The 72089-nt window shown below is 38.9% G+C and overlaps 2 protein-coding genes and 2 pseudogenes across 5 annotated transcripts; 1 reads left to right on the top strand and 3 right to left on the bottom strand.

The window, feature by feature from the left end:
- Positions 1-12272: 12272 nt before the first annotated feature.
- On the top strand, positions 12273-48547 carry LOC308413495 (uncharacterized protein). 2 transcript variants are annotated; one of them, XM_080908515.1, is made up of 6 exons: positions 12273-12356; positions 13586-13695; positions 13910-14003; positions 41624-41707; positions 44562-44688; positions 45856-48547. In XM_080908515.1, exons 4-6 carry the CDS (start codon positions 41678-41680, stop codon positions 48003-48005), a joined length of 2307 nt encoding a protein of 768 aa, XP_080764641.1. In that variant the 5' UTR covers positions 12273-12356; positions 13586-13695; positions 13910-14003; positions 41624-41677; the 3' UTR covers positions 48006-48547. The 2 variants fall into 2 exon arrangements, with proteins under 2 accessions (XP_080764641.1, XP_080764642.1); XM_080908516.1 differs by lacking the exons at positions 13910-14003; positions 41624-41707.
- On the bottom strand, positions 36385-39202 carry LOC308413452 (nuclear pore complex protein Nup107-like; the record flags this gene model as incomplete). Its single annotated transcript, XM_080908438.1, has 1 exon — positions 36385-39202. Exon 1 carries the CDS (start codon positions 39136-39138, stop codon positions 36385-36387), a length of 2754 nt encoding a protein of 917 aa, XP_080764564.1. The 5' UTR covers positions 39139-39202.
- A 3560-nt stretch (positions 48548-52107) lies between the features above and the next one.
- On the bottom strand, positions 52108-53364 carry LOC308413881 (disks large-associated protein 4-like; annotated as a pseudogene). Its single transcript has one exon. The product of its transcript is annotated as a disks large-associated protein 4-like (transcript).
- A 5991-nt stretch (positions 53365-59355) lies between these two features.
- Positions 59356-60137, bottom strand: LOC308413710 (BTB/POZ domain-containing protein KCTD21-like; annotated as a pseudogene). The gene has a single exon. The product of its transcript is annotated as a BTB/POZ domain-containing protein KCTD21-like (transcript).
- Positions 60138-72089: the final 11952 nt, after the last annotated feature.

Below are 72089 nucleotides of genomic sequence, written 5' to 3'. Positions count from 1 at the left end.
TTTAATACAACTAGACATTTACAGTACACATCTGTTAGCAAAGGTCAAGATAAATATGTGTTGCTGGTCTGTATTCATGTTAGCTAATACCTTCCCTACATTTCTTTCTCAGTTCCCAGACCCAAGACTAAGGTCTGTGGGGATTGAATCCCATATTGATACCAAACACAAGTCTCAAAAAAAGGTACAGGGGCAGGTAGTTGAAGAGCCTGGGGTTTCTATAAAAATCTTAATTTTAATGTATTTATAATCTGGAGACAATCCCTTTGCCAGCATCTGTGGCTTTCATTCTTTGACCTTGGTATGGTGGATCCATGGTGTAATGCTAGCTACTTTCACAGCCATAGGAATGGAGAGAATCACTGTGCAGTTTTTGTTTTTTTTTTAACTTATTTGCTTCATTGCTCCTTCAGTTATGTATCTGACCCAGACAGGATCACTGTACTTGAACAAGGAAAACTTGATAGTGAACTCAGAAGTTGGCTGGGTCTCTTGAATAGTCCAATAAATAGCTTCTTTTTTGAGAACTGCAAGACCTTCATTCCTTGAGAAAGAAATGATTAGAGAATTCTGTCAACTGTTGGTATCTGAACCTGGGAAACAGTAAGGTCTTTCAACTGTAATGTCATAGGAAGACAATACCTCTTTACATGGGGTGTAGTGGGTCCAAAGCAAAGCAAAGGAACAAGGTCTGTGTACCCCTTGCTGACTCTAATGAGAGTTTTGTTAAAGTTTCTTTTGATGTCCAGTTTTTGTTTGTTTTGCTTTGTTTTTCTACCTGCCCAGATGCTGATGCTTATATGTACAATGAAGTTTCCCATCTATGTTTAAAGATTTTAGTTACCAATTAAGTTTTGGCAGTGAAAGGACCAAGTGCTGAGAAATATGAATGACCCTGAAAAACAAATCTCCTAATGACTAGAATAAGAAGATTGCAGTTGGGGAGGACTATGGAAGATCTGCTTCTTCTCTTCTCTAGGCCAATGCTAAAGAACGTGTACAAAGTCCAGGGAATGGTGCAATAGCCAGTGCCAATATGGTCCAGAAGAGAAGGGCTCTGGTGATAATTAAGAAACTGTGAAGTTGAGGTGTTTGAAGGACTCCCAAGCCCAAATCACCCTGGTTAATGGCAGTGTCAGAAACTATGCCTCAAAACTTCAAAGACAGTCCTTCAGACTCTTCAGGTAAAGAAAGGGAAGGTTGGTGAGTACACAGTGGCAAACCATCACCTTTCCTTCTTCTTGTAGCCATACGTAGGCAAGTGCAAGTCTGCAGACCTTTCCATCGACAGAACAGTTTCTCCATGCCTTGCATTTGTATTAATCATAAAATTTGTTCCAGTGGTTGAGCAGAACTGAGCAGAAATGATGGTGTATCCATTTGGAACCAAGTCTGCAAAAGCCTTAAATATACTTGACCAGACACCAGCAAATCAGTCCAGGCTAATCATATGATTCTTTTTGCTTTCTATATATTCAGGTAATATTTAATCTGTTCTCAGATATCTGATGGAGTTGAAGACTAGATATAACTTCATAATCAAAGTTAAGTTATTTAACATTAAGATGAGCTAGATTTAAAAGGATAGTTTTTAGATGGTATAAAAGTTAAAATCAAAACATAATACAGATATATAATTATAAATTCTTAGTTAAGGTGGATGATAGAATACTATATCTAAATAGACAAATTGATAGACTAGATGTTATGAGTATATGTCATACTTTAAAATTTATATAATTATAATTTTACTCAGTGTAAATGTGAGAATAAAAAGACTCTTTAACTGGAAAAAATGCAGAAAATGTGGATTTGGTCTAATGCTGCTTGTGATATGTTATTTTGTGTCCCCAAAATTACATGAAAATTGAGGAATGCACTGTTGCCAGCAGGATCAATTTAAGTGATTATTAAGTACTGCTACATCCTGTGTTTATATAGCTGTATGTAATTACTAAAACCTAAAATTCAGATGTCAACTGTAGTGTGAAAAAGCCAGTTTACAATTTTGCAAAGCTTAGAAGTTCACCATTCATTATACAGCTATTTCCAAAGTTAGTAGTGGAATCTTCTGGGAAATTAATTAAAATATTAATTAAAATCTTATAGATTCAGCTACTGTCATGCCCAGTGTTAAACACATAGAGTAGAAAGCACATTCTCAGCAGCTGTTGGGAGGTTACTCTACCTGGGGATGGCCAGCTTATAGTTTTAGAACTGTAGACCCCCTGAATTGAAGCCAGAAACTGGAAAATCCACCTCTTAATAAAAAGTTCACTTTCAGATTTTCAATTTTAAAGGAGTTATCTTTCTAGACTTCTGTCAACTTGACACAGACTGGAGTTACCCGAAAGAAAGGAACCTTAATTGAGAAAATGCCTCCATATCTACATCTATCCGTAAGACATTTTCTTCATGAGTTTTTGATGGGGGATGGCCCATCTTATTGTAGGTGGTGCCATCTCTGGACTAGTGGTTCTGGGTTCTGTAGGAAAGCAGACTGTGCAAACCATGGGCAGCAAGCCAGTAAGCAGCATCCCTCTATGTTTTCTCCATCAGCTACAGCCTCCAGGTTTTTTTCCTCTTTGAATTTTTGCCCTGTGTTTCTTAGATGATGAACAACAATAAGGAAACATAAGCAAAATAAACCCTTTACTCTTCAACTTGCTTTTTGGTGATGGCGTTTTGTTGCAGGAGCTCGAAAACAGAGAGTTTGAACAACAATGTCTGTTTGAACAACACTTGAAATTCAACTTTGTAGCATTTTTAGGTTCAGAAGCAGCCATACTTCAACAACCTTCTAAGCCTTTGCTCCACAAGGAAAGTTTTTGGGAACTTGTAAGCTGTGGAGAGCATGGAAGGAGACACTTGAGAAAAAGACATCTCTCGAGGGTCTCATTTGCCTCAGGACCACAGTTGTTTAAATCCAGCAACTGGAATTTTCTTGCAAGAAGTCTGTTTAAGAGGGAAATCCGATGATAGAATAGTACCAATCATTTCTGGACCAGAACTTTCAGTCTCAATATATGGATTCATATTCTCTGTTGCTGTCTCTTTCTCTGTCTGTCTGTCTGTCTTCCTCTTCCTCTCCCTCCTATCCCCCTTCTTTGTGTCTCCCTGTTTCTCCCTGTCTGTCTATCTCTGTCTCATATGTCTTTGTCTCTATCTGTCTTTCTGTCTCTCTCTCCCCTTAGCACCACTGGCTTCTTTTTTTCTGGGAGAAGCAGCTGGCAGGGATGTGTAGCCTGCTTTGAGGAACTCACTCATGGTGGAAGTCAGGATGCAGATTTCAAGCTGTGTTCTGCAAGGAAGCAAACTTGAAGGTCCTGTGAAGAGGATGATGGCCAAGTCAGTGAAGCTCCCCAGGTGAGAGATGCAAGAGGAGAACTGACCCACCCCCCAGTACTGATCTAGTGTCTAAGTGAAGTGAAATTCCAGAAAGGGTCTTAGAATTTAGGTAGATCAGAAAAGCAATACCCCTAAGAGGATTGTTTCCTGTTCATACACACCCCTTCCTTCATTCCACCACTATCACCCCCAGCCATCAACCCAGAATTTTGCAACTCTTAGAGTGCAAAAACACTTCTGGAAGAATCCATTCTGGGGTGTTTGGTGGTAATTGATACCTTAGAAGGGGTAGGGGAGAGAATCAAGGAAGGGAGAAAGCAGTCCACTCCCACCCAAACTGAGCTCAGCTGTGGTCTCCATAGCAGCCTGAGTGTCTCTGAACTCTGACAGTGTGAAGTTGCTGCTTTCTCTACAGCTGCAGCTATGTTTCTTCTGCATAGTATGGAACTGTGGAGCTCCCTTTGCATTCCACAGCCTGCTGCTTTCCTCTGCATTGATATTTTTTCCAAGACATACAATTAATTGTCATTCCCACACAATAAACTATTCAGTGCCCTAGTTAACCATCCTGCAACTCAAGACCCCTGTAACTTAAGCATTAGAGGCTTCTGAGCAACTGGGGCTCTTCTTTCCAAGGAACATTTAGCTACTGTCTCAACAGTGTTTCTACATAAAAATCAACAAGGTGAGATGTTGATGTGTATACACTCTGCCTAAGAAGCAGCACAAGTCCAGCTCAAGCTGACAGCCCAGCATCATGGGGAATTAGTACCCTGTCTTCTAAGGCTGGGTCCTAGCCCCTGCATGCTCCCTTCCTTGGGGAGCAGTGTGGTCTACTGCAAAAACTCCTCAAGGTGTTAAGCAAGAACTTAGTTCTGTCCTGAAGCCTCTCAAATACAAGATGTTAAAACAATTTGGGAGTTGTCTTTGGACTGGTGAGGTTCCTAGGGATAGAAAAGGACAGGGTGGGTCAAGAATGTACATCTTTGCTTTGCTCTCTGGCACTGCAGGTAGAAGTCAGGGTCTTACACATGCCAGGTAAGTGCTGTACACTAATTGTATCTCCCAAGAGTACTTCTCTGAACTTAGAAGCATGTTTGACAGGGATGATTCTGGGGAGTTCATGATATATATTTAGGATGTAGTTCAACAACTCTTGAATAATAATCTATTATTGCTGACACAGAAAAGTCTGTCATTCTCTAATGTGATTCTCAACTCTTCAGTGCTACACACATGTTAATACAGTAACTGCAATAAATCATTATAAAAGTGTGAGTTTTCGTTGTGGCATTTATATACTGTTTCAATTTCTTTCTAATGCTTACTATCAAGTTGAATTTCCCTAAAGCACCCATTGTTTTTGTTTTGTTTTGCTTTGTTTGATATCTTTTCATCCTCTACATCTTCTGCTACTGGGACCTTTAAAAGTTTTAGGTTTAAAGTATTTTCATATTAATTCTTAACACTGTTTACAACTGAGGTGACCTATTGGCTAAAACAATTGCTTTTTGTTTATGTTTTTTCTGTTTAAAAAATTGTAAGTTTCAAACTTCCAATGTAAATTGGCTCCTGTAGGTTGCAAGATGCCACAGTTGGCATCTCCCTTAAGGCACTAAGAGCATCAGTAAGGATTACCTCAACCTTATTGTGTTCTTTAAATTTTTTATTATTTAAATGTGTTTGTGACAAGCTAAACTTCTCATTTTCTAGTTGCTCAAAGTAGCAATAGATCTGAATGAGATTCCCATGCACAATAAGTTGACTGGACCAAGGCTGTGACTTCTCAGAGCCGGTGATGAGACACGGAACAACAGAGTCAGAGTCTTTGTATTTCACAGGTATATTTCATTTCTCCCAGGACTATTTGTCTTATCTTTATTAATAGCATGAAGGACAGTAAACATTGTGTTGAGCACATACTTTTCCATACATTTTCAAGTGCAAAGCCTGGTGCATTTCTTGCAATTTCTGTCATGATCTGTCAGTACTAGTTAGGGCTTTGGGTAGGAGAAGCTGACAAGTTCTACTGACTTATAAGAGCCACTTGCTTTGTTTTATTAGACATGCAGGATGCCTTGAGAGATGGAAGGACTGTTAAAACTTATAGTTAATGTCATTGACCCCGAATGTATATGTCAAGCTTTTGTACAAAGGTTCTAAAATAGACAGCCTTGTCTAATTCCAAGCCTAGGATGCTACTTGGATGTTTTTGCCACATGTGTTGAGGGACACCATTAGTCTGTTGCTGCTGGTTAGAACTCCTTTCTCCTGATGTTGTACTTTAGTTTGTCACATAATGATGATGACTGCTGCCAACTCCAGGACTAAAAAGTCAAATCTATCATTTTAGACATCCTCATTTTCCTGTCACCTGTGAGGCTCTGGATACAGAGTTCATAGTAGAGTGTTTTTGCCTGACAAGTTTGAACTCTAGGATGGCAAAAATTTTGTGTACTGCTTCACATCTTTGGGAGTTAGAATCAGGAGAATTAGAACTTCAAGGACATCCTCAGCTGCATAATAAATCCAAACCCAGCCTTAGTTATGTGAGACGTCACCCTAAACAAACACATGAAAGACTGAAACAGAACATCATTCTACAGAACCAAGAATAAGGATGTACTGTTTTTGTGTGTAGAATGTTAACCACAGAATAGAAGGGAAGCCTGGCTCATTCCAGTACTGCTGCATGTGAAGTGAGTAGTGGCCACTCTCCAGAAAGCCCACCTGTGGAAATTGCTAGTGCACAGTGGGTTTTTTTTGTTTAGTTTGTAAATGAAAGATCAAAAAAATCAGATATGTGTCACGCAGCAAGTCAGTAGTCACTAGACATTGGACCTTCCCCCTAATGGATTCACTTTTCTCTTTTCTACTTGCCAGTATGTTGAAACCCACATTTGTGTATCTTGGGAAATGTCTTCAGAGTCATCATTAGGGAGGTGGAGGAATTCTCTTGCAGTTTGTATTCTGGCCTGGGGTTGTAATCCAGATTTCAAAAAGCTGTTGGACATGCAGATGATGACATCATTGACATCTTTAATCCCATACTCTGGTTTGCATTTGCTTCTGGGGAACTCATTTTCTCTTTAGCTATTTCTACCAATTCATTTCGAAGAACAAAAAAGCAAAGCAGGCTCAGACTAGGTCCAGCACCCCTGCCCTCCCCTCACCCCCAAGGAAACTGCTGGGCCAAAAAGTTGGCAATTACTGACTAGAAGTGAGGAGCCAAATGGCTGGCAGTTGCTGATTAAGATATTCTGAGCTTGCTCAAACAATCTTAAGGGGGCAGTGACTGGGACATGAACTGTTATATGAACAAGCAAACCATCCGAAGTAGCCAACAACCCCACTCCCACCCCAGTTCGCAGATATTGGCATAAAAGGGTGCTCCTCTTGCTACCGGGGTTCCGCCTTTGACTCTCTCTCTTGCATGTGAACCTCAGAACCCCAATGTGCTGGCTTCAAATAAACCTCTTGTTATTACAGCGGTCTATCAACTAATTGAGCTCTGTGGGTCGCGCCTTCCTGAGCTGAGACTCCTTGGGGTCTTACACTTCCATTTGAGGTAAAGAGAAGGTTAAATATTTGATTTTCAGACTTTCCACTTTGTATCAATAAAGACCAAGTTTTATAATGACTGTTTTGTTGAAACTCTTCCCTTAAGTAATCCAATAGCTAGCACATCTATAATTTTATATTTTATATTTTTATAATCATCAGATAAGAGATGTTTATTTATGATTATGGGTATTCAGAACTTTTCAAATAACTACTTGTTAAGCCTTTGTACATGTGGAAGCCAAATTATGTCCCTGCCAAAGTCCAAAGAGTAAAGGGATAGAGTTTTTGGGCACGGCAGTGTCAATCCATGCGTGCACATAACATGAAACAAAACCCTGCATAGATGTTGCCTCCATGATAACTGGTTTGGCATGATAAGCTTCTTCTAAATCCATTATTCTGTGATAATGTGGCTAAATTGTATGTTGGGATTCTGTAAACCACACCCCAAAGGTACCTGGCAATAGCCAGGTATCCTCAGCCCCAGTTACCTGACATTATAAAAAGGAGCTGCTTGTCCCCTTCTCTCTCTCTCTCTCTCTCTCTCTCTCTCTCTCTCTCTCTCTCTCTCTCTCTCTCTCCCCCCTCGCCCCCCCCCCTCTCTCTCTCTCTCGGCCTCTTGCTCTCCAGCTCTTGTTCTCCCTTTTGCCCCTCCTCTCCCTATTCCCTTCCTCCCTCACTCTCCACATGCTCATGGAAGGCCTCTACTTCTCTATTCCTCTTTTCTCTGTCTCTGCCTCTACTACCCACTTAACTCCCCTCCCCACCTCCCCATGCCCTGAATAAACTCTATTCTGAACTATACAGTCGTCCTGTGGCTGGTCCCTCAGGGGAAAGGATTCCCAATGTGGGTTTCTCAGAGGCATCCCCCTCACTCCCAGGCCTGGCCACACCTCCATGGAGCATATGTCCCCCCTCTTTTTCTTCACACTGTGTACATATATTACATTTTAATCAACAGGCTGTTTGTATCTGATAAGGCTGGCTGAATGCCGTGGTTTATAGTAGGATGGAAGCTGAGCCATTGAAACAGAGACATAATTACATACAGTGTGCACAAAGCATCTCCCCTGTGTTTTCTACTTTTAACCCAAGTTTCTTGTTTTCTAAATAGTAAAAAACAACAACAACAAAAACAATAACAACAACAACAACAACAACAACAACAAACCCTGTCATCTGCTTAAACCCCATTTCTAGAAGCAACTGGAACATGGCTCAGGGTTAGGGTTAGGGTAAGGGTTAGGATAGGATTAGGGTTAGGCTTAGGGTTAGGGTTAGGGCTAGTGTTAGGGTTAGGCTTAGGGTTGGGGTTAGGGTTAGGGTTAGGGTTAGGGTTAGGGTTAGGGCTAGTGTTAGGGTTAGGATTAGGGTTAGGTTTAGGGTTAGGATTGGTGTTAGGGTTAGGTTTAGGGTTAGGGCTAGTGTTAGGGTTAGGATTAGGGTTAGGTTTAGGGTTAGGGTTAGGGTTAGGGTTAGGATTAGGGTTAGGGTTAGGGTTAGGTTTAGGGTTAGGGTTAGGGTTAGGGTTAGGATTAGGGTTAGGGTTAGGGTTAGGGCTAGAGTTAGGTATTAGGGTTATGTTTAGGGTTAGGGTTAAAGTTTGGATTAGGGATAGGTTAACATTAGGATTAGGGTTAGGATTAGGTTTAGGGCTAAGATTAGGGTTAGCATTAGGGTTAGGATTAGGGTTAGCATTAGGGTTAATGTTAAATTTAGGTTTTGGGTTAGGATTAGGATTAGCATTAGGGTTAGGGTTAGCATTAGGATTAGGGTTAGGATTTTGTTAGGGTTAGAGCTGTTAAGATTAGGGTTAGGGTTATGTTAGGTTTAGAGATAAACCCTAATTATAACTGTAAGCCTAACACTAACTCTAACCCCAATCCTAATCTTAACCATAATCCTATCTCTAACTCTAATTTGCACAACCCAAAACCTATCTCTAATCCTGTCCCTAGCCCTAACTTTCTTAATCCTAACCTTAACCCTAACCCTAAACCTAACTTAAAGCCTAACACTAATTCTAACCCTAAGCCTAATTCCCCAAACCCTAATCCTTACCGTAAGCTTAACAATCTTAATGCTAAACTTAACCCTAACCCTAACCCAAACACTAAACCTAACCCCAACATACCTTACCCTAACACTAACCCTAACAACTCTAACCCTAACTATAACCATAATAAAAACCTTAACCCTAACCATAAACATAACCATAACCCTAATCCTAAAATCTCTAACCATAAACCTAACAACCCTAACTCTAACTCTAACCCTGATCCTAGCACTAACCTTAAAATCCATAGCACTAACCCTAACCCTAATCCAAATGCTAACCCTATGCATAATAACCTTATCCTCATTCCTAAATATAACAATAACACTTACACTAACAACGATAACCTTAACCCTAACCATCCTAACCCTAACCCTAGAATTCTAATCCTAACCCAAACATTAACCGTAACCACCCTAATCAAACCCTAGCTCTAACTCTATCTCAAACCTTAACATAACCCTAAATATAACTTAGCTCGAAACATAAACATAATTGTAATATTCTCTATAAACCCAACCTAACCCTAATCTTAACAACACTAACCCTAACCCTAAGCCTAACCCTAACAACATAAACCATATTAATAAACCTAATTCTAACCCTAAATATCCTAACCTTAAACCAAACAACCCTACCCCTAACAATAACACTAACTGTAAGCCTAACACTAACCCTAACCCTAAACCCAATCCTAACTCTAAACACTCTAATGGTAACACTAACCATGACCATAATTCTAACCATAACCCTAGCCCTAAAAATCCCAAAGCGCACCTTAATTATAACCCTAACCATAACCCTAGCCCTAAACCTAACAACCCAAACCCTAACCTCCCAAAACTAACCCTAATCCTACCCCAATCCTAATTTAATCCCAATTCTAACACTAACCCTAAGCTTAACCATAATGCCATCTCTGACCCTAACTCCCACAACCATATCCCTAATCTTATCACTAATCCAACCCTAACCTTAACTGTGGGCTCTGCAGGGAGAGTGTTTCTGCATCTCCTCTGAGTGCTCAGCTCACTGTGGGCAAGCTGCCAGTCCTGCCTGTATGCAGGCTCTCCCTGTGGCTCTGGGCACAGAGGGAGGCTGGACCAGTCTCATCCCAGACTGCACCGAGATCCCTGTGCCCTTATAGTTCCTGGAGGTCTCTCCCCAGATACTCAGTGGAGAGAGAGTGTGGGCTCACCCGTGGGCTCAGGAGGGAAAGTGCTCCTGTGTCTCCTCTGGGTGCTCAGCTCACTGCAGGCAGGCTGCTAGTGCTGATCTATATGCTAGTTGTATTTGAGAAAAATTTAGACTGTTTTGTTAAGTAGCTGCTCTAGTATAATAGTGTCCCTTTCCTAACACTGTCAGAATTTGTTATGTATCTTAATGAGGATCATTCTAACTGAAGTGAAATGAAATCTTAAAGATTTGTTTGCATACTCTCCAAAAACTATTTACAGTGCACTATTTGTCCACATGACTTTAGAAGTACCCAAGCTAATTACACAGGCTAATGAGAAGACATGAGTGTACAAGCAAGCATATATTGTGTGTACCAACATTAAAGAACTCAAAGCAACTATATTGGAAACACTATAGAAAATAAACAGATATCCTGATTCAAACCAAGTACCAAAGTTATACCAACATTAGATAGATAAATAAATAAATAAGTGGATAATTAACCAACATCAGCAGTAAAGCAGTAGTAAATGTACACCCACTGGGGGGAAAACACTGCAAAATGGATTGATTAACCAAAGAATTTTGATTCTGAAGCTAAAGTATTCTTTCCTATAAAAAGAAACCAAAGCTTCCAGACTCTTTATGGAGCCAGTGTTACATGGTAATATAAAAAATGAAGACTCAAAATGAAGATACAGATTGATGTGATCTTTATTGTTATTATTATTATTTACACTTCACATGAAATACCTCACTTAATGCAGTCCTCATTCCCAACTTTATTACAATTCTAGGTAGACTCTCCCTCCCTCCCTCCCTGACTGACCATCAACTTCCAGAGATATCTATTTCCTTTCAAAATCCTGAGTTCTTCAAATGTCTTTCCCAAGGTCAAAATTTCAGATATTTGACTGGTAATAGTAAAGGTCTGTAAGGGGAATGCAGATGGCTTTTTAGTGTCACTCCATTTGCATAGTTAATGAAAATAATTATCCAGATTCCCAGTAAAGCTCTGCAGTTATGTCTAAAATTTAAATTATTTCATATAAGTTTAGGATGTGCAGCTTAAATTTCACTTCTACCTTTAAACAGTTCTACTTGTGCAGAGTGTTTTAGTTCATCATTTCCATTGACTGAGCCACCCAGTTCCTCTATTTTGTTTTCTGTCTCCTACCTGTTCTGTTTGTTATCATTAGACATTGCAGCGTTCATTTCTTGCTTCATTTCACTTTGGACTTCTTCGATGTTTTTAGCCACTTACTGAATTCAATCTTCATATCCTAAATTGTCCTCATTTTCTTTGGCATTTGCTATTGTTTTTACCCCCACAAATCATTTTGTTTCTGTTCCTTTTGACTTTATTCACATACTCTACCTGTTTTGACCTCCTTGAATTTGACCCTGGTTTTTGATTTCTGGATCTTAGATATAATTTACAGTGCTTCTCTTAAAGGACACAGCTTTAGTTTTTTATGAGTCAGGGCATTTTTTCTTAGTTTTGCTATTTTGTTTAGGAATGGAACAAAAATCAGAATTTAGGGTGTTGGGTTTTTTGTTTGTTTGTTTGTTTTCCGCTGTAACAAAGAAGGCTGGCATTTCAAGATGTAAATTTATGTAGAGTAACTCCGGGTCAGACCTAAGTGCAGCGTTCTATATATCCAGCTCTGGTCTAGCCGGCAGCAAGCATTGTGGGAGGCCTTGCTGAGCGACTGCAGCGCATGCAGCCTGACAGCTATAGCTGTGAGGCAGGCTGCCCAAGACTGACTGAGTACAGGGACGGGGGCGGGGCGGGGACACTCTGATCAGAAGGATGGCGGACATTTAAAAAAAAAAAGAAAAAAAGAGGAATGAAAAGAAAGGAGAAAAAAAAGAAGAGAAACGAAAAAATCGGGTGGGCTTGGAAACTAAGAAAGAGAAATCACTTGGGAGGGTTGGGTTTACAAAACTCAGGAAACCGGAACGGGCGTGTAGTGGGCAGGGCTAGGGCGGGGCTCCAAGGAGCCTAGACAGAGTGACAGAAAAATCCACCATTCACTGAGGGACTGGGGGAGCTGCGAGGCCCGGAGTCCGTTGTGGGGGTTTTGGGCTTCTCTTTGGAGGGCCTGGAAATTCCACACATTCACTGGTGCTGCGTAGTGTCCTGAGAAACTCTTGAGTCTACAGCGCCATAGCGTGAGCAGCAACCCGGAGACTATGGACCGCCCAGGTCAGAGGAGCTGTGGGGCTGGGAAACCTGCGGGGAGCAGGGATGGAAGCTGCTAAAAAAAGAAGTCGCTCTCACGGTTCAGTCCTTACCTTGGGTATTCTACCATTGAAGGGAACTTTGAGATCCTATGAACTGGAGTTTAATCGTCATTTTTGCATTTATCTTATCTGGACAGAATATTTCCATAAAATAATTGCTAGGACATTTGAATTATCTGTTTTCTTCAGTCAGGATTCTCATTGCTTCGTAGCAGTTACAAAGCTGCTGAAATTTAAAGTCATGTAAAAGAAATTCTAATTTCTCTGTTCTACTACTTGCCTATTCAAGAGATTTAGCCTTTGCCCGTAGGACTAAGCACCGCAGAACGCTCGAAGAACCAGTTTAGGTTTGATTGAATCAAGAAAATACACTGTAACAGCAAAACAGTGTAGGGGTTCCTCCATTTTGTATTCCTGTTGAGACCAATACCAGGGTGAACTAGAAAATTATTTTTTTTGATGGAAAATTCCATGAAAAACGACCCAACTCTATTCTAGAAACAATAGGTTAGGATGTACTAGCTAACCCCATACTAAACCTTAGTACTTGTTTTGCAGTAACCGCTTCCAGTCACCCTTTTATCCTGGGAGCTGGTGTCCTGGAATTTCCATCAGAATGGCTAACCTCCCATTTTAGCTTCTGTTAAAAACTGCTTGCTTCAAACTTATTTTGTAAAACTTCCCCAGCAGCTGCCAAGCAAGATGCCTGGATGAGGACCCTGCCCTTAAGAACTCTATTTTCTGAACACTCACTTAGATCCCTGACCATTTAAGTGTGGTCTCGGCTGGCTAACTGTTTCAGTGGTCATCTCTGGTGGGCTACCCGTAACAATACTTCATCAGGTGCCACAGTTATGGCTGTAAACATTAACGTTTACCAAACAAATTGTACTCTCTGCTAATTTTCTGTCTTGAGATGTAAGCACTCTATAAATACAATATTCAGAATCTAAGCACACAATTCAGAAATATATAATCATATGATAAGTTCTTAGGTCCAGGCAAGTGCACCACGCCTGCTGTGAAAGCATATCAGACTACATGACTTTATAGTTAACAAACTCAATTTAGATTAAAACAAAATTTGAAAGCATCCTTTAAATAACTGCATTCACTCACCCTGGTTCACAGAAAAACACTCAGCCCATGTACATGTGATGAAACTGTTGTCTGTTTGAATTTTTTATTCAGGATTTGTTGATCTTCAATGCTGTGAAGGTGGACTTGGTGCAGGAGGAATGTTTGCTCACAGGGCTTTTACAGAGATCTGTTGAAGAAGTGCATCTGTCTGATTTTTCTAGGTAAGGATGGTTTTCTTGGCAGCCTTCCTTGTTCTTCCTCAAGGTACTGTGAAAACTACACTGCATGTGTGTTAGCTGTGTGTGATGAGTCTTACATGTCACTGAGTAAAGTTAAATCCTTAGAGAACTACTACATTTTTCATTATATTTCTCCTTCTTTCAAGTATATTCTTTTAATAATTGTGAGCCTCTTTCATTTTTCTTTCATGAAAAGTTAGGTCTCACATTTATCAGCCAGTCCTGCTCATCTCTGAAGAAAGCAGAGATCCCTGAATGGTGAAGAGAGGAAACTGTAGCAAAGGATCCAGGTATAGTAGAGGGATGGAGAAAGGGATGGGGAGAGGCTCAAGTGACAGCAGAAACAGGACGTGAATATGGTTTTGCCACATTCTATTAAATTAGAAATGAGTTTTGCTGAGAATAGTCTCAGGATTATCTTAATCATAGATATTTGAAAATCTGTATGTATTAATACTTAGAGGCAAATAAATTGGACTGTGCATGTGATGCTTTCCCTCTCCTAGTCACAGCTCTGGTTGTATCATCATACTAATATTACCAGGTTTTATTACTATCATTTTAATGTAGTGTTTAGTTAGAACCATTGATGCCTCTTGGTTTTTTTTTTTTGTTTGTTTGGTTTTTGGTTTTTGGTTTTTTTTTTTTCTGTTCTCAGAGTTCATGAAACATTTTGTAGTTCCTTCAGGTTCTGTGTCTTTTAAAGATTATTTTCTCCATTTCCTAAAATAAAGCCAGAGGATTTTGACAAGATTTGCTTAAAACCTGTGCAGAGTGTGAAACTGACTATATTGCCTTCCCATTGACATCCCCTGTCATTCACCTTTTTGTTAACGGTTCACGGTTTGTGTAGCTATGATTTTTATATATTTTGAAATCACCTCTGGGTTTGATCCTTCTCTCAATTTTTGAAGTCTTTGTGGTTTCTTATAATTTTATAAATTTTGGAAATATCTCTGTTCATATGACAAGTGTCTGTGTGATCTTGATTCAGATTACTTAGAATCTTTACAGAATTCAAATATTCTTTTTGTTTCTTCTTGTACTTAAACATAATTTCAGTGAGTCAATAATCACATGGCTTTTTCCATTTTCTATCTACTGTTGATATCAGCACTCCAGGTTCTTAGAGAAGACACTTATTAACCATTGATCACTACTAGGTTTAAAGACTTGTTCTATTTCAAAGACATGGCCACAGTGGAACATGCTACTTGAAGGTTGAGAAGATGGGGCATCTTCTGCTATAGTGTTCACATATAGTGTTCTCTGGAGGCCTGCTAGGTGTTCTTGGTTTTCTGTGCTTTTCATGGTTGTCTTACATTAATGTTTAAGATCACTTAATGATGGACATTGGAGCTTCCCTGCGTCACTGTTTATTTGCTTCTACAGTTTTGTCATTTTATTTGAAAAGTTTGTATTGTAAAATGCATTTCAATTGAGCACATAAATCTCTGGAGATAGACCATATGATCATTTGTTTAGTTTTTTAAGTTGATAGTTCAACTTTTTTTCTTACCTGCAATAATTATAACAAACATTCTTTATAACATAATTTTTAAAAAAACTTTCTTGACTCAGCACTCTATGTTCTTCTATTTGAATATTTGTAGTATTATGTGTATATATGTATATTTGTGTGTGTGTGTATATATATATTCTATATTATATATATACACAAATGTATGTGTGTATATATGCACACATGTATACTCATATACACATACATATATTTATGAAAAGTATATAAATGTATATATACATTCTATAAAATATATATTAACTTATATGTCTATATACATATGTAAATTAGGGTATTTGGGGTTTTGTTTTACATTTTGAAGAGTAGATTCTATTTTTGTATTTGGTGTGTAGAACAGTATCCACATACAATTCAAGAAATCACTGAAAGAAAATACAAGCAAAACATATGTTAATTTTTCTCTGTTCTTTTGTCTCTTTTTCTCTGTTCCTTTCTGTATTGCTGATATTTGCAATATTTCCTTTCTTTATAGACTTGAGTAGTATCTTGTCTAGGTTTTCTCTTTTTTCTTTTATTGTTATTCAAGAAGGTGTATACTGACTTGCCTTCTGGCTGCAGTAAGGTAGATTCCCACTGCCATTCTATCTCTTGTATTCTTCTTCCTGCATTGTTTTCAGCTTTTGTTATTGCTTAGGACCTTAAAAAGGAAATCTCAGTATACATTAGATGGTCATTTTCTCCTTGGCTAAACCTGTGAAGTATGTACTATGTACATTTTAGCTGTTTTAATTGCTTTTTAACTTGTCTTTAAGTTTTATGCTTATTTATTAATTATAATATTTAGTTGCTTTTTAAAATTCTTCATAAAAATCTATATATTTACTAAGAAAGTTTGGTAATAAATATATCCATTCTGTATGATGTTTCTTCATACCATTTCCATGCAAGTTCTAATTGCATTCAGTTCTGTTTGTTCCTTCTTGCTCTTGTGTCCTATTAATTTGTAGTTCTACTCATAAACATAGGTCCCTATGTCTACATATGGATTTATTTTCCCTTGTTTTACTCAGCAAACCTCACAATTCATTGAACTGGACACAGTATCTTTCTTTTATAAGTAGATACTTTTTCATATAACATTGCTTGATGAGGTTGTCTATTCTGTATCAAATGTTTTTGGCATTTGGGTGAGAGTCACCTCCTAGGATTGGTTCTGGATATGGTGTATCCTTTTCTTCCACTTTAATGGTGCCACTGTACTGTAGTTTTGTAGGGTCATCTGAAATCAAAGCTGGTAGGAACCAAGCTTTGTTCTTTGTGCCTGGTGTAGCTCTGAACTCTTCGTCTTTGTGCTTCTGTGTAAATTTGAAGAAGTTTACTGTATATATGAAGTAATTCGAGGGGGCATTGATTGCCTTAGATTTTCAGTTAATTGTGTAAATCTTATAACACTGTTATTTCATAGTAATTTGTCCGGTCCATGTGCATGCAAGGTTTTCCCAACTGTGACATTCTCAATTCCTTCAGTGAGTTCAAGTTTTCATTGTAGAGGTTTCTTCTACTTTATTAGGTTTTTTTTCCTTTGTTTTCTTCAGATATTTTTTAACTCCTTTTTTGTTTACTGTTTAGTTTTAATTAAATCAAAAAAAGCAATTACAGAAAGTGTAAAACTTCTGCTTTTAACTACACATTGATATCTCTTTTAAATTCTATCACTTTAAGTTTTATTTAATTTTTATAATTAATAAATATTGATATTTAACCACTGCAGAAGTTTAATCACTCACAATTATCCCCACCACTCCCAACACACTTGCTTTCTCCCTTCCCTTGTTAGCCATATTTCTTCCATTAGCCACCCTCATATTTCATGTATGATTTTGGGTAGGTTTAGGCCAGGTGTCCAGGCCATGTATATATTCAGAGTGTAAACTGCCATGTCATGTCAAAAAACGTTTCATACATGTCCTGTTTATCGTCCACTTCTTTTCTTTTAAGATTTATTTATTTTATATATGTGACTACACTGTTACTGTCTTTAGACACACCAGAGGAGAGCATGATATCTCATTACAGATGATTGTCACCCAACTGTGATTGGTAGGAATTGAACTCAGGACCTCTAGTAGTGCAGTCCTTGTATCTGGTTTTGTTTTTGTTTTGTTTTTAAATTTGTATATTTCATTTATTTGCATTTAAAATGTTATCTTCTTTCAGGTTTTCCTCCAGAAACCCTCTGTTTCACACCCCTCTCCCAGCTTCTATGAGGGTGCTCTCTTATCCACCCACCCACTCCTGCCTCCAGGCCCTGGCATTTCCCTACACTGGGGCATTCAGCCTTCTCAGGACAAAGGGCCTCTCCTCCACTGATATCTGAAAAGTCCTTCCTCTGCTACATGTGTGGCTGGAGCCATGGGTCCATCCATGTGTGCTCCTTGGATGGTGATTTAGTCCTTGGGAACTCAGGGGGTTCTGGCTGGTTGATATTGTTGTTCTTCTTATGAGACTGCAAACCCCTTCAACTCCTTAAGTCCTTTTTCTAACTCCTTTATTGGGACCCCTTTCTGAGTCCAATGATTGGCTTCGAGCATCTACCTCTGAATTTGTCAGGTGCTGGCAGAGACTTTTAGGAGACAGTTATATCAGGCTCCTGTCATCATGCACTTCTTAGCATCCGCAGTTGTTGTACATGTTTGGTGGCTGTATATGGGTTGGATCTCAAGGTGGGGCAGATTCTGGATGACCTATCCTTCAGGCTCTGGTAAACACTTTGTCTCTGTGTTTCTTACTGAGAATATTTTGGTCCCCTTATAAGAAGGACTGAACCATCCACACTTTGTCCTTCCTACTTCTTGAGCTTCAAGGTATCTGTGAATTGTGTCCTGGGTATTCAAGCTTTTGGGCTAATATCCTATCAGTGATGCATACCATGTATGTTCTTTTGTGACTGGATTACCTTACTTAAGATGATATTTTCCAATCCCATCAATTGCTAAGGAATTTCATGAAGTCATTGTTTCTAATAGCTGAGTAGTACTCCATTGTGTAAATGTACCACATTTTCTGTATCCATTCCTCTGTTGAATATCTGGGTTCATTCCAGCTTCTGGCTATTATAAGTAAGACTACTATGAACATAGTGGAACATTTGTCTTCTTTATATGTTGGGGCATCTTTGGGGTATATGCCCAGGAGTGGTATGGTTTTCTGAGGAAGCTCCAGACGGATTTCCATAATGCTTGTATGAGCTTGCAGTCCAAAAACATGGGAGAAATGCTCTCTTTCTCCAAAATCCTCAACAACATCTGCTGAGTTTTTGATTTTAGCCATTCTGATTGGTGTGAGGTGGAATCCCAGAGCTGTATTGATTTGCATTTCCCTGATGACTAAGGATGTTGAACCTTTTTTTTAGTTGCTTCTTGGCCATTTGATATTCCTCTGTTGAGGATGCTTTGTTTAGCTCTCTTCCCCATGTTTTAATAGGGTTATTTTGAATCTCTGGAGTCTAACTTCTTGAGTTCTTTGTATATAGTAGATAGCAGCCCTCTATCAGATGTAGGATTGACAAAGATATTTTCTCATTCTCTTGGTTGCCATTCTGTCCTAATGACAGTGTCCTTTGCCTTATATAAGCTTTGCAATATTATGGGGTCCCATTTGTCGATTCTTGATCTTAGAGCATAAGCCATTGGTGTTCTGTTCAGGACATTTCCCCAAGTGCCCATGTGTTCAAGGTTCTTCCCCACTTTCTCGTCTATTAGTTTGTGTGTTTCTGGTTTTATGTGGAGATCCTTGATCCACTTGGACTTGTAGAGGGCACTTTGTACAGGAAATAAGAATGGGTCAATTTGTAGTATTATGCATGCTGACTGTCAGTTGGAACAGCACCAACTATTAAAAATGCTACCTTTTCCCCACTGGATGGTTTTAGCTCCTTTGTCAAAGAACAGGTGACCATAGGTGTGTGGGTTCATTTCTCAATCTTCAGTTCTATTCCATTGATCTACCGTCTTGTTTCTATACCAATACCATACAGTTTTTAATCACTAATAAAAGTGATTATGTAATACAGCTTAAGGTCAGAGATAGTGATTTCTCAGAAGTTCTTTTATTGTTGAGAATAGTTTTCACTATACTGGTTTTTTTTTTTTTTTTTTTTTTTTTTTGTTATTCCAAATAAATTTGAAAATTGCTCTTTCTAACTCTATGAATAATTGAGTTGAAATTTTGATGGGGATTGCATTGATTTTGTAGATTGCTTTTGCCAAGATGGCCATTTTTACTATATAAATCCTGCCAATTTATGAGCTTGGGAAATCTTTCCATCTTCTGAGATCTTTGATTTTTTTTCAGAGACTTAAAGTTCTTGTCATACAAATCTTTCACTTTCTTGGATGGAGTCCCACCAAGGTATTTTATATTATTTGTGAAGGGTGTCATTTCACTAATTTCTTTCTCAGCCTGTTTATCCTTTGAGTAGAGGAAGGTTATGATTTGCTTGAATTAATTTTATATTCAACCACTTTGCTGAACTTGTTTATCAGGTTTAGGAGTTCTTTGATGGAATTTTTAGGATCACTGAAGTATACTATCATATCTTTTGCAAATAGTGAGATTTTGATTTCTTTCTTTCCAATTTATATTTCTTTTACCTCTTTTTGTTGTCTAATTGCTGTGACTAGGACATTGGTTACTATATTGAATAGATAGGGAGAGGGTGGGCAGCCTTGTCTAGTCCCTGATTTTAGTGGTATTGCTTCAACTTTCTCTCCAGTTAGTTTAATTTGACTACTGATTGGCTGTATATTGCTTTCACTATGTTTAGGTATGGGCCTTGAATTCCTGATCTTTCCAAAACTTTTATCATGAAGGGTGTTTAATTTTGTCACAGTATCTAATGAAATGATCAAATGTTTTGTTTTGTTTTGAATAAGTTTATAGTTTATATAGTGAAATACATTGTTGGATTTCCATATATTGAACCATCCCTGTATCGCTGGCATGAAGCCTACTTGAGCATGATGAATGATAATTTTGATTTGTTCTTGAATTCAGTTTGCAAGAATTTTATTGAGTATTTTTGCATCGATTTTCATTACTAAAATTCTGAGTTTTTTAAAATTAATTAATTAATTTGTTTGTTTGTTTATTTATTTGGTTGGTGTTTGTGTGGTTTAGGTATCAGTGTAATTGTGGATCCATAGAAAAATTGGAGTTGATTCCTCTGTTTCCTGCATGAGATATGTGTCATCCCCAGAGCTCCTTTCCCTCCAAAAAAACCTCTTGCCGATTGCAGCAAAATAGGCTATCTGTGAGTTCTTGGGCTCATGTTCTCCCGGTACTAGAGTGAGGGGCTTCCTCAATTCGGGGGTCTTTAACTTCCATGATCTGTCCATTGATGAGAATGGGGTGTTGAAGTCTCCCACTGTTCTTGTATGTGCTTTGAGCTTTAGTAAATTTTCTTGTATGAATGTGGGTTCCCTTGCATTTGGAGCATAGATGTTCAGAATTGAGAGTTTATCTTGGTAGATTTTTTTTTTCATGAGTATGAAGTGTCCTTACTTATCTTTTCTGATAACTTTTGGTTAAAAGTCGATTTTATTTGGTATTCGAATAGCTACTTCAGCTTGTTTCTTGGGACTATTTGCTTGGAAAATTTTTTTCCGGCCTTTTATTCTGAGCTACTGTCTTTATCATTGATGTGTGTTTCCAGTATACAGCAAAATGATATCTGTTGTTTACAGTTACAGTCTGATAGTCTATGTCTTTTTATTGGCAAACTGAGTCCATTGACATTAAGAGATTTTAAGGAATAGTGATTGATGTTACCTGTTATTGTTATTGTTGTTATCTGTGGAATTAAGTTTGCTTTTTATAGGATGTGTTTCCCTCCTTTTGTTGAAGTTTTCCATTTATTATTCTTTGTAGGACTGGATTTGTGGACAGATAATGTATAAATTTGGTCTTCTTCTTGAATATCTTGGCTACTCCATCTATTTTAATTGTAAGTTTTGCTGGGTATAGTAACCTTGGTTGCGTTCTCTTAGGGTCTGTGTGTTATCTGCCTAGGATCTTCTGGCTTTTAGAGTCTATTGTGAACAATCTGGTGTAATTCTCATAGGTCTGCTTTTATATATTACTTGACCTTTTCCCTTTACTGCTTTCCATATTCTTTCTTTGTTTTGTGCAATTGGTGTTTTGATTATTATATGACAGAAAACTATTCCTTTTTGGTCCAGTCTATTTTGATTTCTGTAGGCTTGTGTGTTTATTGGCATCTCTTTCTTAGGTTAGGAAAGTTTTCTTTGATAATTTTGTTGAAGATATTTACTGATCTTTTAATTTGGGAGTCTTTTCTTTCTTCTATACTTATTATCCTCAGGTTTGATCTCATTGTGTCCTGGATTTCCTGAATGTTTTGGGTTCTGAGCTTTTTGCATTTTGCATTTTCTTTGACGCTCATGTCAATGCTTTCTATGGTATTTTCTGCTCCCGAGATTCTCTTTTCTGTTTCTTGTAGTCTATTGTTGATGCTTGCATCTATGATTCTTGATCACTTTTCTAGGTTTTCTATCTCCAGATTTATCTCTCTTTGTGATTTCTTTATTGTTTCTATTTCCCCTTTTGGATCCTAGATGGTTTTGTCCAATTTCTTCACCTGATTAGTTGTTTTTTTTTTTTTCCCCTGTAATTCTTTAAGGAATTTTGTGTTTAAATATTTGTGTTCCCTCTTTAAGGGCTTATACATGTTCACATTTGTTCTCCTGTATTTCTTTATGTCCTTTTTAAAGTCCTCTATCATCATCATGAGATGTGATTTGAAATCCGAATCTTGTTTGTGTTGGGGTATCCAGGACTAGCTGTAGTGAGAGAACTAAGTTATGATATCCAAGTTGCCTTGGTTTCTGTTGCTTAGGTTCTTGTGCTTGCCTCTTGCCATGTGGTTATCTCTAGTCTTAATTCATCTTGCTGTCTCTGACTGGAGCCTGTCTCTTCTGTGAGCCTGTGAACTTAGGTGTGTCAGCACTCCTGAGAAACCAGCTCTCTCTAGGCAGGATTTGGGTCCAGAGAGCTGTGTGACAGGGTTAAATATGGGGCGCAGAGGGAGACCGGAAGCCTATCCTCTACTTCTTAGAATATTTTTGCCTGCTTTTTGCTCACATTCCCTGTGATTTATATGTGGGTATTGATTCCCATAATAGGATGTGCAGTCAGCAGTCAACTGTTCTCAGTATTTGACCAGTTACAAGTCTCTGAAATAATTGCTGCTATTTCAAAACAAAGTTTCTTTGACCCATGATAAAAGAAGCACCAGGCTATTTGTATCAACTGAGTCATTTAAAAGAAGTTTAAGTAGTTATATATGTAGGAAAATGTCAGTAGTGCATTCCTTCCCAGGACCTGTGACCTTTCTCATCATTGGCTTTTGGCAAGCTTTCCAGTAAGTTCCATGTATTTCCTTCTGTTGAACAAGCGTGTGATTAAACCAAAAAGTGTTTTTATTTTTTTAAATTTTTTTCACCACAAAAGTGTTTTGCCAGTATGACATCAGAGGGCATGCCTTGCCTGGGAGCTTAGCATTTTAGCAAGCAGGATACACATCTGGGTGTTGTCATTCATGAATCTGGCCCCTGTTCCAGCTTTCATAGCAGCTTTTTATATTAGAAAGTGTAAGATAGTTTTAGATACTTTGAATGGTCTGCTGACTTCTCAGTATCTACTTGTTAGGGTAAGTAAAAAACAAACAACAAAAAGGAAGTGCTGTTGTATATGGATATGTTACAATTATCAGATGTCTGGGATCTCATGGGTACTTAAAGTCTTTTGATTTCAGAGTTTTATTTCCTTTGTAGGAGGTTCACTTCCTTTATAACCCATATTTTCTCCATTACATTTTTCTGTGTCCTCTCACACCTTACTCACGGATGTACTGTGTTGAGTTAGTGTGGAGGAAATGGACGCTCTTCTCTGTCCCAATTATAGTGGAATGATGCCAGTTGTCCTTCTTTTGTAGCTTTAGGTTTAGTAATGGCCCAGTATATTTATTGTGTCTTTATTGCTGTATTTCCTTTTCACATTCTTCAGAGCTTTTATTCTGAGCAAATGTGATATTTTGCCACAGACATTTCATGGGTCTGTATTTCTTCCACTAAGTGTACATATTTCGTGTCTTAAAGTTGATTAGTTTTTAAGTGTTGAACAATTCTTTGTTTTTGGTATGAACTCAGCTTTTGTTCTCTTTCCATGTTCCTTTTGTTTGTGTTTTCTTCTGTGTTCTCCTTTTGTCAATGGTGTAAGGTTTATCTAAAGAAAGGAGAGTGCCAAACTGAATCTGTCCAGTCCTCAGAAATCTTAAGAGGATACACTTCCTGCTTCATTCTCCGCACTTCCTTAATTTCTAGTCTACTTTTATGATACAGAGGGTGATTTGTTCACTTGTTTCTAGGGATTTATTTATTTTTTCTTCAATTTTTATTTATTTATGTATGACTTTTCAGAGTACACCAACAGACAACACTGATGTCATTGCTACACACTACTATGTTCCTTATCACTTCTAGTCCTCATACTTAAGGATTTATTGTTTTAGTTTGTATTAGGTAAATATGCTTCCTCAGTATAGAAACAAGTCTATTCTGTTGATTCATTGTATTATCTTTAATTCTTTATAAATTTTTATATAATCTTTAGAAATAGCTTTTTATACAGTGTTTCAGATTGACTTGTTTTTATGCTTTTAAGAACTCAGGGACATCATTATAGACAAATGTCTTTTACAACCAGCTCTTCTTGCTGCCAAAACTTCTCAGCATGTTTTTGTCACCTGCATCAATGTGATTGTCTGTTATAACCTTGTACTCGTCCTGACACTCTTGAGAACAAAATTGTCGTCATTGCTGCCACTGTTCCTGGATTTAATTCTCTACAGTAGCTAATTAAGGAACAGCAACAAGGGCCTGGAAAGTTGGCTCAGCAGTTATGAGCAGTTGTTGCTCTTGCAGGTTCCAGACTCAGTTTCCTTTACCTGCATGGATACTAAAACTGTCCTGTAACTCAGGTTTCAGAGGATTAGTGGCTCTCTTCTGGTCACTGGAGGCACTGCTTGTAAGAGGTATATAGACCTCAAAGAAAGACACTCACACACAGAGAAAGAAAAACAAAGAAGGAAGGAAAGCAGGAAAGAAAAGAAGGAAGGAAAAAAGAGAAAGGAAATAAAAAAGAAAGGAAAAATAAATGGTCTGGAGGTATTGTATAAGGATTCAAGATAACAGTACAGGAAAGAGCACAAAATTGTGTCTTCTAGTTTGAGAGTGAATGTGGAGCCAGTATATGTGACAGCTGATATCTCACATCAACATTGAAAGTGTTAGGGGTGATACGTATGTAGGATAAAGTTGTTTGTGTTCATGGATCCCAGAGCTGGAGAATGTTCTGTGCCCTTTGTAATGTTTTCAAACTGAAGATGTAGTTAGGAACAAGTCAGACAGCTTTTGAGAGGATCCTCCCTAATTGTGGAAGATTTTATAGTACAGGAAATTGCAATGATCCAGCATTCTTTTTACAGAAAAGTATGGAAAGAAAGTAAATTGTCTTAAGCACCACAGGGTTTTTTCTTCTTTTTTTAATTCTGTGGTGTAATGAATGACAGGTCCCAGAGCTCAAAACCTCCTTACTGAGAAGTGATGTAGAAATGGGCATGTTCCCGCTCTAAATAGTTCATGTTGCTACTGTGAATTCCACTTGCCTTCTCATATAACTACCTTCTATTGAGAGAGGAAACATACCTTATATATTACTGTTTATCTTGTCCTATTCACTTAAAAATAATAAATTCTCCATTTTTGTGTCCTCTGTTTCTTCCTGCATGAGGTTAGTGGAGATTGGGTTAGGTTAAGTGATGTCTTAGTTTGGGTTTCATTGCTGAAAAGAGATACCATGACCAAGGCAACTCTTATAAAAGGAAAACATCTAATTGTACCTAGCTTACAATTTCAGAGGTTTAGTTCATTATCATTGTGGTGGAAAGCATGGCAGCTTGATTCACAGGCAGCAAAAGAAGATTCTGATTCCAGGAGTTGAGCTGTAGCATAGGCAACAAAGACTGCCTTCACAGTGACACACTTCTTCCAAAAGGAAGTACCTACTTCAATAATGCCATAACTCCTAATAGTGCTAATCCTCATGGGTCAAGCATTCAAATACATGAGTCAATGGAGCGAAACCTACTCAAACTATCACAAGTGATATTTCTTTCCTTCTTCAAATTGGGGAGCTTTTCTGCAATTGCCTCATAGTGTAGCTTTCGGAGCTGTATTCTGTTATTTCTGTGTTGCTTTCACACTGCTTTTAAGGCTATACATTTAGTAACCTCATTACTTTTTACTCTTCTTGTTATCTCATGGAGTGTCTTTTAAATCCTTCCAGGAATTTATAAATATCAGTAGAGTTCTTTTTTTTTTTATTTTTATCTTTAAACACACTTGACTGTTTTTTGCCTTTGATCATTTATGAAATTTGAATGTATTATTCCAATGTATTGGAAAACTGTAGAGTAACTCCTTTAATTATGAAAAACAGAATGTGTCTTCTCTATACTGGATTAGATCAGTTGGAAATGAAGTTAGTGGTAAATGGCATCTGCTCTCCCATACTTACCCTAAAATACTTTAATAAGAAATTATGGAAATGTTCCTCAACTATCAAAATTATCAGAAATAACATAAATCTGATAATATAATTGTGAGGTGGTGTATGTGTGTGTGCTGTGCACTCATGTGTGTGCATGTATGGCTCTGCCATAATGATGTAAAGAAAAAGTTATACAGACATGTAGAATGAAGGTTTACTTTGTAACAGAGGATTAGTAATGATATGACATAGTTAAGTAAGCCAAGAGTCTAAACACATGTTACACAATCCTCGTTTCATTTGAAACTATAAAATTTATTTCCACTGATTGTCAATTTAAGCGTGTTAAGAAGTGCCTGAGTTCTGGTGAGATGCATCGGAGGTTAAAAGTGAGAATTCCTGCAGACATTATGACTGATATAGGCACAAAATGCAAGACACAAGAAGGAAAACATTACTCAGCCTAATTTAGTTGGTGCTGGTTCAAATTCTGGTGAGTCTGCCCCCAGCTGGTTTATTGTAAACCTATTTAAACACAGTATGGTTTGCAAAAACATTTTCTGGGTGATACAGCCCCTGGTGTACAAGGAAGGATAATTACATGAAAACACAAAGTATATCATGTCTTCCAAAAATATGGGTTCTGGAGATAGGATACTTAACATTAGTTTAAGGGTCTAAGCACAGAGCTGTTGTGGTGATAGTCATCCAGATCTTACATATAGCATAGAGGTTAACAGGTTATAAAATACATGTGGCATCTTTACTAAGGATGACTTCTGTTGACTGAGAAACAAAGCTAAAGCTAAAGGTACAGAGTGAGTGATTCTGAGATAAACATTCTGGTGTATTTGAGTAAAATCTGGCTCTTTGGTTAGTAATATACACCAGGTTATTAACAACATCAACTCCCAGCCCTCTGGGTATGAAACAAGTAAACAGGCGTTCTCTTCCTTGTTTGAGAAGACAACCCTGTGTGATTAGTTTTCCTGTTTTCCCTGGTGATCTGGAACAAAGGCAACATCTTCTCCATCTTTTTTTTTCCCCGCTTTCAAAAAAAGACACTTGCTGTAATAGAAGCCATGTTTAATTCATTGCCTTTTGGTTAGTCTAATTAATATATGGAAACATAAGAGAATTATAAAAATACATAGCAGAGGACTTAGAAAAGGGGAAAGCCATCTTAACTTGATGGCCATTAAGAGTTCACTCACTAATTTGACCATAAATAGTACGGGAAAAATCTGACACAATAAAGGAATAAACCTCGGAATTGTTTCCAATCAAGATTATACTTGAGCAACAAATAATCTATAGTAGCTGTGTTTTGTAAAATTTGTCCTTACTTCATGAATCTATAGCTTAATTTTCTCTAATATTTTGGTATAATATTAGTAGTTTTACTAATCATACAGGCTATTTTGAGACTTCTCTTTGTGTTCCAGTAATAATTTCTGGGATCAGTTTAAAAAAAAAAAAACCCATGTGGCTATAACCATTACAGAATCTAATTAATGTAAAAGAATCATCACAAATTTCAGAGTGCTCTCTTAATGCTCTTGGAGATTGAAAAGATTTACAGAGCAAAGTGGATGTAATGCAGCCTTTCCCACACCTTCATAAATAATCTATACATGGTAAAACTATCAGACTGTCTTCTATCACAGATGAGTCTTTTATTTCCCTGACCACCCCCTCAATTGGATTTTGGATTAACAATCTGATAAGATTTTCACATAGTTTTTAATATGGTTCTTGTTCTTTTCCCAAAATATCAGATTGATTAATAATGTCCTGTAATTCCCCAAGTTATCAGTGTACTTTCCCTCTTGCACTGTCTCCTCTTGATGGATTTGTCATCTGCTTTCATAGGTTTCCTTCATCTGGTGTCCTCTGAATGTCCTAGTCACATATATTAGGTCAGTAGTATGTGTTCTGGAAGGACATAAGCTAAGCCTCTCAACCTTTCCTCAATTTAAAAATATCAGGTCCTTTCCACTAATTAGTTTCTAAATCTTTTCATTTAACATTTTGTCTTAGTTGGTGTTCTATTACTGTGAAGTGACCTCAGGCTACTCTTACAAAGAAAACGTGTAATTGGGGCTGGTTTACTGGTTCAGAAATTTAGTCCATTATCCTGGTGAGAAGCAAGGGGGTATACAAGCAGACATCATGCTGGAGAAGGACCTGAGATTTCTACAAGAGAGAGAGTGACTTTGGGCCTACCTTGAGGTTCTGAACTACCCAAGTCTACCCTTAATAACATACTTCTTCCCAGAAAGCTACATGTCCTATTCCTTCTAAATGATGCCACTCCATATGAATAAGTGGGGGCCATTTTTAATCACACAACCACATATACTTTAGACTGTGTCTCTATTGGGGCAAAATATTTGGGGGCAGCACAAAAAGCATTTTTCTTTATAGTGAAAAAAATTTTAATTTAAACTTAGCATACTATGTGAGGATTCAGATAAGTGTACTTAGTACCTCCGTTTTACTTTTTAAATTTTATCATTTATGTATTTGATTGTGTCCTTCCACAATGGCTTGACCCTGTAGATAATAAAAGATATAGTAACATGGTTGATATTAAAATTCCTAAAATATTTGCTAGAATTAGCAGGGCCATTATTAGTATTTAATTGTACTAAGAGTCCTCAAAAAGAAATGTATAAAGAGCTATTCAACAGTCAGGTTAAAGGCATGTCACAATGATATTTTTTCTCGAATCACCAGGGCCCCATGATAGGTCAGGTCAATGCTCTGTAGCTGAATAATTAGAGAAAGACATTTTATGCCCTCTTAGCACATATCTATATATACCTGATAGCAGAAATAGTCTCATTCACAAACAGTTGTGGTTTCAGATGTCAATCTGATGTCCATTTATCATGAATTATGCACTACTAGCTTAGAATATTGTGTAAAATATATCTGTATACTGTGTAAAATAATGCTTTTCCTCATAGAGCTGAAGACTGAATCCAAGACTTTAATAGACAAGTGTCTACCACTGAGCTAAATCTACAAACAAAACTAAATAATGCTTTTAATAGAAGATTGGCTCTCATGAACCTTCTTTAATTATGTCCCTTACCATAGTCTGTCTGATCAGACCAAAGACAACTACAAAATCAGTTGTATTAACAGTGGTAATTAACCTCTAAAAATTTAAATTTAATGCTTTATTATATTTTGGTATTATTAGGTATTCTTATTTGGTTTTTCAAAAATTTAAGGCAATTTTAATTTTGAGCTTAAGAAGACTTTTCTATTAGGCAACATGATGTTCAGCAGTACCTGAGAAATAATCACAGGAAATACTGAAGGAGAAAAAAAAAGAGGATTTTTCTCTTGCAATTATGAAAGTACGTACACAGGTGATAACTGTAAATGGAACAATGTCCAAGCATAACTGTTTCATAGAAAAGGAACTTGGTGGAAGACTCAAGGTTTCACTACATTTTGTAGACAGATTTCGATACAACAGGTTCTTAGGCTGTACTAGATATAATTTGAGGTGAAATTTTCTAAATAAATCTAATTATTTCATTAATTTTTCTGAGTTATTAGCTCCTTCTGGCTTCCAAAGCAATTTGTGAAACATGAAATATTTTTGCATTTCTTGGCCAACATATTATCCAGAAGAAACATATTTTTTGAAAAAGTCTTTAATTTTTAAGTTTATCCCAAGTATACTTAAATTGTATTATATTAATTATTTGTTTTGTTTTTTTTTTTGTTGTTGCTGTGTTAGTCTTAATCATGTTTTTGTTTAGAGGAGTGCGGATTCTGGAAGTTTGGATTAGAACAACAATTGAACACTTTAAGTGAGGCTCAATGGGCCATCTGAGTAGGAACAGTGGTGCTGAGGTTTATTTGAACTGTGGGGCATGGCTAAAGAAGTTACACAGGCTAAAATGGAGGATTAGTCTCATTATATGGACAAATCAGAGGTAGTTATGTGTACTCTGCTCTTGATGTGGTAAAAATCACTTTGTATATATCAGCTGTTAACAAGTTAATAATGGTGAACTTTCAACATTAAAAAAGATAACACACTTCAGATAATAACAGCATCTGAACATTAATGTATGTTGTAGTTATTGTTATATTCAAGACATGTGATCTATAAAGCAAGTTGCATTTAGCGTTTCTATGAGCTAGCCAGTCTTTTTTTTTAACAACTTTATTTTACAAAACAAAGAAATATGTACAGATTTCAAGCATTTTTGCATAAAATTATACAATACATATTTGTCAGTACTTTTTTTCAGATTTTAAAATAATTTTTACATAAAACTGTATGAATATATTTGTTAGTCAGTGCTGATTTTTTTAAAGGTTTGATAGTATGCATTGAAAACTTAATAGTTACAATGAGCATAAAGTACATGTAATAAACAAAATGTGACATGGAAATAGTCAAAGTTTTCTTGGTGTATAAAGATTTTTTTGTTTTGTTTTGTTTTGTTTTCTTTATTTATTGGACTTCATACAGTCTGTGAGTTGTTTCTGGGGCAGTCCGAGCCTCTGGGGTTAGCATCCCACTATCAGTGACTGCATATTATGTCTGTTCTTTTGTGACTGGGTTATCTCACTCAGAATGATATTCTCTAGATGCAGCCATTTTCTTAACAATTTGGTCAAGTCATTGTTTCTGGTGGCTGAGTAGTATTCCATTGGGTAAATGTACCACAAATTTGTATCCATTCATCTTCTGAAGGACATCTGGGTTCTTTCCAGCTTCTGGCTATTATAAATAGAGCTGTTATGAACATTGCGGTGCATATATCTTTGTTGTGTACTAAGGTGTCTCTGGGGTATATGCCCAGAAGTGGAATAGCTGGGTCTTCAGGTAGTATTATATCCAATTTTCTGAGGTATCAACACACTGATTTCCAGAGTGGTTGTATTAGTTTGCAACCCCTCCAACAGTAGAGAAGTGTTCCTCTTTCTCAGCAATGACGCCAGCATCTGTTGTCATCTGAGTTTTGGATCTTGGCCAATCTGACTGGTGTGAGGTGGAATCTCAGGGTTGTTTTGATTTGCATTTCCTTGATGGCTAAGGATGTCAAGCACTTCCTCAGATATTTCTCAGCCATTCGATATTCCTCAACTGAGAACGTTTTGTTTAGCTCTGTACCCCATTTTTTAATAGGGTTATTTGATTATCTGGTGTCTAGCTTTTTGAGTTCTTTGTATACCTTAGATATTAGGCCTCTATCTGATGTGGAGTTGGTAAAAATCTTTTCCCATTCTGTTGGCTGCCAGTTTGTTTTCTTGACAATGTCCTTAGCCTTACAGAAACTTTGCAATCTCATTAAGTCCCATTTGTTAATCTTTGACCTTAGAGCTTGAGCCATTGGTGTTTTGTTCAGAAAATTTTCTCCTGTGCCTATATGTTCTAAAGTTTTCCCTACTTTCTCATCTAATAGTTTCAGCGTATCTGGTTTAATGTGGAGATCTTTGATCCACTTATACTTGAGCATTGTACAAGGAGATAAGAAAGGGTCTATTTTCATTCTTTTGCATGTTGAGTGCCAGTCGGACCAGCACCATTTGTTGAATAGGCTGTCCTTTTTCCACTGAATGTTTACGGCTCCTTTGTCAAAAATCAGGTGACCATATATGTGAGGGCTCATTTCTGGATCTTATATGCTATTCCATTGATCCACATGTCTATTTCTGTACCAGTACCATGCAGTTTTCAGCACAATTGCCTTGTAATATAGCTTGAGGTCAGGGATAGTGATTCCCACAGATGTTTTCTTGTTGTTGAGGATGGATTTCGCTATTCTAGGTCTTTTGTTGTTCCATATGAAATTGCACATTGATCTTTCCAATTCCATGAAGAACTGTGTTGGAATTTTGATGGGGATTGCGTTGAATCTGTAGATTGCTTTTGGTAAGATGGCCATTTTTAAAATGTTGATCTTTCCAATCCGTGAGCATGAGAGATCTTTCTATTTTCTGAGATCCTCCTCAATTTCCTTCTTTAGAGGTTTGAAGTATTTTTCATACAGGTCCTTAACTTGCTTAGTTAGAGTCACACCAAGGTATTTCATAGATTTTGTGACAATTGTGAAGGGTACGTTTTCCCTAATTTCTTTCTCAACATTTTTGTCCGTTGAGTATAGGAAGGCTACTGATTTGTTTGAGTTGATTTTGTATCTAGCCACTTTGCTGAACTTATTTATCAGCTGTAGAAGTTCTCTGGTGGAGTTTTTGGGGTCACTTAGGTACACTATCATGTCATCGGCAAAGAGTGATGTTTTTATCTCTTCCTTTCCGATTTGTATTCCCTTGATCTCCTTTTGCTGTCTAATTGCTCCAGCCAGGACTTCCAGTACTATATTGAATAGGTAGGAGGAAAGTGCGCAGCATTGTCGAGTCCCTGATTTTAGTGGGATTGCTTCAAGTTTCCCACCATTAAGTTTGATGTTGGCTGTTGGTTTGCTGTATATTGCTTTTATTATGTTTAAGTATGGACCTTGGATTCCTGTTCTTTCCAGGATTTTTAACATGAAGGGGTGTTGAATTTTGTCAAATGCTTTCTCAGCATCTAGTGAGATGACCATGTGGTTTTGTTCTTTGAGTTTGTATATATGGTGGATTACATTGATGGATTTCCTTATATTAAACCATCCCTGCATCCCAGGGATGAAGCCTATTTGGTCATGATGAATGATCGTTTGATGTGTTCTTGTATTCGGTTTGCAAAGATTTTGTTGAGTATTTTTGCGTCAATGTTCATAAGTGAGATTGGTCTGAAGTTCTCTTTCCTTGTAGGGTCTTTGTGTAGTTTAGGTATGAGAGTTATTGTAGCCTCAAAAAATGAGTTGAGTAGTATTCCATCTGATTCTGTCTTTTGGAATAGTTTGGAGAGTATTGGTGTTATATCCGCAATAAATGTCTGATAAAATTCTGCACTGAACCCGTCTGCACCTGGGCTTTTTTGGTTGGGAGGCTTTTGTTGACTTCTATTTCTTTAGGTGTTATAGGGTTATTTAGATGGTTTACTTGGTCCTGGTTTAACTTTGGGATCTTGTATCTGCTAGGAATTCGTCCATTTCCTCCAGATTTTCCAATTTTGTGGAGTATAAGTTGTTGTTTTGGATCTGATGATTTCTTGAATTTTCTCAGTTTCAGTTGTTATGTCCCCACTTTCATTTCTGATTTTGTTAATTTGTATACTCTCTCTTTGCCCTCTAGTTAGTCTGGCTAGGGGTTTATCAATCTTGTTGATTTTCTCAAAGAACCCGCTCTAGGTTTTGTTGATTTTTTTCAATGGTTCTTTTTGTTTCTATTTGGTCTATTTCTGCCCTAATTTTGATTATTTCTTGCCGTCTACTCTTTTTGTGTATATCTGCTTCCTTTTCTTCTAGGGCTTTGAGCTGTGCTGTCAGGTGCTGATGTAAGCTCTCTCCAGTTTCTTTTTGGAAGCACTTAGGGCTATGAGTTTTCCTCTCAGTACTGCTTTCATTGCATCCCATAGGTTTGGGTAGGTTGTGTTTTCGTTTTCCTTGAATTCTAGAAAGTCCTTAATTTCTTTCTTTATTTCTTCTTTTACCCTGCTATCCCTTAACAGAACGTTCTTTAGTTTCCATGTGTATATAGGCTTTTTGTTGTCTTTGTTGTTTTTAAAGACCAGCTGTAGACCATGGTGATCTGAGAGGATGCATGGGAGTATTTCATTCTTCTTATATCTATTTGAGGCTCGTTCTGTGTCCAATTATGTGGTCAATTTTCGAGAAGGTGCCATGGGGTACTGAGAAGAAGGTGTATTCTTTTACTTTAGGATGATATGTTCTGTATATATCTATTAATTCTAGTTGGTTCAAAGTCTCTGCTAGTTTTGCAGTGTCCTTGTTCAGTTTCTGTTTCCATGATCTGTCCATTGTTGAGAGTGGGGTATTAAAGTCTCCCACTATTATTGTGTGGGGTGAAATGTATTTTTTGAGCTTTAGTAGGGTTTCTTTTATGAATGTGGGTGCTTTTTTATTTGGAGCATATATGTTAAGAATTGAGAGTTCCTCCTGACAGATTTCCCTGGTAATGAGTAAAAAGTGTCCTTCCTTATCTTTTTTGATAACTTTTGGTTGGAAATTTACTTTATTCTATATTAGAATAGCCACTCCAGCTTGCTTCTTGAGGCTGTTTGCTTGGAAGTTTTTTTCCCACCCTTTTACTCTGAGATAGTGTCTTTCTTTGTCTCTGAGATGAGTTTCCTGTATGCAGCAAAAGGCTGGATTTTGTTTATGTATCCAGTCTGATACCCAATGTCTCTTTATTGGGGAGTTGAGTCTATTTATGTTAATAGATATCAAGGAATAGTTGTTTCTGTTTCCTGCCATTATTTCTTTTGTGGGTTGAGTTGTGTCTGTGTCTTTTTCTTCTTTTAGTTTTCTTGTTTAGGAGTTTTCTTGTTTTTACTAGGCTGTATTTTCCCTCATTGTATTGGGTTTTCCACGTATAATTCGTTGTAGTGCTGGGTTTGTGGTCAGATATTGTGTAAATTTTGATTTGTCTTGAAATATCTTCATCTCTCCATCTATGGTGATTGATAGTTTTGCTGGGTATAGCAGCTTGGGCTGGCACTTGTGCTCTTTTAAGGAGTGCATGATGTCAGTGCAGGCTCTTCTAGCTTTCATAGTCTCTGTTGAGAAATCGGGTGTGAGTCTGATTGGCCTGCCTTCATATGTTACCTGACCTTTTTCCCTTACTGCTTTTAGTATTCTTTCTTTGCTTTGGGCACTTGGTGTTTTGACTATTATGTGTCGGGAGGTATTTCTTTTCTGGTCCAACCTATTTGGAGTTCTGAAGGCTTCTTTTATGCTCGTGGTCATCTCATTCTTGAGGGTAGGGATGTTTTCTTCTACGATTTTGTTGAAGATATTTACTGTGCCTCTTAGTTGATACTCTTCTCCCTCTTCTATTCCTATTATCCTTAGGTTCGGTTTTCTCATTGTGTCCTGGATCTCCTGGACATTTTGGGTTAGGTGCTTTTTGTTTTTTGCATCTTCTCTGGCTGTTTTGTCTATGTTTACAATGCTGTCTTCTGCCCCCGAGATTCTCTCTTTGATCTCTTGTAATGTATTGGAAATGCTTGCTTCTGTGACTCCTGATTTCTTTTTTTGGTGTTCTACCTCTAGGGTTATCTCTTTTAGTGTTTTCTTTATTGTGTCAATTTCCGTTTTAATTTCTCTCTTCCATTCCTTCATTTTTTTGGTTCTGTTTTCCTCTAGTTCTTTGAGTTCTTTGAGTGTTTTTCTGGTTTCCTCTTTAAAAGCTTCCGAATCTTTTTGCTTTTCCCTCCGTTCTCGTTTAAGTATCTCTGTCAGCATCTTGAGGTATGATTTCAGGTCTGTGTCTTCTTTTTCTGGAGTGTTTGGAATTCTGATGTTTGCTGTTATGGGAGAGCTGAGTTCTGGTGTTGCCAGGTTGTCTTGGTTTCCTTGGGATATGCTCTTTCGCTTTCCTCTTGCCATTTTGTTGTCAGTGATATGCTCTTTCCTTTCCCTTGTATCTGGTCTGTGTCCCTGGATATCCACTGGTCCAGGTGGCAGATGGGCCGAGCCCTGTTCTATACCTCAGAGTTGCCGGTTGGGAACAGAGGTTCCAAAGTTCTTTTCCTGGTCCCCGGATCAGGTAGGTCGTAGGGTGCGCCCCGCGTGCGCACTCCTTAGAGATCTTTCTGTTCCTTGGCAGCGCAGATCTCCCACTCACCAGTCTCTCAACCTTAGGAGCTGGTGGTCCGCGTGGAAGATGGGCTGGGCTCTGTTCTGCACTCTGAAGTCTTCGCCGGGTGGAAACAGAATTTCCGAAGTTCTGTTCCTGGTCCCAGTTTTTCAGCCCTAGAAGCTGGCGGTCCGCGCGGCAGATCTAGGCAGTCTTCCTTCTTACTGCCTTTTTAAGCACATGGACCTACTTCTGACTCATGTCACTACCAGCTGGGGCTTTGGTTGCAACAACTTTCTACTGTGCTTCCACATCAGAAACTGCAGTGCCTCCAGCTCTGCATGTTTGCTCAGGGTTAAAGGGGTCTTATGGTTCCATATAAATTTTGTTTTGTTTTTTTTTATTTATGTGAAAAATAAAATAAGTAAGCAAATAAATATTAAAAAATTATTTTAATAAAAATTACATTGATCTGTAGACAGAAATGGGTATTATTCACATTTTAAAATATATTAGTTCTTTCCATTCACAAATATGGGCTCTTTGTAATACCCCTTTAATTTTTTAAAATGCTAATTTCTATCTGTGGAGAGCATCTTATTCCTAGGTTAATGTTAGTTTTAGAAGCATTTTTTTTTATAGAACAAAAATTTATTTTGTATAATTTCTTTAAAAAATACATAAAGAAATACTGATATAATACAAAATTCAAATGCTCAAATTTTACATTTTCCCTAAGAATGCCAAAAAACCCCAAAAAAACAAACAAACAAAAAACCCCCAATCATTACAAATATGTATATTTGACCAAAACCAACCAACTCAACCAACCAAGCAAGCATCCTCCGTAGTCATGGGCATCAGAGAATGGTGAGTTATGACTGAATCTCATAGCCCAGAGGGTCCAGCCCCTGGTCTAGGAGCATCAGCGAGGACTCCCTTAACTTCTGCAGCAGTTTCCTCAGTTCTTCCTTAGAAAACACCAGATAGAGCTTGTGGCGCTCAGAGGACACCATGTCGGCCAACTGCAGGCACTCCTGGTACTGCCCCGTGCTGTGCAGTATGGTGTGAAGCAGGAGCTTCCTCAGTAAAACCATCTGATGCGCTCGTTCAGGGTCATCCTCAGCGTCCTCTCTGACATCCACCATCCATCCTCCATCAATAAACAACAAGACATTGTACATTTTCTCCTTCACATCAGCAGTTAAGGCATCCAAATGTCCTTTCCAAATATTATGATCCATCTCGTATTTCTTTTCTTTGTGTTCATAAGCCACTTTCTCTGTAAAGGTTGCTTTAGATAGCAATGTAGGTTTCTGTGGAGCTGAATTCATATGATTAAACCACTCATTGAAGGTTTCATGGGCTTCCAGATAGGCTCTGATACACAGATGCTCTCGGATGGTGTTATCATCCTCAGCAGGGAGGGGACTCTCCATGCCTTGGTCCTCCCACTGATTATAGATTTCTGCAATGGAATCCTGGCGAATTTTCACAAATACTTCTTTTGCAGCTTCATGTTTCCTTAATGCTAAGAACTTCCTCATGATGGCGTTGCCTTGCCTCAGGGCTTCGGCCCTCTGAGCTGGGTCAAACACCAGCCAGTCAATCACATCGATCTTCAAGCGGTCCTCCTCAGTAGTGCCAGTGTCTAGGGATGGAGCCAAGTCATGGTGACTAAATTCACCATTATCTTTCTTCTGAATATTCTCGACTACAGTTTTTGTTATCGTTGCGACATCCAAATCTGCTTCCTTAGCCAGCTCTAGGCACTGGTGTCGCTGCTCAAATTCTGTAACGCCTTCCAGAAATGAGGCATACTGGGCAACAGCAAGGTCTCGAGGCAAATGACAGGTATAGAACGCTATGAGGCTTATGTGCTTCTCGTTTATTAACAGCTGTATATATGTCTTCAGAACTTCAATAGAAACTTCTTCTTTGGTCTGTAGTCCCAGGGTACGGAAAAACAGAATGAGGTGTGTCATAAAGCGGAGGAGGTGTCCAGGTAGACTGCTTCTGCTCTTGGACAGCCATCTGCTAAATTCATCCATCAAACCATCAATGTCTCCCAGGATAAGGAATTTCTGAACTATATGGTAATGTTCTTGATTCTCTTCCAGAACTCTCTTTTTATCAGTGGCTTGCAGTTCTTCAAAAACTTTTTCTAAGGTCCAATTCACTTCCATGTACTCTCGAGGGAGCTCCTCAGCTTCATCCAGCGTCATCACTGACGTGCGGATCTCCTGCTCCACCAGGCTGTCCACCATCACCCGGAAGTAGGCCCACACTGTGTCTTCCCAGGTATCACAGACCGGAAGGAGCTGCTTAAGATTCCCACTCAGTGCTGCATATATCGCTCGTTCATATTTATTAAAAAGTTCATCTTCAGCCATTCTCCAGCAACTAATCTTCCAGATCCGTCTGTATGGATTCCCTTCGACAGGCTCTAGCTCTGTCCCTCCATTAACATTAGGGTCATGGTACAGTTTCCAGCCTTCCAGGGTTGCAGCTCGCCATGCTTGTCCACAACGTTTACAGAGGCGTTGTGCCTCCTCTGTCATCCCAGCACGGATTAGAGTGAAGAGGTACTTCAGCAGTCTGACCTCATCTTCTCTGTCCAGATCATCAAGTGGCATTTTCTGTCTAATGGGAGCATCTGGGTCCAGTTCAGTGACAAGAGGACGGGTACTTCCTATATAAGACAGTAGCTGCCGCTGCTTTAAGGAGTGAAGGGTATTTTCCCAATATACTGATTTTGCATAAAACTCAATATTGTCCGAGAAGTCTCCGATCTCATCTTTGGCAATGCTCTCTAGCCAATCTACCACCAACTGGCTCTGTCGGACCAGTGAGTCCCTCTGAAACAGCGCTTCCACAACTGTCTTCTCGCTGGCATTGATACCAGCAATAGCAAACATATTTTCCTCTTCTAATGAAGACTGTATTCTGTCTCTATACAAAGAAGTGAGCAGCCTCCACGTGACCATCTCCTGTTGCAGAAGCCACAGCATACTGGCTGTCTTGGAAAACTTCTGCAGTCCGGGCGTTGCTCGGCTCACTATCTTGCTCAGGATATTCACCTGACTACCACAAATATTTTCATACTCTTCTACAAGATCAAAGACTGTGGTTGAAGAGTGCTTCAAGAAAGACTGCAGGAAATCAGAGAACATACTCATGGATGCAGCCTCTCCAGGGCCATCTTCCCGTAGCATGACAGTACTTAGGTTTACGTCCTCGGTCATACTATGGTGCTCCGTGTTTGTGTAGAACCCTAAACGCTGGGATGAGAATGCAGCTGCCCAGTTGCTGTCATCTAGGTTAGTAACCATGGAAAGATTTCCCAGGTACCCAGAAGGTGTGTGCCGGGGAGACCTCCCTTCTGTTCCAAGAATGGAGGAAATATCTGGGTGTCTCAGTGAACTTCTGCTTGGTGGAGTGAAAGGCTGTCGAAATGAGCTTGGAGTTGGAGGAATAATCTGGCTTCTTGGTGTAGTAGTACCAAAATTTTCATCTGGGTTGGCCTGAATTAAAACTCTTTTGTGAGCACTATGCTTCCGTGCAGTCCTCGTTACCTCCGCCTCTCGGATCACAGGGGATGACATCCCCCCGAAGCCACTCCTGTCCATGGCCGCAGCCGTCTCCACCTAGAACCTTGCAACTTTGACTGCAGCCAGGCCGTCGCGTTTCAGCCTTCCCGCTCTCCGGAAGCAAACCCTAGAAGCATTTTTGTAACTATTAAAATTGTTCTATTGATTTCGTTTTAATAAAGAAAAAGGTTACTGAGGAAAATTTTAGTTTGTTGCCTTCAGGTCATTCTTAGAATATTTTGGTGGAAAAATATATATATATATTTTTTTTTCTTAGAAGAGTCTGCCTGAGGCTAGATTTAGATTAATTGTATTGGCAAAGAACAATGCAAAGCAGTCTAGTTTCTTGTTACATTTCTTATAGACTATAACCAAGCATCTCCAGAATGCAATTTAAACATCTTACTTAAATCCTCAGTTGTGGTAAACAGATAAGAATGTACCCAATTGACATGACTCAGAAGTTTAAATTTTGCTCTTTTAGTTTATTTACCATAAAAGTTAAGCACTCATTTAAGTACTGATTAGAGGATTAGAAGAAGAGTGAGTTCCTCAGGAAATGTAATCGGCACTGGTTTAAGTGTTCTGTGTTCTAGCTGCAATTGTCTCTGCCAGATGCTGGGCCTGCTTTATTCTTTCCATATGAAGAGGCCATTGATCAGTCCATATTGAGTTATTCTCAATGAAAGAAAGTAAGCTCTGAAGCAGCCAGGCTAGCTCATGTTGCCTTAGCAGAGGCTCCACTCAACAGTCTTTGAAATTCAGGTTTGGCCTCAGGTACCTTTCAGTGCTCCAAGATAGGCCAGACCTTGGAAGTGGCAGTGGGGATGGAGTGCTTTGAGAACCAGTCAGTTTGCTTGGGATTATGAGCCACAAATGCGCATGTCTGGTCTGGAAGAGCTTAAATATCCCTCCCCCCTTTCTCCCTCCCTCCCATCTCCCACCCCCCTCTATTATTTGTTTATTTATTTAATAATTGGCAGGAATTTTAGGTCCCCTTTCATGGCTCTTTGCACTATTTCTTGTGAATATAAAGTTGCAGAAATGTAACTCTGAATATTTTGTTTTGGGGATTGTAACAAACATTTCAATAATTATACAAAATGCATTGTAGTATAGGACTCAGAAGAACCCACATTATTTTCCTTCTCTCACTTAAGACTGTGAATTTTTTGGGCAAAAGGATGAGTTTCCCAGAGCCCTAATTTCTATTTAAAGAAAACTTACCTACTCCTAGGATTGAGCTCCTCACAATAATGTGTGTGATTTTCTTCTGATGACGTGACTGTTTACCATATATACTGTTGTGGAAAATGTCAGTGTTTTGCTGATGGGAATTGCATTGAATCTGCTGATTGCCTTAGTAATAGATCATTTACACCAAGTCATTTGTTAGTCAGAGTACATAGCAGTTCATTTCCTGTTGTGCTTTTCTTTCTTTCTTTTTTTTATGAGTTCCTTAAAATTTTCCTCATATAAGAGAAGTCATCATTACTTAGCCTTATTCCTACTTCTGTTGAACCTATCTGAATGTGCTAAATTTTTAATTTATTCCTCAAACTGTCATTATATATTTGTAGGAAAATTAGTTATTTTGTGTATTAGTTTCATATTTTTCAATAATAGTTAAAACACAACTCTAAGACTTTTCCCTATGGTATCTGTAGGAAATTTTTGTGTGTGACTTAATCATTTAAAACAAATTTGTGGCCATTCTTCTTTACCTGTATCTCCTTTCTATTCTGTCTTATTCAGATTTCTCAAACTAACTGTGCCGTAAATTAGACTAGAGAACATGTGTGTCTTTCTTTTCTTACAGTCTTCCTGATAATGCTCTTCCTTTTTTCCCTCAGCACTGGGCTGTGGGCCTCCATGTCACACACCTGCCCTTTACTGTGTTGAGCTATATTCTACTTCTCTCTGTTTGCTTTCGGAATTCATCACAAGGCAATCTTCTTACACTTTGTCTCAGATATTTTCATCTCTATTGAGATTTTCATACTACAGGGTTTTTAATTCTTATAGTATTTTTGAAATATATGCTGACTGGTAACATTACTGGTAGTATTTTTCTTCTCTTCAGTTAGAACTAATGATTTGTTGTTTTGGTGAGTTGGACTCCCAGCTCTCCTCTCTTCATCTATTCTTTATGTAAAACATTTCCATTCTTGTGTTATCATGGGTAAATTTTCTCCGATTTTTTTATGTATAGTTATCTCCAGTTGTGAATTTTAGTGTTGCTTGAGAGGGTGACCTGTGTTAGTTCATAACTTCTTGAAATGTTTCTTCTCCATGAATCTTAAGAGTCAGAATGTCTGGATGCAGTGATAAGATCCACACTTATTTCCTTTCATTACTCTAAATACATTCTTCCTGCTTTTCTGTCTGTAAAAGTATTGACAGTACCTCAGATATTTTTTGTTTGTTTTGTTTGGGGGTTTTGTTATGTGGTTTAGCATTGTCTGTGAGAGGACTGTATTAATTTTAGCTTTTTACTTTTGGCATCTTGATGTGAAATGTCAAGATGATTTCCAGTCTTTGTTCCTGAAACAGAAACTCAGAGAGGAGCAACAGGGAAATGGCTGCTTCTCTGACAGATGTGCCCCAGGTCAGTGTTGTATTCACATTTCCTTGAAAACTGTTTTGTTGTTGTTGTTGTTGTTGTTGAAACCATTCAAGCCTGCCTCTGATAAAGTTATCTAAAGTGCTTATTTCCTTATCTAAAGTGATTTTTTAAATTCTCTTTTAGTTAAGTTTAAGCCTTTTCATTATCACCTACACAGCACAGCATTGTCCCATTCTATCCTATCTGGTTATTAATGTGAGCACAAATATTTTTTATGCACTTACAACCTGTAATTCTGAGAATGTAAATTTATATTTTTATTGTAGATGATGATCAAAGACATATTATGAATGCACAATTCCTACACAAGATGGACATTTGTCTTTATATATTAGTGAGGAAAGTAGGCCTCATGTGCTATATAGGTTTCATTTTAGAGATTATAGGGTTTCCAGACCATCTTATGAAATTATACATGGAAATACGTCTGCATTTTGACCTGCCTCACTGAGCAATTTATGGAAAAGTAGAAATAGAAGAGACTCACTGTCTTGAATCCTAGTAGTAAATATTTCTGCAACCTAGAGAACCCATACAATAGAAGGCTTGCTTTTGCCATAAAACTGTATCTGTAAGAAGATGAAAATTGCAGTACAGTGGATTTTTTTTTTTTTTTTTTTTTTTTTGATGTAACATGTATTATGAGGAATCATGTACCTATGGCATATCAACATCTGAAAACTCTTTGTCTCAAGAGAGGATCTCATATCCTTTTCTTGATTCCAGTGCTCAGTGCTAAGTTCTCAATCAATACATCAGTATTTTCAATAGATCAATATTTTCTCTTTTTTTGTTTTAGTTTTCAAAGTGTAAACAATTCTTTTCCTGCCTCTAGATTGCATTAATGTAGAATATATTAGTAAGAGTGTTTTACAGATAGTGATTTGGTTTTATGCATAACTCCTCAATTTAGAAGCATAAATGAATGTTTCTTTTATTAAACTCACTCTCTTCTTTAGAGGGGGAAGACTCCTGTCACCCTATATGTTTCTTTCCCTACATCTATGTATTACATAGGTAGAAATTCTGCAGATAATTTTCATTGAGCAGGTTTTTATTTCTTACTTTAAAAATGTATTTAATAAGTATATGAGTATTCATCTGCATGACTTTATGTGTACGACATTCTTCCATTGACAACCATGGAGCCCAGAGGTTGGTACCAAGCCCATGGTATGAGTAAACACTGAAGTAGGCAGCCATGAGTGCAGAGAAAATTAAATCATATTTCTGTGCAGGAACAGCAAGCTCCCTTTACCTCTGAGCCATCTGTCTGTCTCTTAGGTTTACATTTAAAAAATGTGCATTCATGATAGTGCCATTGTAAAACCTTGCATCTCCTTTGTTTTTTTGTTTTGTTTTGTTTTTTTTTTTTCGTAAAATAAAACATCTTAAGTGAAACTTATCTATGAAATGTAAAATAATATTAAATGCTTGAGTTCAAATATAAAATAAAAGAATAGCACTGAAAATTTAAAATTCAAATTTTCAGTAGAGACAATCACATGAGCAATAATATATTCAAATAAAGAAGAGTTAGAATTTCTCTCACACAACCTTCTACAATCATTCCCATCACAGAAAATCTTTCTATTTCACCAGAATTCATTTTCACATAGCATATTTATACTGACTACACTGTAGTGAATGTGCATATGGAATTTCTGAAAATATTATTAATCTTTACTGGTTTTGTTGACTTTTAGAAAAATGTAATGTCTAATAATGATTTCTCTGTTTACTTGATGATGGTGAATATATTCTTATACAATACTTTTCAAAGTACCTGATCTATGAGTTGTGTGGAATGTTGGATATATGCAAATATTACATTCCTCACTGTTAAAAACAATAAGAGAAAACATCCTTATCTTTATTCACCTGTGAATTCTGCATTCTACATTCTACCACTGCATTGTTCCTATACCACAGGATCTCAACTGAGCATGTTAGAATCAAGTCAGTCAGGTCTGTCTATCTGTCTCTCTGTCTCTCTCCCTTCATTCCTCCATCCTTCCCTCCCTCCTCCCCCCCTCTGCATTTCTTTCTTTCTCTGTGTACCCCCACCCCGATTTTACCTCTGTGCCCCTGTCTGCATGGCAATTTCCCTGGCCCCCTTTCTTGGGACTGGTGAACCAGAGAGCTGCTCCAATAAACCTGCCTTTAAATTAACAAAAAAAGGGAAGGAAGGAAGGAAAGAAGTGAGTCTGGTGGGGCCCAGCTGCAGGCAGGATTGATTCAGTATCCAAATTTGAGAAAGATTGACTTTGGAAACATAGTTTTCCTAATAACTTATCCATCTGTGATAAAACAGTACATCCCGTTTGATATCAACACAGCCTTCTTAAAAATATATTCCTGAAACTAGACCTCAAATTTGTATCTTACATGCCCTCAATTGTGCTAATTGTAAAGTCTATAATGTCATATTGTTTTCACAGAAAGAAAATACAATATAGAGTATGAATATTCTAAAATGTCTTTTATGAAAATTAACTTGCACTTTTTGCTTTATAGGTATATTTCTCTGAATATATACATGAGTAATATGTGTTTATATTTCCTAGAGTTAAGAAGAGAATGTTGGGTTTAGTGGAGCTGAAATTATAATCTGTTGTATAGTACAAAGAGGGTACTGAGAACTAAACTTGGGTTCTCCAAAAGATCAAAAAGCATTCTTGATTTATGAATGATCTCTGCAGCAATGTTAGAAAACTTTTTTGAATAATTTTCATAACTCATCTATACCACAAAATGGCTTAATTCTTTCGGTCTCTTTACCTAGGAAAGTATTTTGTCAATAGCACATGGTAAATGGGTTATTTTTTTATTACAGAATCTATTGACATTCAGAAATGTGGCTGTGGACTTCTCCCAGGAGGAATGGGAATATCTGGACTCTGCTCAAAGAGCTCTATACATGGATGTAATGTGGGAGAATTACAGCAATCTAGTTTTTATAGGTAAGAACACTTTTCTTATAGAATTCTTTACTTGTCCTTTGCATTTACCTACTTTATACATATATAAACTCTGATCTGTCTAGAGACTACCAGAAAAAAAGGGAACAGTTCTTTACTAATACCCATGACTACATTTTCAGCATTCTCAGCAAGAACAACCAATCCTGCATACTATAAGATTCCTCCACTCTCTCCTCTAGTTTTTAATTCCAAGTTCCGAGTTGAAAGAAACCTGAGTATTCAAAGTAATGAAATTTATTATTGTGCAACAATTGGTTGTTAGAATTCTTTGATTTTACTTTTTGATTAAGCTATTTACCTATTTCTGATTTAAAAGAAGAAGAAGAAATTTTAAAATACTGAAAGAGCTGTTGATGGTGTGCATGTTAGGATTTTTCCTTTTTTTATTCATTTTATTTATTTATTTATTTATTTATTTATTTATTTATTTATTTATTTATAGATTAGTCTCTAGCCCTAGCACTGCATGATTTTTAAGTCTATCTCTAGGGAAGGTGAAGCAAGTGGATCTGGTGAGTTCCTGGCCAGCTTGAGTTACATAATAAAATCCTAGCCAATGAAGTATACTCTCAAAAACACAATCCATAAAAAAGGGCTGTATTTTTCATGATTGTTTAGAAAGTGTCTTTCTTAAATTGCAGCAGTCATCAAAAGCCTCCCAACCAAAAAAGCCCAGGTCCACATGGGTTCAGTGCAGAATTTTATCAGACATTTATTGATGACCTAATACTCTCCAAACTATTCCACAAAATAGAATCAGATGGAACACTACATAGCTCATTTTTTGAGGCTACAATAACCCTCGTTCCTAAACCACACAAAGACCCTACAAGGAAAGAGAACTTCAGACCAATCTCACTTAAATTGCATTATTTTTCAATTACCCATTTGTTCAATATTCTACAACATAATGCAGATTAGATAAGAATGAAAAGGCGATTATTGGTCCTTTCAGTTTGGTAAAGAACAGAGTGGAGGTTCTTCTGAGCATCTATTTTATAATAATGAAACACAAATGTACTCTACTGAGAGCTCTATTCCTATTAATTTCTAGTTTGTCTTTGAGAACTTAAACTTAAGGAGGTATAATTGAATCTGTTTAATTAAGTATCAATTCTTATTATCCCTAATTTGCTAATTTTCTAGAAAACCATTGCATATGTGGTAAATATGAAGAGGTCGTGGATCAGAGCTCAAACCATAGTGTCTACCAGCATGCAGATATCAAAGAGAAGTCTTACAAATGTCATGAGGTTGGCAAGATGCTTTATGAATCCTTCCCAAGCATACCTTATACTACAAGTGATGCTGTAGAAAACTGCAAGATGTATGGGAATAATAACCAAGGGGATCCTTCTAATGAATCATTAAATGTAAAGGCACATAAAAGTATGAACACTGAAGAAGAACAATACAAAGATTATAGGGAGTATTTAAATTTGTATTCCATCATTGGCTTGTGCCCACAAATCGACACTGGACAGAAAGAACACAAAATTACAGAATGTGATACAATTTTTGACTCTAAACATAAGCTCATGAAAAAACGAATGTGTAGTGGAGGGAAACCTTACCAATGCAGAAAATGTGGAAAATGCTTCAGGGCCTATTCAAGTCTCTATAGACATTGGAGAACTCATTCTGGAGAAAAATCCTATAAACTTACAGAATGCAATAAGGCCATTCTACATTTGTCACACCACAAATTACGTTACAATATTCATTATGGAGAGAAACCCTACAACTGTATAGAATGTGGTAAGTGCTATTATCATTCATCAGGCTTTGAAAGACATTACAGAATTCATGCTGAAGAGGAGACTTACAAATGTAATGATTGTAGAAAATCCTTTATCTGCTGCTTAGGTCTTAAAAAACACCCTAAAATTTATGGAGGAGAGAAACCTTATGAATGTAAGCAATGTAGTAAGACCTTCTATACATTATCACACCTTGAAAACCATTACAGAACTCACTGTAGACAAAAACTTCACAGATGTAATGAGTGTGGCAAATCCCTTTCCTCCTCCTCAGGTCTTCAGAGACATCAGAGAATTCATAGAGGAGAGAAAGCATACATATGTGCTGAATGTGACAAATGCTTCATTCAGAAATCCCAACTTAAAACACATCAAAAAATTCATACAGGAGAGAAAAGTTACAAGTGTAGTGAGTGTGAAAAATCCTTTACCGTTGGCTCATCTCTTAGAATACATCAAAGAATTCACACTGGAGAGAAACCTTACAAATGCAGTGAATGTCACAAGTGCTTCATTCAGCAAGCCCACCTTAGAAGACATCAGAAAATCCATACAGGAGAGAAACCTTACAAATGTAGTGAATGTGAGAAATCCTTTACAGTAGGCTCAGATCTTAGAATGCATCAGAAAATTCATACTGGAGAGAAACCTTACAAATGTAGTGATTGTGATAAATGCTTTATCCAGAAAGCAAAGCTTAAAAAACATCAAAGAATTCATACAGGAGAGAAACCTTACAAATGTAGTGAATGTGAAAAATGCTTTATTGTCGTCTCAGATCTTAGAACACATCAGAAAATTCATTCTGGAGAGAAACCTTACAAATGCAACGAATGTGACAAATGTTTTATCCGGAAAGCCAACCTTAGAAGACATCACAGAATTCATACAGGAGAGAAACCTTACAAATGTAGTGACTGTGGCAAATGCTTTATTCAGAAAGCCAATCTTAGAACTCATGAAAGAATTCATACTGGAGAGAAACCTTACAAATGTGAATGTGGGAAATCCTTTACAGTTGGTTCAGATCTTAGGAAGCATCAGAAATGTCATACTGGAGAAAAACCTTACAAATGCAATGAATGTCACAAGTGCTTTATCAGGAAAGCCCACCTTAGAAGACATCAAAGAATTCATACTGGAGAGAAACCTTACAAATGTAGTGACTGTGGCAAATGCTTTATCCAGAAAGCCAATCTTAGAACACATCAGAAAATCCACACAGGAGAGAAACCTTACAAATGTAGTGAATGTGACAAATGTTTTATCCAGAAAGATCACCTTAGAACACATCAGAGACTTCACACAGGAGAGAAACCTTACAAATGTAGTGAATGTGAAAAATCTTTTACTGGTGGCTCAGTTCTTAGAAAACATCAGAAAATTCATACTGCAAGGAGCCTTACCAATGCAATGAATTTGACTAATCCTCTATCCAAGAAGCCCACCTTAGAACTCATTAAAGAATTTATACAGGAGAGAAGCCTTATAAATGCAATGTATATAGCACAGTCCTTACCTGCCTCTCATGTCTAAGAAAACATCAAATAATTCATATAGGAAACAAAATTTTTAGTCATAAATAGTATGGCATATGCTTTATGAGTTCAGTACTAATAGACCAATACAGACTTCATAGTAGAGAAATGTGAACATGAGCAAATTGAGAACACTTTGAGTAATGCTCTAATGTTAGAAAAAAAAATTCAAGACTTTACCCTGAGAAAAAACTTTGCAAATGTGACATTGCAGGAAAAATTTTGTTAAAATGTTATCTTTTTCAAAGTCAGATACTTCATAATGACAACAAAATGGAGAAGCCTGAAGAATGTTCTGTTGTGTAGCAAGTTTTGTTGTTGTTGATGATGATGCTTTTGGTTTGGGGTTTTTTGTTTTGTTTTTTAAACTAAAACATTCTATCCTGTAAGGAAGATGAATAAAACAGAAAATAAAAAACTCAGAACATCTTTAGGGAATACCTGAAACTGACAAGATTTACCATCCTTAATTACTTTGAAAAAATTCATTCCAGTTTTACTGCTTAGAAGAAGTTTGATATATTTAGCCAGTAAGATATGATGCCCTTTAGCCTATAGCAATGCCTACAGTTATGTAGTGTGCTCTGGGTGTCCTGTATTTATAAGCTGTATTTCATGGTGGCTTGGAGTTTCATGATGCAACTGTCTTTTAGTCCCTTTTGTTCTTATAAGCGGCTCCATTCTTGTATTTATGTAAGTAATCCCAATAAAGCCCATTGCTTTAACAGGATGGGTTTTAGTGGCACATGTCCTTGGTTCTGTTAGGAATTCCCATTTTGGCTGAGTGAGAAGTATGAATCCTGTGTCTTGCCAGGAAAAATCTCTCATATAACACGTGCTAAACCCATAAATTGTTCCTCCAAACTTGTATGCCAAAAAAACCAATGTTAGAGAGAAAACATTTAATTAAAGTACAGAAGTTCTTTGTGGTTACTCTTTCAGGCTTACTACTATGTAGTACACAATCAACAATGTATAGGTGTTTTATGGATTTCAGTACAAGGGGATAGTCATATTCAACTAATGGTTAAATACTTGAGAAGAGTTTGTTTTCAGTATTGAAGGTAGTATTTATGATTAGTACGATCGAGTAAATTTAGGCTCTTGTTGGAATGATCATATGATATGACAATATCAATTGTTGCCAATATGGGCTAAATAATCTGAACCAAATACTGTAGATTCTTAGGAGTCTGTAATGGCATTCAGCAGTCTGGAGAATGCAACTAGTTTGACTCTTGAAGCATCAATTTTAGGTGTTCCATGGATTGAGGTCCCGCTGCTTGATGACATTAGATGAATGTCCTATTTAATTCACAGATTTCTTATGGTAAATTTGTAAAATTATGCACAATGAGATATCTCACCTTGTATCCCTCATTATTTTTTCTTTTCTTCATTCTGTACTCATTTATAAACACTTCTGGTATATGATGGTGTGGGAGCAACATGTGGGGGGTGTAGAAAGCAGGGCCAGGTCAATCTGACATCTGCAGTTGAATCGAAGGTACCCTGGACAGAATAGGACAGATGGGTATCCGTGGGAATGGGGCAATCACATGATCTGAAGAATGATGGGGAAATGAAAAGTAGGTTGTGGTGACATGAAAAATTCAACATTTGCAGAGGTGCTTGGGGAGGGCTAGATCCAGATAGAGGATGCATTTTTTAAGGACAGGAAAACTTCCCTCAGCTGTACAGCACGCTGTGTAGCTCTCACCTTACCATGTTATTAGTAGTGCAGTGGGTGAAAGTGCAGTGCAGTTGACACGAAGTTGGAACCTATCCATGGCTTTGACTGGGGTTTCCGCTGCTGTGCAGGAGAACAAGGGCTTGCAGAGTTTTGTTGTGTATATCTACCCATGTTCATAAACTTTAGGTCATATAAAATAAGGCTTATAATTTCCAGCGTAATTATAGAAGAATGATCTAGTGGTGGGTTTGCGTTATCTCTTGTTTGCAAACAGTGTTCTCATGCTTTTGGAGCAATTACAAAGCTCTTCGGACTTAAATTCATCCCTACTTTCTAACTCCGCTGCTCTACCACTTGCCTAGTCAAGAATTTGAATAGCGAAGAGAATAGAATTCATTTCTGGGGCTAGTACTCCAAGAGCTGTTTAGAAATTAGTCCCATGAGGAACCAATGCAGATTTAATGAAATCTGAAAATACACTTTACTGATCTCTAAAGTAATGGTTAAACATATTAATACTTACTAAGCAAATTTTCACTTACTGTTATTTTTTTTATCTGAGAAATAGCATGTAAATACAGCACTCAGAAATTTCTTTATTAAGAACTCATTTGGGAGCTAGAGAGATAGCTAAGTGGTTAAGACCAGTGACTGCTCCTCAACCGGTTCTAAATTCAATTTCCAGCAACAACCATCAGTAAGGGGATTTGATGACCTCCTCTAGTATATCTGAAATACTCATATGCATAAAAGTAAATAATTTGTTTAAAAAACTCATGAAGCATTATTTTTCCACGCTAGAATGTGGGAAGGTACAGTATGTATGCAGTTAAAGCGTATCCAGCCATGCTGCTTTTACAGTGACAAGATGCAATATGGATAGAACAAAATTGGAATGCATCTTTTAAATAATTCTGATCGCTCATATGTGTGAGAAAAATAGACTCTAATTGGGTTTTTTTTTTTTTTACACGTTACCTCATTTATTCTCACAACATGCCTGTGAGGTAGGGAGGGGCAGGGACTGTCCCCATTTTACAGAGGAGGAAGTAGAAGCACACAGATGTCAAGTGACTTGCCCAAGGTCACAGAGTGGGCGGCCAAGCTGGAACAGGCCCCCAGAGCAGGCCTTTGTTTCACCCAGGGGACCCCTGCAGCATGCGCCAAAGAGGATGTCCCCAATGCCCTTGAATCATATGCACAGTATAGAACAGCCACTGATATGCCAAACCGTCTGCTGGGTCCGGCCTCCTCCAGGCGGCCTGACCCATCCCTGCCCTCCCCATCCTGCTCTGTGGGCCCAGGCCTTTGCAGCTCAGGGCTCAGAACACCTTGGAAATGGGAGTGGGGGACAGGAGAGGGAGGATCGGGATGAAAATCACAACAGAATAAAAAACTCAAGAGGCTGGGCTGACGGGTTAGGGGGACAACCAAAAACGGGACTGCTTACACACAAGGTATATTTTTACACACACTTGTACACACACCTAGATATAGTACATGTAAAAAATATATGCTATTCACACACCCGCCTCCTGCAGGTACCCCGAGAGCCGGTGGTGGTGGCGGCGCTGGTGGGCTTTGGGTGAGCAGATGGGCATTTATTAAATACACACTCTAAGGTCTATGTGCATATGTACACGTACGTACAGACACCACCACCTGCCCTGGGGGAACTAGACGGAGGTGCGGCCAAGGACAGACAACCCCTTGGAAGCCACTTGGGAGTCCTAAATTTTCTTTTGCTGAGGAAGAGGCTGGAGCATGGTAACCGTGGTTTCCCCACGTGCCCCAAGGACCAATATTTTCCTATCTGCTCAGAGGCCAGTCCAGCCTAACACTGCCCAGGCTGGCGGATGGCAGCGGAGGGAGGGTGGGCCAGCTGTGTGTGAGCACTTAGTGGGGAGGATGGGAGGAGGAGTACGCTGCCCTTCTCTCGGTCCTCTGGGCCCTCAGCCCTAAAGGGTGTGAACCAGAAGCCACCATGGTGACCCCCGTGAGTTCTTCAGGGAAACAGAAAAGCTGTGGGATGTAGGGAAGGGAGGGACATGGCAGGACCCAAGGTTGCCTTGGACTCTCATCTTGTAAACAAGCTAGTTCTCAGCAAACAGCAAGTAAAAAGACCGCGATCTGGAGGCCACGGCTGCCCAAGTCGTCATGTGGTTCACCGTGGCAGCCCAGGGTTTTTTGAGTTTTTTTTTTTTTTTTTTTTTTTTTTTTTTAAGTCTTTATAACCTAAAGCTTGGAGGGACCCAGAAAAGCCACATTGTGAGCCCTTGTATGTGTCAATTGGAAAGTTGGCTCAGGGTCTCTTAGAGATAATGACCATACTAAAGGGTGAGAAACGCTGTTCCATTTGCATTGTGTTTTTAATGATTTAAAATTGAGTGCTTTCTCCTGCAAGGCCTTAGAGCCTGGTCTGGGCCTCAGGGACATAAATCTCGATGCTGTCTGCGCTCTCTGTGGCCGAGTTCTGCCGCACAGACGCTGCTCGCTTGGCGGCCAGGAGTCTCTTTCTGGCCTCCTGACGCTGCTTGTCCCCCCGAGTCTGAGGCCTAGTCGCGGCTCATTGCCGCCTTGGATTTGGCTGGCTTCTTCGGGACTGGGGGGGGGGGGGTTTCTTCTCTTCCTTCCTCTTCTCGGGGGTCTCCACCAGCTGCCAGCTGTTGGCCTTGAGGTGGTAGAGATCATCGAACTTCATGCTGATGTCCTCGATGGACAGCTGCAGCAGGTCCCAGAACCCTGCCAGGTCCTGGGCTGTCGGACAGGGGTTGGCATCAGGGTTCAAGTTCTGCTCACAGAGGCCACGAAACTGCTGGAATTTCTGGGACATGAGGAGCTGGGCACTGCCCACCGCACTGAGAACTTTCCCTAAGACTTCTTCAGAGAAGTTGTTCTCTTTGGTCTCCTTGTCCATCTGGCAGCACCAGCCTTCCAGCCTCTCCGTTTCTGCCTGAAGGAGCTTCAGGAACCAGTAGCCATCCCTGCGGCAGGCCCCTGGCTGAGCTGGCTCTGCTGGGGAGCTGGAGGAAGTCTCCAGCCAAGGGTCGGGTGGGGGCAGCGAAGAGGCCTCCAGGGCAGGGTCGCTGTTGTCTCCATAGGAGAGGTTGCGCTTGATCTGGGCAATCTTGGGGGGCTTGACGGGGGCCAGCATCAATGCTGATGGAATTGGGGTGTGAGGTACAGTCTGGGAGACTCCTCTCAGATGACTTACAACTGGAGTCATTGGCATCCTGGGTATCAGAGTCAGTGTCCCGACGGGAGGACATGCTGTGAGAGGGGGCGCTGCTTCGCCAGTCGTCCTCTACCTGAACCCCGATGGACTAGAATTTGGTAGCGGGACTGGGCTCCTCTTTTGGCACTGGCTGAATGCAGTCAACTTGTATTCCTATTGATGACAGTTTACTTTTGGGGATGGCCTCGGAGTGGGACTCAGAGCTCGTCAGTGTCCCTTGTTCACTCTTCAGAGCTGCATGCTTAGGGGGTGGCTCCGGAGCTTCAGGGCCTGGGGTAATTCCACCCCGTGTCACACTGGGTGGCCGGGTACTGCTGTCCAGGCTGTCTGATGAGTTGCTCAAGCCCGACTGGCTTGTCTCTTCACTCTTGTGGTCTTGACTGTCCAGGTAGGTGTCCTGAGCAGACTCGGTACTGCTCTGGACGGTGACTGAGATGAACGGTTTCGATGTGGTACGTGGAGGGACCGGTGGTGGGGTCTTCTTATATGCCACTAGGCATGATGAACCTTCCTCCCTCACGCGGCCCGGCCCGAGGCTCCGTTTTTTTTTTTTTTTTTTTTTTTTCTCTAATTGGGTTTTGGTCCAAGAAAGTAGTTTTCCAATATGTGCGTGGACAAAGTGGTTTTGTGTTTTTTGTTTTTTTTGTTTTTTTTTTTTTTTTTTTTGAGTTTTGCTTTGTTTTACTGAATTTATCACTCTGTTGCCTATTTTTCTCAGAACTAATTCACCCATTTCCCTAATGCTAGGAATAAAGCAGTACACAACACAGCTTTCTCAAACACTGATTTAATTTTAGCATTTGATTGCATTCAGTTTTGTGGGTTTGAATATTTCTCAAAAGGAATGGCAATGCCTAGACTTTGCTGAGCAGATGTTATGAAAGATCAGATGTGGCAGAAGTGCGCATTCTGGGTTCTGTGTGTGAGAATAGTTTTCTTGCACTCTTGCTTGCTCCACTTTAGAAGAAACTCTGCATGTATCAGAGCTCTGATTGACTTTCACATCTCACAGAGGAAAGTACATTACATATTTTATTCTATCCATGCGTGTTCTATTGGCGGTTGTAAGGCCTCTTACAACTTTTTTTGTTCCATGATAAATTTGGAAACTCAGTTGTGTAAAATATTGCCATGCCAATCACTCAGTTCCATGCCAACCCTTGAGTTTTGACTGATACGTGATCAGAAATGGTTGAACTCAAGTTATACCAACCAAAAATGCTCACTATTTTCTGTATTCCGACACTGCGTAGCAGTTGATGAATCTTTTGTAGGATCCTCTATTTTGTTTTATCTTTGTCTATAGAGTACAGTACCCTGTTAGAAATCCAGGAATTTTCTGAAGAATCTTTCTTGTATGCTGGACTCACTAATAGGCTAAACCTGCAAGCCTGTGAAGTAAAACCAAGCCCAGGATAGTAGAGAGAAATGGATATTATATTTTGGAGGAATGAAGTTTATAGTAGTGAGGAATTAAGGGACAATGGAAATGAAATGGGAAGGAAGCTGAAGAGATGCCACAGAAGCTGAGAGAACTTGGTATTACTTACAAGTACATGGGCTCAGTTCTCAGCACCTACATAGTGGCTGACAACCACACATAATGTTAGGTCTAAAGATTTAAGGCCTTCTTCCAACCTCAGTAAACATCGGGCACAAAAACGGGGCATATATACATACATGCTGCAAGACATTTATACCCATAAGCTAAGATATAAAATCTATCAGTTAAAAAATTGTGCAAAAGGGAAATGAGATAGGGCTTACCATATTCTTTATCTAGAAATGACTGTGAGGTATTCTACCATAAAGAGTCCCAACCACATTGTTTATCTAGAAATGACTGTGAGGTATTCTACCATAAAGAGTCCCAACCACATTGTTTATCTAGAAGCGACTGTGGGGTATTCTACCACAAAGAATCCCAAACTGTCTTATTGTGTATGTTACTGAGTCACTATGCAAGAATTTAGTAGTAGGAAAATACACTTTATTGAGTTTTGTTTGTGAGCATTGTTACCGTATTCCATTTGTATCTTTATATGCTCATGTCACTATTATATACATTTCAGTACTCTCATTTTAGCATACTGTAAAATCAAGAAAAGTCTCCCTTTAAGTTTCTTTCCTTTGAAGGTTTTGGTAATTCCTTTACATTCTATTTTCTTTCTGGTCAGTTTTCCTATTTCCAAATACAATGACACCAGAATTTTGATAAGAATTATTTTGAATCTCTGAAGAGTATTGTCTTTCTATTGAAATTCCCTGTTGTCTGCCTTCACACCATTAATCAATGATTTTTGCCATTACTCAATAGTTTTTACCATTATTCCTTGGTTTTTATTGCAATAATTTTAATAGATTTTGAATTTTTAATTGATTTTTTAAGATTTTTGAAGTCCTGGAGCATGCTCTATATTTCATATCTTTGAAGCATTATTTTTTTTCAGAAATTGCCCATTCCTGTTGGAACAAATTACTTAGAATCATTAGAAAAAAGAAATGTCTTGCTTACTGTCTTACTATGATTGAATGAGAGCCTGATATCTGATGTGAGTGTTCATACATCAGATATGTATTTCTTTGTGTTCTGTTGCTGCTCATTTTGCATATTGATTAGTGACTAATCATTATTTCAAAAATGTACTATAATTAGTTATTTTATTCCAAAACAAATTATGATTATATTTAAATCTTATGTAATTGTTTTGCTTGTTTGTTTGTTGAAAAAGTTACATATTGAATGCATCTCCATTAACAGTGTCTCGCTTTTCTTTCTGATGAATGCAGGATTTGTTATTGTTAATAAGCTGGGGTATGGATACTGACTAGGCAGGGACTGAATCTCAGTACAAATTAGGTGAGAATTTTATCCATGAATAAATGGTGTGTACCATGATTCTAGTCATAAAATTAGTTTTCAGGATGTATCAGTGGTAAACTCAAGATATATGCTACTTACTAACCAGCTGTAATGAGTGCCCTTCCTGAGTGCCAGACATCCCCCCATTTCACTCTGGTTCTTGTAAAAAGGTAATCATAAATGGTTATTTAGCAAAAATGGTAACATGAAATAATTTTTCATATATGACTGGGAATAAGAATGTACGGAATGTGAATTCTAGGGAACAGTATTTGGGAGCCATATACAGAGAGTATTGAGTTGTGACCTATGGTGCTAGATCTGATTCTGTCTCAACTAAGAGTGTCTACAGTGATAATTTAGAAAGCAGTTGCAGAGATAAATATACCAGTCCTTCTTACATTTCTTTTCTTTGAGTAGGACCTTGAGTTTAACTAGAATAACCTGGTGTGAGCATGGATGGAATGTTACTTACTAGATCCAGGACAACTCATAAATAAATCCACATTTGTAAAGAGACATCCCTTTACCATCTGTTATGGACTATTAACAGACATTCAAGGGAGGTCTTGCTAGCAGCCGCAATGAATTGTTGATGGCCCAAATTTTCTGAGGCAGTGTGTTGGTAATCAGAGTGATAGTGTCAGGGCTACAACTATTTTTTTACTCCATTCTTCCTCATACTCTGACTCTGACTTTTTCATTCTTTCAACTATATCTTCCAGGATATTCCTGCAACCTGGAAAGACTTGTAAGGACAAAGGTGTAGGGAATTAGAATAAAGAAGATAGAAAATAATTTATGTCTTATGCCAAGCTAGATTATTAAGAAGTGCAGCATCCCATACAGAGGTTTTCCTGAAAGTGAAAATGGGACAGTATCAGCCAATCCTATTGTATGATAGGATAGAGTAAATGGGAATCTAGTCAGTCTTGTGCAAGGGAAGGACAGAATGGCTCAATGGTAACAAAGACTAAGCACACAATAACCACAATCCCTTAGGCTGGACAGAATTTGATTTTCAGAGTCAGAAAACATAACTCCGTAAGTCCCCTGCCTCATACCATTCTTGGCTCCGCCATTCATATTCCTGGTTTTATATGAGGAACTACATTCTTTCTTCATACATTGGAGCTTCAGGAAAAGCCTCAAATTGAGCAAACCAACTTTTCTTGACACTAGGAGGAAGTTATATGAGTATTTTACTTAGCATAGGTCATGCTGGTATCATTTAATTTCTTAGTTCAGTCCATTGTTGTTTTCTGTATTAATGGATAAGAAGATTCACTGAAGAAGGCAGAGTACAGCACTTTACTTTTAAAGTAAGCAAGGATTTTCAAGGAACTTTGTCATCACAACATTTTAGGTAAGAGACAGTGATGTTCCCCACATAGTTTCCATTACCTATACTACATGCTCTTGATTTTGTTTCAGAACCTGCCATAAATTCTTCAAAGAGTAGCCTGAGATTCAATCTTAAAATGGCCTACTTTGTTATTTTGTGTTTCTTTCTCTTTTTTTGGTCATTTATCATTTATTCTCACAGACATTATTTTGTTTGATCCTCACAACAGTCCTGTGAGGTAGGTAGGGTTATGTGTTACCATATGCCCATTTCACAGCTGAAGAAATGGAGGTGGCTCAGTGAGGTGAGTGATTTGTATAGTCACATAGTATGTTAGTGGCTTGACGGGTTTTGTACTTGCCCTAAGGTCAAGCAATTGAATTGGGAAGCACCCCTCCCCCCCCCAAAAAAAAAGCTTTATGGGGAGGGGCAGTGTTGATTTCTGAGGCTTCATCCTTGACTTACTTGAACAAACAGATCTGCTTGTCCTGATTGGGTTCTCTGAAGAACTTTCCAGAGTACCACTGGTGCAGCTGCTCAGGACACCCACTGCAGGGAGCGAAAGGCCTTTACTACCCCAGAACCAAGTTTTGCCTCTAACTTTGTCAACTCCCTCTCACAGGTGTAACTATGGAAAACCTTTGCTCTGTCCACCTGTGGTTGCTGGTCCCAGGCTTCCCTAGCTGTGTGCTTCTCGGGTGGGGACACTGTAAGACTCTGCTATAGTCACTCCAGGAATGAATCACAGCAGTTTGGAGGCCTCCAAGGCTCCTCACCTGCAGGGGGAGTAGTGGTCTGGGGTTCGTGTACCCCAGGAAGGCCCATAGGTAGTTAGGACTGGGCAGTATGACAGGGAGGAATGTTGGGGGCTGGGCATTTACTCAGGGGCCCTGGGATTACAGAGCACTCCTGTACTGCCTGCTGAACTGTTTCCCCAAACCCTAGATCTCCTCAGTCACTGATCGACTTCTAGCCAGGAATAATTAGGAGCAGGCTGAGCTACGCTGGTGGGGAAGGCTGATGCCCAAAGCAAAGCCATATGAAAGATGCTTGACCTACAAGTATGGAAAGGAGCTGGTTCTGCTAAAGTCAAGTTGTAAAGGGGAATTAGTTCTAAGTAATGATATTTTCAAAGTGTCTGGTCAAAGCAGGGACATTTATCTGTGTTTAAAGGAAGGTCTAACAGCAAACCCTAGCCCTGGACAGATTTGGGGTCAATACTGAAAGAATTTTCTAATAGCCAGCACTGCTCAACCATAGCAGGAACTGCCTTGGGGACAGTGAACATTCTGTCACCAGGGGATAGCAAGCCAGCATAAGTGACCCCTCAAGAAGAGGCACTCACCACCATGTAGTGAGGTGTTCTAGAGGAAGGGAGAGATCTAAGAAACTATCAGATTATTTTCCAACCCTGAGAGTTCATAGTGTGTTGTTGGTTTAAACTGACTGTTGTCAGTGGAGCTTGCTATCCATGGGGCAAGGACGACAGAAGTCAAGCAGCAGCTGGATCATGAAGTGTCTTCCGTCCTCTTGGCTTCACTACTAGCACATCTTTGCAGGGAAAACAACCCATATCTGAAGCCAAGAATCCTTCAATTCAGCCTCTTCAGGAGGGGAACCCCGTCCTGCCTAAGCCTGGACACTCACTCCCCTAGGCCATGCCACGGCTCAGCTTTCTCCCTGAGTGGAGACACCAAGGGTTCTGGGGACATATTGCATTCTAAAACACCTGTGGGCAAAGGTGTCCTGGTGTCTGGGAGCTTCCTGCAGGGCAGACGGCAGGCCTGAGGGGATTTGCTGTACAGGCTGTGGCCTGGGAAACTAAAAGTGGCTCTTGTTCCCATCCTGCCCGTCAGCAGCCAGGGCTCGCTCTGGAGATGGGTTAGCAGGGGCCTGACTAGTGGTGGGTGATAGCCCACAAAAAACTGCTGCTCTTTGCCCTAGCCAGAGGGTCCTCCTGTGGGTTCTTCTTGTGTTTCAGCTGACTTTTAGCTTGTCATCATAAACAATCCATCACGGGTTCAAAATGGCAGGAAAAGGTGGTTCTGTTCAGAGGACAGGTGGATTCCAGAAGGTGGACTTTGTCATGGGGAATCAAGTCCTGCTATGCAATTAATACAGATTAGTATAGCTCCCCGCCTCATGCCACTGGCGAGCCTTAGCAGACGCAAGCTCCTTGGGAACCCGTTCCCCAGTGTGACAGGGTCTTTTTTTACCCGTACCGTATTAACCGAATGATCTTATTGTTCACGAAGTCCAGGGCATGTGGGTGGAAGGAGTCAATGCAGAAGACATCACTCAGGGCGATCTTCAGCACCTCCTCCACAAAGACCTGGAAGCTGTTGATCTGCTTGTTTGCAGGGACCACCCACAGCCGCTTGAGGTTCTGCTTGGTGTACTCTTCCTCTGGAAGGCCTTCTACATTGGCCACCCAGTCGAGAGTCAGGTGGTTCGGGTCCTGCAGGTGGCTGCTGATGGAGGAGAGATTGCCATTGGAGCAGTAGAAGAGCTTAGAGCTGAGCAATTTAAGGAAGAGGCAGGACGTGCTGAAGATGCTGGCGTTGAACACCTCCATGCTGGAAGACGACAGGCTGTAGATCTGGGGTGCCTCCCGCATGGTGAAGTGGACGGTCTGCACGCGTTGCTTCAGTGTGATGTTGAACATGGCGTTCTTCTCAGCCTTAGAGAGCTCTACCTCCTTTTCCTGCAGGGTCTCAGTCAGGGGCTGTACCTGGTAGAAGTCGGCTTCCCCGCGGAGCAGACCCATCTCCTGGAAGTTTTCTGGCAGATCCAGGTGAGAGGTCCGCAGGAAGTTGAGGATGTAGCGGAACACTTTGCCGTCTCGGTCAATGAAGCAGTTACCCTGGCTGTCCCTCTTGGTGGGCATCTTCCCACTGAACATGGCACCCAGCATAGAGTCAGGGAAGCTGGCCAGGATTGCCAGTGAGGTTGTGTAGAGCTTCCCCCAACATTCAGTGCAATGGGGTCAGACATGGTAGGAGACTGGGTGCCTGGAAATAGTTCTCCTGCCCTCGCTCAGCAGCCTCTTATTTTGTGTTTCTTTCATAAAGCACCATGACAGAAGCAACTGGAAACAGAAAGATCTTGCTTTGACTAATGATTCCAAAGGGTTGAGAGTCCACCATAATAGGGAGATGTGACATGAAACAGCCAGGTTGATGGAGTAGATAGTTTCGAGATCCTCAATAATCCCGAAGGAGAGAGAGATCTAAATTGAATTGAAGATTTTTTCCCCTCACAGACTGCCTCAGTGACATACTTTATTTAATAATGTTCCAATATGTGGTCTGCTCCTGCACCAAGGCCATATCCACAGGTTCAATACCGTCTCACACACCACAGCTTACCTATCTCCTAAGAGTTCTGCAGTAATCAGGGACACAAGATGTCTGCCACAACCAGGGGCAGAGTCCTTCCAGTCTACACCTCCATGTACAACTGGCAAAGATCCTGTCCCTAAAACAAAAAGCCTACCTGTCTCCCAGGAGACCTTAACCAGGAACACAGGTCGTCTGCCCTAACCAGGGATATGGGAGGCCTGGTCTAACAAGGGACACAGGAGCCCCTTCTCCCATCCAGAGAAAGCACTGAATGCATTCTTAGAAGCTGGGTCTAAGCCAGGTGACAGAGCCCTATCTGCCTCCAAGAAGGCCAGCTCCAGTCATATGCATCCAGGCCAGTTAACACCCGAGATAACCAGATAATGAGAATCCAGCACAGGAACATAAGCAACAAAAGCTGATGCAATTCCACACCATTGGAGCCCAGTTCTCCCACTACAGCAAGCACTAGATACCCTAACATACCTGAAAGAAAAGATTCTGGCCTAAAATCCCATTTCATAAAGATGATACAGGCATTTAAAGAGAATATAAATAACATTCTTAAAGAAATAAAGGAAAATACAGAGGTAGAAGCCCTTAAAGAGGAAACAAATAAATGTCTTAAAGAAATAAAAAAAAAAAATACAATCAAGCAGGTATAGAAATTAAACAAATGGTCCAAGACCTAAAAGTGGAAACAAAAACGATAAAGAAAACACAAATGGCAAACTTAGGAGATAGAAAACTTAGGAAAGACCGCAGCTACAGATGCAAGTATCACCAACAGAATACAAGAGATTGAAGAGTTAAATGATACCAAAAAAGATATTAATACCATGGTCAAAGAAAATATAAAACTCTCCTAAGCCAAAACTTTCTGAAAATGCAGGACATAATAAAAAGATCAGACCCAAGAATAGAAATAGAAAGAGGGTGAAAATTCAGAGCTCAAAGGATCAGAAAACATGTGAAACAAAATCATAGAATAAAACTTTCCTAACCTAGAGAAAGAGATGGTCAGAAATGTATGAGAAGCCTGTAGAACACCAAGTAGATTGGACAAGAAATAAAAATCATCCCATCCCATAATAATCAAAACACTAAATTTGAAGAAAAAAATGTTAAAATCTATAAGGGGAAAAGGCAGAACTATTAGGTTTACAGCCAACTTCTCAACAGAGAATATAAAAGACAGAAGAAGTTCCTGGACAGATGTCATCCAGACCCTAAGAGAAGACAAATGCCAGCAAGGGCTACTATGCCCAGCAAAACTCACCAAAAATGGAGGGAAAATAAAGATATTCCATGACAAAACCAAATATAAACAATATCTTTCTACTAACCCATCCCTACAGAGGATACTGGGACAAAAACTCCAGTAGAGCCTTTTTCTCACTCCTCAGACATCTTGGTGGCTGACCTTGGTTGGGGGTTGTTCCATACATAAGACAAAAAGATGATGGCTGCAAAAAAAGACAAAGAAGTCTAGGCTCCAGCTTGTTATGAAAAGTGTAACACACAGGCTGGTGTACAAACAGACTCTGAAGATGATCAGACAAGGCAAAGCAAAGTTGGTTATCCTCGCCAACAACTGCCTAACTTTGAGGAAAACTGAAATAGAACACTATGCCATGCTGGCTAAAAGGAGTGTCCATCACTACACTGGCAATGATATTGAACTGGGCACAGTGTGTGGGAAATACTACAGAGTGTGCACACTGACTATCATCGACCCAGATAATTCTCATATTAATAGAAGCATGCCAGAACAGACTGGGGGAAAGTAAAGAATGTTTCCCCTTAATAAAATTTTGCCAGAGCTCCTTTTGGTAAAGCAAAATAAAACAACAACAACAAAAATCACCAACAAAAGGTTAACTATGTCCAACAGAACAAAATAAATATCTCACAAGTTTAGAAGAGAATCACACACAGAGATTGGAAAATAAATCTTCCTACATTCTGATAGTGGGCTAATACCCAAAATATAAAGCTAACCTCTAAAAAACAAATCACGGATAAAGAGAATTCTCAGCAGAGGAATCTTGAGTGGCCAAAAAGCACTTGAATAACTGTTCAACATCCTTAGACACCATGGAAATGCAAATCAAAATGACCCTGAGATTCCATCTTACACCAATAAGAATGGCTAAGATAAATTCTCATGTGATAGCACATGCTCGTGAGGATGTAGAAAAAGAGAATCACTCCATTGCTGGTGGGATTGTAAACTAGTACAACTCTATGAAAATTAATTTGGGGGTTCCATATAAAATTGGAACTACTTCTACCTGAATATTGGAGTATACCACTGCTGGGCATAGACCTAAAAGATTCTCTGCAATACCTCTACAACATCTACTATGTTTGTAGCAGCCTTATTCCTAATAGCAAGAAGCTGCAAACACACACACACACACACACACACACACACACACACACACACACACACATACACACACACACACACATACACATACACACACAGATGTTCCTCAACCAAAGAATGAATACAGAAAATGTTGTTCATTTACAGAATGGCATATTATTTAGCAATTTTTTAAAAAGTACAAGTACATTATGAATTTTGCAAACAAATGGAGACGTTGTATGTAAAACCATGCCAGGAAGTTTGGTAAATTAGAGTAGGCTAAGATCCAGAAATAGATCCTCAGTAGACACACACCTGAGGTTTAAGCAACTCCCAGCTCCCTCCCAGACTCCTGACTTGGAACATATGTCATGCTTCTCACCTAAAACAAATGTGTCCTATGGTCACATAGGCTCAGCACAGATCTCCGTGCTAATGAGGTACCTAGAGGCTCTGAGGACTTAACCAATAAACTTCCCTTTCCAGACATTTTTCCCTACAAAAATTATTTAATCCTGGCCCACTCTGAGAAGTAGGAATGGTTTTATGCATCCATTTTCTGCCATGATAATTAACTCCTTAGAACCATGGACTCTTCATCAAGATCCACAGTAGGGAGACATGAAGAAGGCATTCACCTATAGAGGTGAATCTTAATTCTGTAGACGGCCTCTCTGAGCTCCCAGCCACAACTTCCATCAAGTCTGCCTCCTCCAAGCTAAGGACAATCACCCACTTGGACAAGCTGGAGCTCCTCTCCCCACCCCTAACCGCTCCCTCCCAGTTGGATCCCCCCCTTCCAAATCCATTCTCTGCTTTTCCATGACTTCCAGAGTGCCTGGATATCCAAAAATCTGTGGGGAGGTCTGGTTGTGGGGTGGGGAGGTGGAGAGAGAGAGAGAGAGAGAGAGAGAGAGAGAGAGAGAGAGAGAGAGGGAGGGAGGGAGGGGGGGAGAGAGAGAGGAGGGAGAAAGAGAAAGGAGGAGGAGGAGGAAAGAAATAAACAAACGGAAGGAAGGAAGGAAGGAAGGAAGTCTGAGAACCACATGGCTCTTGCCTCACTGCAGCCAGCTGGGGATAAGCACCAAGGGCCTGGGACTGAGGAACTCTGGAGTATAGTTAATTCTTGTGTAGATACCAGGGTCATGGGAAGAGTCCATGCATGCTCTCACATAGGTGGAATGGGGTGAGGAGGTCATTGTGACATAGTGTGAACTTCGGCTCCCAACACCAATGGATAATACTATTACTAATGCTATGATGTGTTTACACAGAAGAGCCTAACATGCTGTCCTCCTAGATGCCCTACCAGCAGCTAACTGAGACAGATACAGATACACTCACCTAACCTTTGGACCTAAGCTGGGGATCTCTATGGAGGAATTGAGAGAAGGATTGAAGGAGTTGAACGGGAGGGTGATACCATAAGAATACCAGCAACCTCAGCTAACCAGCTCCCATGGGAGATCCCAGAGACTGAGATGCCCGACATACAGCATACAGGAGCTGGTACAAGGTCCCTCTGGCACATATGTAGATACAGCAGAGAACTGCCTGGTCTGGCCTCAGTGGGAGAAGATGCATCTAATCCTTGAGAAACTTGAAGTCCCAGGGAAGGTGTATATATTCTGGTGGTAGGGGAGAGCACCAATTTGGAGAGAGGGAGAGAGAAAATGGAATAGGAGATTTGGGAAATGTTTTAAAAGAAAAAATAGTGTTCCAACATTACAAATGCAGCACACAACTTTGTAGTTAGGCAATGGAGACTGGCTAAGTTTATATCAACCCACATAATATATACAAGAAACATGTGTGCCACATTTCATTTGTAACATTCCTGAAATCCACATTTTTATTTCTTCTTCTTCCCTATTCATATATGCACAGTAAATAAAACTTTATGTTATAATGAACTATGTAAGAATTAAGGGGATTAAGAAAGGTTCCTCTAGTGAGCAATTTCTTTAGAGGCTATGAATCTGGGTTTAGAGAAATGGGCCAGTGATCAATGCCAATTCTTGTTTTTAAAAGAGAACCCAGGTTCCATTTCCAGAGCCTTATTGTGTCTCAAACCAATATCTAGTTCCAAGGAATCTGAAATTTTCTTTCATTATTGATGAGTATTTGGCCTGCATGTGATATAAAGAAATAAATGTAGGCAACACTTACAGACATTAAGAAAAAAATGGAGGTTTTATTTCATAGATTATTGAAGATAGGCCATAGAAATGTTATTATGTCATAAAAGATATTAACTATTTAGGACCTTTTAGTATTATTTTCTGAACAAAATGTTAAAATATAAATATTGACTTATATTACTTTTTTTTTACTTCAACGCACATCCTAAAAGTAGGCCCAATGTTTTCATCATCTGGGTCAGAGGTTCAGTAAATGTGCAGTAATCACAGTGGTGCCACGATAATACTGCTCACTTTACTGATTTCACACAGATGTCATAACTGGATTGTATTCATTTATAAAACAGAGGTTGTGATGTAAAAGAGCAGTGTATGCACATTTCAATGTCTCAAAGAATTAATGTCATGGTTTTTAAGGTGAAAAGAAGAAAGACCATGTAGGAATCTTTAAATACTCAAGAGGGAGAGAGTTTCAGCTTGATTTCTCTGTGTAATATGAGCTAGTTCTGATCTCAATCAAGAACAGAATCAATAATTATATTATATGGGAGGAATCTGGTTATACTCTGACCAGCCATTCATATACAATAGCACACATCTAGCACTGCAATTTTTGTCTAATCTTCATAATGTTTAGTAGCAGTAGCATCATGCTATTCAACTCTCTGTGCTTGGAAACTGTCTTTTCTAGTCACCAATGCAAACCCAAGCCCAACTCGATGCCTCTGCCTGAAATGTACTGTTTGTCATATTCTTCATGTCCCACTAACACAAACAGCTCTTCAGCTACTGCTAATACACTTTGTGATTTTATATTTATATATGCTCAGAGGTTTCATTTTTGCTGATCTACAAAGAAATGGTATTAGTGTTAGAAAATTTAGGATGGCTTATATCCTCAGTATTTCTCAGGCAAATTCATTCAAAATTCCACTAAAATCATATAGCCACCTGCTGGAGGATTTTCAAAGTTAGAATCTATTTCCATTATTTTCTGTTTTAAGTTGTATGAGATAATAAAACCTTTTCTCTATGCTTTATTGTCAAATGTCAGAAGCCAGGAACTTCACACTAAACTGATGAGTGGTATATTACTGTGTAATAGACACACACTGTTAGGGTCTTAGACTTCTGCATACGGTGTACATCACAATTAGTGAAGGGAACAAAGACTTCACTAGTCTTACATTTTATTGCATGCTAAATGATTATGGAGGATTTAATTAAAAAGTGAAAATTCTTGGTGCATGATTTGAATCACAGGATCTCTTGAATATTTAACTATCTGTGGTGAGATAGCTTAAATGTGCTTGGCCTAGGAAGTGTAACTATCAGAAGCTGTAGCCTTCTTGGAATAGGTTTGGTCTTGTTGGAAGAAGTGTGTAATTGTGGGTGTGGGTTTGAAGACCATCATCTTAGTTGCCTGGAAGCCAGTCTCAACCTAGCCACCTTCAGATGAAGACAAAGAACTCTCAGCTTCTTCTGCATCATGCTTGCCTGGATGCTGCCATGATCCTGCCCTGAGGATAATGGACTGAGTCTCTGAGTTTGTAAACTAGCCCCAATTATATGTTGCCATTTATAAGAGTTGGCTTGGTCATGGTGTTTGTTCACAACAGTAAAACCCTAACTAAGACAGGTAGTGAATAGTGAAAAACTGACTAGTTTGAAGGTCATTTGAATATTTATGATCAAAGACAGATGTGAGTATAAAATAGTTTTGATTGCTGTGGTAGGTATACCATTGTATTCATCAGATTTATACAGCTGACTGCCAAACATTACCTGTACATAGTGTGTTCTGTTTGACATTGTCTTTAGGTTGATAAAATAAACCCAAGCTAGGCTAGTTACTACGTTAGTATGCAAAAAAATGCAATTTTTTGTAGGGGGCAAAGAAGCCTTGAAGATACACATAAGCAATGGGAAAACCTGGAAAGTTAAACAGACAACTTACCTCTTCAAAACAACAAGGTGTGCAGCTGTTCTTCCTGGAGTGCCAAGAATGATTTAGTTTTACAACCTGGTGATCCTTTGCTGTCTGATGGGACAGGTTTTGTCTATATCTCTCAGAATTTACTTATCTAAGTAACTTTCTCATTGGATCTTTAGCACTGCTTTTATATCATGAGACCCATTTATATGAGTGGTGTGACATGTGCTTTACATCAGTCTAAGTGACTTCTGTGTTATCTTAGAGACAGGATAGTACTTATTCCCACAGGCATTATGATTACCTTAGTCAATCTCACCAGACCCTAAATTTTGAGCAATTTCTGAGTCAACAGGACCCATTATTGTGAAAGAAGCAAGATGCACTTTGTAAAGAATGTCAATGTAAGCATGCCTTTAATTGCACACTTGGGACGGAGATCATTTTAATATGACTACTTCACCCAAAATTGTGCTATGTTTAAATATGGCTAAAACTAAATGTCCTTGGCCATATTGTAGAAGTCCTGGTCTAGCACAAAGTAAAATGCAGTCAGACTGAGCCAAGTTCTATTCTTACTTTGCCCCAATCATTTCTCCATGCCTGCTGTAAAACCTACATGGGAATCACTGCAGCTGGCCTTGCAATATGGGGCACATGATCCTTTAAGAAAGTAAGAAACGGAGAACAGAGACAGGCCCATTTGCCACCCGGTCCGGCAGGCACTAAAGGTTTAAAAACTGGTGAGTAGGAGATCGAGGCAGCCAGGGAGCGGAGAGATCTTTGTGGAGTGTGCAAAGAAAGCTCACCCCCGCCCTGCCCTATCCAGGGACCAGGAACACAACAATGGAATTTCTGTTCCCACCTGACGACTCTGAGGCGCAGAACAGGGCTCGGCCCATCTGCCATCTGGACCAGTGGAGATCCAGGGACACAGACCAGATAGATACAAGGGAAAGGCGAGAACATATCACTGACAACAAAATGGCAAGAGGAAAGCGAAAGAGTATATCCCAAGGAAACCAAGACAACCTGGCAACATCAGAACCCAGCTCTCCCATAACAGCAAACATCGGAATGCCAAACACTCCAGAAAAAGAAGACACAGACCTGAAATCATACCTCAAGATACTGGTAGAGATACTTAAACAAGAATGGGAAGAAAAGCAAAAAGATTCAGAAGCTTTTAAAGAAGAAACAAGAAAAACACTCAAAGAACTCAAAGAACTAGAGGAAAACAGAACCAAAGAAATGAAGGAATGGAAGAGGGAAATTAAAACGGAAATTGACACAAAAAAGAAAACACTAAAAGACATAACCCTAGAGAAAGAACACCAAAAAATGAAATCAGGAGTCAAAGAAGCAAGCATTTCCAATAGATTACAAGAGATCGAAGAGAGAATCTCGGGGGCAGAAGACAACATTGTAAACATAGACAAAACAGCCAGAGAAGATACAAAAAACAAAAAGCTCCTAACCCAAAATGTCCAGGAAATCGAAGACACAATGAGAAGACAGAACCTAAGGATAATAGTAATAGAAGAGGGAGAAGAGTATCAACTAAGAGGCACAGTAAATATCTTCAACAAAATCGTAGAAGAAAACTTCCCTACCCTCAAGAATGAGATGGCCACGAGCATAAAAGAAGCCTTCAGAACTCCAAATAGGTTGGACCAGAAAAGAAATACCTCCTAACACATAATAGTCAAAACACCAAGTGCCAAAGCAAAGAAAGAATACTAAAAGCTGTAAGGGAAAAAGGTCAAGTAACATATAAAGGCAGACCAATCAGAATCACACCAAATTTCTCAACAGAGACTATGAAAGCTAGAAGAGCCTGGACAGACACCATGCACACACTAAAAGAGCACAAGTACCAGCCCAAGCTGCTATACCCAGCAAAACTATCAATCACCATAGATGGAGAGATGAAGATATTTTCAAGACAAATCAAAATTTACACAATATCTGACCACAAACCCAGCACTACAGCGAATTTTAGGTGGAAAACCCAATACAATGAGGGAAAATACAGCCTAGTGAAAACAAGAAAACTAAACAAGAAAGCCAAAAGAAGAAAAAGACAAAGACACAACTCAACCCACAGAAGCAATAATGGCAGGAAACAGAAACAACTATTCCTTGATATCTCTTACCATAAATGGACTCAACTCTCCAATAAAGAGACATAGACTATCAGACTGGATACATAAACAAAATCCAGCCTTTTGCTGCATACAGGAAACTCATCTCAGAGACAAAGACAGACACTATCTCAGAGTAAAAGGGTGGGAAAAAAACTTCCAAGCAAACAGCCCCAAGAAGCAAGCTAGAGTGGCTATTCTAATATCGAATAAAGTAAATTTCCAACCAAATGTTATCAAAAAAGATAAAGAAGAACACTTTTTACTCATTACTGGGGAAATCTTTCAGGAGGAACTCTCAATCCTTAACATATATGCTCTAAATAAAAAAGCACCCACATTCATAAAAGAAACACTACTAAAGCTCAAAAAATACATTTCACCCCACACAATAATAGTGGGAGACTTTAATACCCCATTCTCACCAATGGACAGATCATGGAAACAGAAACAGAACAAGGACACTGTAAAACTAGCAGAGACTTTGAACAAACTGGAATTAATAGATATCTACAGAACATACTATCCTAAAGTAAAAGAATATACCTTCTTCTCACCACCCCATGGCACCTTCTCGAAAATTGACCACATAATTGGACACAGAACGAGCCTCAATCGATATAAGAAGATTGAAATACTTACATGCATTTTCTCAGATCACATGGTCTATGGCTGGTCTTTAACAACAAAGACAACAAAAAGCCCACATACACATGGAAACTAAACAACGCTTTGTTAAACGATAGCAGGGTCAAAGAAGAAATAAAGAAAGAAATTAAGGATTTTCTAGAATTCAACGAAAACAAAAACACAACCTACCCAATCCTATGGGGCGCAATGAAAGCAGTACTGAGAGGAAAACTCATAGCCCTAAGTGCTTCCAAAAAGAAACTGGAGAGAACTTACATCAGCAACCTGACAGCACAGCTAAAAGCCCTAGAACAAAAGGAAGCAGATATACCCAAGAAGAGTAGATGGCAAGAAATAATCAAAATTAGGGCAGAAATAGACCAAATAGAAACAAAAAGAACCATTGAAAAAATGAACAAAACCAAGAATTGTTTCGTTGAGTAAATCAACAAGATCAATAAACCCCTAGCCAGACTAACTAGAGGGCAAAGAGAGAGTATACAAAATAACAAAATCAGAAAGGAAAGTGGAGACATAACAACTGAAACTGAGGAAATTCAATAAATCATCAGATCCTACTACAAAAACTTACACTCCACAAAATTGAAAAATCTGGATGAAATGAACGAATTCCTAGACAGATACAAGATCCTAAAGTTAAACCAGGACCAAGTAAACCATCTAAATAATCCTATAACACCCAAAGAAATAGAAGAAGTCATCAAAAACCTCCCAACCAAAAAAAAGCCCAGGTCCAGACTGGTTCAATGCAGAATTTTATCAGACATTTATTGAGGATATAACACCAATACTCTCCAAACTATTCCAAAAGATAGAATCAGATGGAATACTACCTAACTCATTCTTTGAGGCTACAATAACCCTAGTACCTAAACCACACAAAGATTCTACAAGGAAAGAGAAGTGCTAAAGCAAATGCTAAAGATGTTGGGTCCATAAACCATACTATCAGCCATGTTGCAATACAGAAATGAGTGCCATTGACAATATGCATGTACTCATAACTATCTAGTTATAGAGATGTCAAGAAAAGAAAGAGTAACCAATGGACCTCCACAAAAAGGGTACTATAAAAAGTGAAGACTCTTAAAGACATTCTATGTCCTGCACAGCTACCGTATTTCAGAGTTTGGCCTATTGATGACAAAATGAGAAAAAGATAACTGTATTGTTAGAAGTTTATTGTGACAGTTATTCTTAACTGTCACCTTAGTTACATTTGGAATTAAGCTAAAACCCAAATGGCTAGATACAACTATGATGATGTTTTAAGTAAATCATTTGAAGCAGGAAGGTGTAGGGAGCCGTTTGTGCTGCACCTAAACATGGTGCCGGCTTCCCGCCAAGAACTCAGCAAACAGAGCTGTTGCCCAGCCAAGAGACTTAATGCGCATGCACCACATAAGTCACAGCCCACCCCCGGGGCACGTGATTGAGCTACAGGAGGATGCACCAATCAGGTAACAAGACAAGTCTCCTAGGCATATATAGCAGTGCATTTCTTCCCCCACGTGGAGAGGAAGACAGGAGAAGAGGAAGACGGAGAGAGAGACCCCACGTGTAGGGATGGCGGAGAGGCGCCACGTGGAGAGGGACCCGATAGGAGAGATTGCGGGAGGTCCCGCGTGGACAGAGACTGGACAGAGAGAACGCTCGTGGGGGACTGCGCGTGAGAGGTCGGCTAGACAGTAGAACCCGGTAGGGGGTCCCCGGCTGAGAGAGAAGTTTCCTGCTAAAGAAGCCCCCTGCTCAAAGTGCTGTACAATAAAGGTTATTCCGCAGAAAAAGCTGTTCGTTTGTTGCACGCCTGTTCCTAGCGGCGGGAAGCGTGGGCGTGTGACAGGAAGGCATAACTTTAACCCAGATCTCTTGAACCAGAAAGATATACCTTTAATCTGGGGCGACATAAAACAAAAGGAAGAATGAAGCTTTTGTTCTTTGCTTGATTGTCCTTATGTTACTGAAAAATTAGTTCCTTTGCTGGCTTTACAGTCTATGTCTTCTTGAGTCTAGCATATACTGAAGATTAAATGAGAGACATCCAGCCTTGTGGACTGAATAACTACTAGACTTTCCAAGTGATAGAAAACCATTATGGGACTAATTGAACACCAGACTGTAATCTACTCTACATCCACTAAAGGAACCTAGTAGCTAAAGGACTTCTAACAACATTTTAATAGTCAATATCTTACCCATCCATCATCAGCAAAGTGTCATCATGAATTAGATGAAAACAAATGCAGACAACAAAACGTGGACAATGGCAGAGTATAAAACCTTGAAATTCCCTGACTTAAATGGAATTTTTTTCTCCATCAAATTCTTCCATTCTGAGGAAGAGGAGACAAGCAGTTCATAA

The sequence above is a fragment of the Micromys minutus genome (assembly GCF_963924665.1).
Source record: "Micromys minutus genome assembly, chromosome: 32".
Taxonomy (NCBI): domain Eukaryota; kingdom Metazoa; phylum Chordata; class Mammalia; order Rodentia; family Muridae; genus Micromys; species Micromys minutus.
The sequence above is the reverse complement of the archived record's forward strand: the minus strand, read 5'-3'. Positions and strand labels throughout refer to the sequence as shown.

Bases quoted from the DNA above. Each gene is read 5' to 3' on its own strand.
- LOC308413495 (XM_080908515.1), top strand. From the start codon at position 41,678: ATGGCTGCTTCTCTGACAGATGTGCCCCAG. The intron at 41,708-44,561 runs GTCAGTGTTGTA...TTTTTATTACAG, and splicing joins CTCTGACAGATGTGCCCCAG to AATCTATTGACATTCAGAAA. The intron at 44,689-45,855 runs GTAAGAACACTT...CTAATTTTCTAG, and splicing joins CAGCAATCTAGTTTTTATAG to AAAACCATTGCATATGTGGT.